Source organism: Zeus faber (genome assembly GCF_960531495.2).
Source record: "Zeus faber genome assembly, chromosome: 19".
Lineage (NCBI taxonomy): Eukaryota > Metazoa > Chordata > Actinopteri > Zeiformes > Zeidae > Zeus > Zeus faber.
In genome coordinates, this window is record NC_137206.1 from 607,266 (window position 1) to 679,071 (window position 71,806).

The following is a 71,806-nucleotide window of genomic DNA, read 5'->3' on the forward strand; positions in this document are numbered from 1 at the left end:
CTATTGGAAACCAGCTGTAGCCAATGTTGTGCTCATGATATACGATAAAAAATCTAAATTCAAGCAGTCCCAAAGACATATTACTCTTATCCAAAACATGCGCGAAAAGTTTATAAAAATAAATACATTTAGAAAAGGACTTTTCAATAGTTACAGGAAATGAAATGGATCTGAAAAGACGAAGGCTGGAGACGCGGGTGGAGATGCATGACGGTGCAAAGTGTGACTGCGATCCAAAATTTCAAATTGTCTTAGAGAGACGCTGTGGACGGACTTTGGGGTCACCCATCAACTGTCCATTAACTGATTTTGTTGAGGTTTGGAATAAATGAGGCGGGAGAAACGGAAGCTCTGCAGGCTGTTCTTCAATAAATCCATTAATTTCCCTTGTGAAGGTTTAACACTGGAGCATGTGTTTGAAATCAGCATATAATTTGTTCTCAAAACTTTAATCAATAATGTATTTTCTTGTATAATTGTGTTTTTCATATGTCCTAATAAGTAGAACCACATGGTAACCACAACCCCATTATGGTTACAATATAAAGGTAAATGAATAATAATTGTGTTCTATGGTTTCAGAAAATTGAAAAACATTATAACCACATATCTTCCAAAATATACTGTATGTTATTTTGTTATATATATTGAAGATGCACGGATCGGCCACAACATTAAGACCATCACGAATGAAAACTTCTATTGTGTAGCTCCCCCTGGTGCCGCCAAAACAGCGGTGACATGGAGGCATGGACTCAACCAGACTCTAAAGGTGTTCTGTAGTATCTGGACATTAGCAGCAGATCCTTTAAGTCCTGGAAGTTGGAGGTGGGGCCCCCGTGGATCAGGCTTGTTGTTCCAGCACATCCCACAGACGCTCCATGGGATCAGAGCCTAACCCCACCCATCCACATGATGTAGAAGAAAATGATTTATCAGACCTCCACCTTCTTCCATTGCTCCATGGTCCAGTTGTGACGCTCACGTGTCCATTGTAGGTGCTTTCAGGGGTGGACAGGGGTCAGCATGGACACTGTGAGCTCCCATACGCAGCAAGCTGCCATGCACTGTGTGTTCTACACCTTTCTATCATAGCAACATTCACTGTTTATACACTTTGTGCTACAGTAGTTCTTCTGTGGGATCCAAATTGACGGGCTAGACTTCTCTCCTCATGTGCATCAATGAACCATCCATGACCCTGTCGCCGGTTCACCGGTCGTCCTTCCTTGGACACTTTTGGTAGTAACCACTGCATAGCGGGAACACCCCACAAGACCTGTGCTTGTGGAGATGCTCTGACCCAGTCGTCCAGCATCACAATGTGCTCCTTGTCAAAGTGGCTCAGATCCTTACGCTGCTTCAACACATCAACAACTGTGTGTGTGTGTGTGTGTGTGTGTGTGTGTGTGTGTGTATATATATATATATATATATATATATATATATATAGAGTATATCCCACCCCTTGACAGGTGCCATTAGAACCAGATGATCAATGTTATTCACTTCAGCTGTCACTGGTTTTAATGTTGGGGCTGATCAGTGTATATCTGAAAAATCTAACTATAACAGGTGTTAGCAACCACTTTATTAGGTACACCTGTTCAATTGCTTGTTAACACAAATAGCTAATCAGTCAATCACATGCCAGGCGGGCTGGTCTGAGTATTTCAGAAACAGCTGACCTATTGGGATTTTCACGCACAACCATCTCTGGGGTTGACAGAGAATGGTCCCAAAAAGAGAAAATATCCAGTGAACGGCAGTTGTGTGGATGAAAATGCCTTGTTGATGTCTGAAACTTTGTTCGCGGACGGACAAATCATTACAGAGGAAATCGGAGACAAATACTTTACATTAACAAACATTAATCTTGTACAAGAGGATCCAAGGTTGGACAAGAGGAGCAGTTTCAGTGCAACAAAACAACAGAAAGTCACAGAGGAAGTTCTCAATTTCTCACTAGAGAGCTAAGCATTTATACAGTCTTCTTGCAGAGGAGAAGCCGGGCCTGGCCGCTGGGATGGAGGTATGCAGATGTCAAGACACCCCAGCATAGATCATGCTGACATGACAGTTTCATTGATGGGGCAGTTTTCGTTGAGACTGACCGTATGTTGATGTTTCCGTACTTTACGATCAAGACATGTTGCCTTCCTTCTCTTTACATTAAGGCACAGGAAGTGATTAGTTTATGTCCTTTTTAAGATATAAACTCTTACTTAGCCTTGAGAAGAAGAACAGAGTACACATATATCGTACAAGAATCTAAGAGAAAAGCACAGCAACAAAATGTGAACTCTGCTTAGCCTACAGAAAGAGAGCAGCGTACACATACTTCATACAAGAGTTTTTGTGAAAAGCACAGTAATATATATAGAAATATCACATTCTTATAACAATGTCAGAGGTCAGAGGAGAACAGGCAGACTGGTTCCAGACGATAGAAAGGCAACAGTCACTCAAATAACCACCGGTTACAACCAAGGTTTGCAGAATAGCATCTGTGAAGGCACAACACGTGTAACCTTGAAGCAGATGGGCTACAGCAGCAGAAGACCACACCTGTCCTGCCGCTCCTGTCACAACAGGAAATTTAGGCTACAACAATGGAGGAATAGAAGATTGTAAACACGTTGCCTGGTCTGATGAGAGTCCATTTCAGCTGCCACATTCACATGGTCGGAGCAGAATGTGGTGTAAACAACATGAAAGCATGGCTCCATCCTGCCTGGTGTCAAGGTTTCAGGCTGGTGGTGCTGGTGGTGTAATGGTGTGGGGGATATTGTCTTGCCACACTTTGGGCCCTTAGTACCAGCTGAGCATGGTTTAAAGGCCACAGCGTACCCGAGTATTGCTGCTGAGCATGTCCATCTCATAATAAGCACAGGGCAGCATCATGTGATGCTACTTCCAACAAAACAACAAACAAACAGTCTTTAATCGTCACACGACACTCCACAACACATGCTTGCACACACACACACATGCACATGCTTTGATGGTGCCGGTGAAATGGCTCCTCTGCTTTTGACCCATCCTGGCTTGTCCTTCCTCCGGGGGCACAGCAGGAGCAGTGGGCAGCGTACGTGGACGCGCCCGGGGACCAGGTGATAACTGTCCATCGCTGGTCAGACGATGATGGGTGCATGTTTTTGGTTCAAGATTCAAGATTCAAGATTTTTTATTTGTCACATACATATACATACTTCCATACATATATGCAGTGAAATGTAATGCAACGCACCCGGTGATAGCACACAAGAAGTCCTAGGAAAAAGTACAAAAATAAAAAGTAGAAAATTCCTTTCTAATAGACCGACTAACTGACTCCTAAAACGTAATACAATAAGTGGAATACTTATAGAATAAGATAAAAAATATATAGAATAAAATACAATAAAAAATAAATCGAAATAAAATGGAAAAGGTTGAAGTAATATGGCTATGTATATACAGATATGTGCATTTAAAGTGGCATGTGAATTAAAGTGGCATGTGAATGTGAATAGTGTGAGGTAGTGTTTGGGATAATACAGCACAGTATACAACAGTACGGCGCAGCAATACGGCATCACGAACAACCCTGAACAGTGACACAGTATGCGGTACAGTATGCTACATACAGTACAGTAGGTAGTGGAGCCTAGTGCATGGCTCAGTTAGGACCCCTGGTGAGGTCAGCATTGACAGTTCTGATGGCTTGAGGGAAGAAACTCCGTCTCAGTCTCTCTGTTCTCGCTGCGTGACTGCGGAGGCGCTTGCCTGACCGCAGCAGCTGAAACAGTCCGTTGTTGGGGTGATGAGGATCCTTCATGATCCTACGGGCTCTGCTACTACACCTCCTGGTGTATAGCTCCTGCAAGGGGGGGAGGGTAGTTCCAGTGGTACGTTCAGCTGAACGCACCACCCTCTGCAGGGCCCGCCTGTCCTGGGCAGTACAGTTCCCAAACCAGGCAGTGATGTTGCCTGTCAGGATGCTCTCCACTGCTCCAGAGTAGAAGGACTTGAGGATCCTCACCGAGACCCGGAATTTCCTCAGCTGCCTGAGGTGGTAGAGACGTTGCCTCGCCTTTCTCACCAGAGTGTCTGTATGAACAGTCCATGTTAAGTCCTCTGTGATGTGGACTCCCAGATATCTGAAGCTGCTCACCCTATCGACAGAAGTCCCATTAATCCACAAGGGCGCGTGCGTCCTCGATTGTGATCCACGCCTAAAGTCCACAATCAGCTCCTTGGTTTTGCTGACGTTCAGGTGGAGGCTGTTGTCCTGGCACCAGAGTGACAGGTCAGCCACCTCCTGGCGGTAGGCCTTCTCATCGCAGTCGGTGATCAGGCCCACGACCACGGTGTCGTCAGCAAACTTGATGATGGTGTTGGAGCTGGACCTGGCCACACAGTCATGTGTGTACAGGGAGTACAGTAGGGGGCTGAGGACGCAACCCTGGGGGGATCCTGTATTCAGGGTGAGGGAGCTTGACATGTACTTCCCCACCTTGACCACCTGGGGGCGGCCTGTGAGGAAGTCCAGGATCCAGGTGCACAGCGGAGCATTCAATCCTAGCTCCATCAGCTTGACAGCCAGTCTGGTGGGAACTATGGTGTTGAAAGCTGAACTATAATCAATGAACAGCATTCTCACATAGGCCCCCTTCTGGCCATCCAGGTGCGTGAGCGTGGTGTGCAGTACCTGGGAGACCGCGTCATCCGTGGATCTGTTCTGCCGGTACGCGAACTGCAACGGGTCCAAGGTGCGGGGGAGGGAGGCGCAGATGTAATCCTTAATCAGCCTCTCGAAACACTTCATGACCACCGAGGTGAGGGCCACCGGACGGTAGTCATTCAGGCAGGTTGGAGAGGCGATCTTCGGGACAGGAACGACGGTGGACCTCTTGAAACAGGATGGGACCACTGATTCAGCCAGGGAGATGTTGAATATTGTGGTGAACACCGGAGCTAGCTGGTTAGCACAGGTCTTCAGTACTCGTCCAGATATGCCATCTGGACCCGCAGCTTTCCTGGTGTTCACCCGCATCAAAGCCCTCCTGACCTCGTGCACGGACACTGAGAGTGCGTGCTCGTCCCCAGCGGTGTAGCTCCAATTAGCCGGCGAGCTAGCGGTGCTGCTGCCAGACTCGAACCGCGCATAAAAGGAGTTCAGTTGGTTGGCCAGGGAGGCGTCCACACTCGTGGCTGGGGAGGAGCTGCTCTTGTAGTTAGTTATTGTTCGCAGCCCCTCCCACAAGCGTCTTGTGTCCCCCCGCTCCATCTGCAGCTCCACGGTGTCTCTGTCCGTCCGTTTGGCGTCCCTCACCGCCCTCCGCAGATTGTACGACGCCGCTTTGTAATTGTCCATGTTACCAGATACAAGTCCGTCGTTGTAAGCGGCCGTGCGCGCATTCAGAGCGCAGCGGATGGATTTATCAACCCATGGTTTCTGGTTTGGAAATATCCGAACTTTCACCGTAGGAACGATTTCATCCGCGAGCGTAGCCACAAAACTCACTACAGCCTCCGTAAACTCGCTGACGTCACTTGAACTCGCTTGGAACACGTCCCAGTCTACGTCAGTCAGAGCGTCCTGAAGCGCAGCCTCCGATTGGTCCGTCCACCGCTTCACTTCCCTCGTCATCACCAGATCCCGCGCGATCAGAGGCCTGTAATCAGGAAGCAGCGAGATCGCGGCGTGATCTGATTTCCCGAAAGCAGGAAGCGACACGGGCTTGTATCCGTTCTTGTAAGGAGTGTAACAATGGTCCAGAGTTCTGTCTCCCCTGGTGGAACACGATGTGTTGGTGGAAATTCGGCAGAACTTTTTTAAGTTTGGCCCTGTTAAAGTCCCCAGTCACCACCACAGCCGCGTCGGGATGTCTGTTCTGAAATCCGCACAACACATCGTACAGAACCGACAGAGCTGCGTCGGTGTCCGCTTGCGGTGGGATATAAACGGCTGTAATGATGACCGTGCTGAATTCCTGGGGGAGATAAAATGGACGGCATTGTATGGTCAGCTGTTCCAGGTTCGGCGAGCAGGAGTGGGAGAGGAATTTGGTGTTGTTGGCGTTACACCAGCGGTTGTTTACCATTAGGCAGACGCCTCCACCTTTGGATTTCCCCGACTCTCCCGTTCTGTCGCCGCGGAACACGGAGAAGGCCTCGGCTGGACGTATGGCTTCATCCGGCACCAGTGGGGTCAGCCATGTTTCCGTCAGGCAGAGGACGCAACAGTTCCTCGTGTCTCGCTGGAATTGAATCCTCGCTCGAAGTTCATCCATCTTGTTCTCCAGGGACTGGACGTTAGCAAGAAGGATGCTTGGCAGAGGTGGACGGTAAGGTTGCGTCCTCATTCTGACCCGAACGCCGCCTCGTTTACCTCGGTGCTTCCTCCGTGGGCCGGCTCGTGGAACAGCGACTCCATTTTTGTTGTTGTTGCGAGTGTTCCCGCGTAGGATTTCCGCCGGCCACTCTGCTCCCACGGATAAAAAGTCCCAAAGTTGTTCGTTTAGGGAAATTTTTATATCCATGAGTGCATCGCGGCCGTATGAGTTAATTGTTGATGTTTTTCTGGCGAACATTGTGATAAAAAAAGGAAAAAAATACTAAAGAGTAAGAAAGTAACCGGAGCGCCGGCGCAGGCGACCGCTAGGGGCGGCGCCACTATCGCCTGGGTGGGGGTCCTTACTGACGTGAGGTGGAGGAAACCCCATGTGAACACGGGGAGAACATGCAAACTCCACACAGAAAGGCTCCTGTTTTTTGGAAGATAACCCGCCGGAGCACGGTGCCAACAGCGCCCCAGGCGGGAATCGAACCCAGGACCTTCTTGCTGTGAGGCAGCAGTGCAATGCACTGCGCCACCGTGCCACCGTTCCAGCAGGATTATGCAGCACGTCACAAAGCTCAAAGCATCTTAAAGTGGTTTCTTCAACATGATGAGTTGACTGTTCTCCACGGCCTCTACCCTCACCACATGTCAACCTAGTAGAGCAGCTTTGGGAGGTGGTGCAACAGGAGCTTGGCCTCCACCCCCACCACATATTAATCCAGTAGAGCAGCTTTGGGAGGTGGTGCAATGGGAGCTTGGCATCATGGAGGTGCAGCCCACAAAGCTGCAGCAACTGTGTGATGCTGTCAAGTCAATATGGAGCAAAACCTCTGAGGAATGTTTACACCACCTTGATCAATCTATGCACCAACAATGAAGGCAGCAGGCTCCAAGCCATTACTAGCAAGTACTAGCAAGATGTACCTGATAAAGTGGCCACTGACTATATATTGGATTGTATCGCAAAGTAAATGTCAATAAATTACATTTTTGGTATTTCTATATCTAGAACATTATAGTACACTGCTCAAAAATCTAAAGGGAACACATAACCATTACAATGTAACTCCATGTCAATCACACTTCTGAGATATCAACCTGTCCAGTTAGGAAGCAACATTGATGATTGTGAATCCATTTAACCTGCTGTTGTGCAAATGGAACAGACTGTAACGGGTGTGGTTAGGACCCAATTGCAGCACAAAGACAGGCAGGGATATTTGGTAATGTCTTTTATTTGTAGAGCAGGCGGGAAGACAGGCAGGGGGCAGGCAGGATACATCGTCGGGGACACGCAGGTTCGATAACGAGGAGTGCAGACAGAAGACAGGCGGGGGGCAGGCAGGATACGTGGTCGGAGTGAGGTAGAGTCGGTAGCGGGGAATCAGTCCGGAGAACGCTGGAGCGTCTGGTGCAAGCATCGAAGACAATCTGGCAATGGGTGAATGGTGAGAGAGGCATATATAGTGGTTAGATTGCAGATCTGGAACAGCTGTGTGCGCAGGTGAATAGAGTTGGGCTAATGGGACAGGTAAGGAGGGGGATGGGAAGGTAGAAGAAGGAGGAGATCATGACACAGACAACATGTGGAAATGAGCGGCAAGAGCAACACAACCCCTATGAAGGAATGGTGCTTTAGGTGGTGGCCACAGACCATTTCCCTGTCCTCATCTTTTCTGGCTGATTTTTGGTGACTTTTGCATTTTGCCAGTGCCCTCACCACTAGAGGTAGCATGAGGCGGTGTCTGCAACCCACAGAAGCTGCTCAGGTAGTGCAGCTCATCCAGGAAGGCACATCAATGCGCGTTGTGGCAAGAAGGTTTGCTGTATCCCAGGACAGTGTCAAGAACATGGAGGAGATACCAGAAGACAGGCCAGTACACCAGGAGACGTGGAGGGGGCCGTTGTAGGACAACAACCCAGCAGCAGGACCGCTATCCGCTCCTTTGTGCAAGGAGGGACAGGAGGAGCACTGTCAGAGCCCTACAAGATGACCTCTAGCAGGTCACCAATGTGCATGTTTCTGCTCAAAGTGTCAGAAACAGACTCCATGAGGGTGGTATGAGGGCCCGACGCCCACAAGTGGGGCCTGTGGGGACGCCGTGGAGAAGGTTCTGCTGCCTGCAACATCCTCCAGCATGACCGGTTTGGCGGTAGGTCAGGGATGGTCTGGGGATGCATATCCTTGGAGGGCCGCACAGACCTCCATGTGCTAGCCAGAGGTACCATGACTGCCATTTGGTACTGGGATGAGATCCTCAGACCCATTGTCAGACCATATGCTGGTGCAGTGGGCCCTGGGTTCCTTCTGATGCATGACAATGGTCGGCCTCATGTGGTCGGAGTGTGTCAGCGGTTCTTGAACGACGAAGGCATTGATGCTATGGACAGACCTGCCCGTTCCCCAGACCTGAATCCAATCCAGCACCTCCGGGACATCATGTCTCGTTCCATCCGGCGACGCCACGTGGCACCACAGACTGTCCAGGAGTTGAGTGATGCCCTGATCCAGGTCTGGGAGGAGATCCCTCAGGAGAACACCCGTCGTCTCATCAGGAGCATGCCCAGTCGTTGTAGGGTTAGGCTAAGGGTTAGGGTTAGGGATACAAGCACGTGGAGGCCACACACACTACTGAGCCTCATTTTCAGTTGTCTTGAGGAATTTCCACAGAAGGTGGATCAGCCTGTGATTTGATTTTTCCACTTTTATTTTGAGTATGATTCTGAATCCAGACCTCCATGGGTTAATGATTTTGATTTCCATTGATCATTCTTATGTTATTTTGTTCTCAACACATTCCACTGTATGTAATGAATAAAGATTTTCAAGTGAAATATTTCATTCATCGAGATCTAGGATGTGTTGTTTAAGTGTTCCCTTTATTTTTTTAGCAGTGTATATATTTTAATATTGGGTAATAGATATTATATATAGGATTAGAGAGGTACTGTTAAAAGGTGGACATACAGCACTGGAGTATAGTGTATAGATATTTTATATATATATATATATATATATATATATATATATATATATATATATATATATTCATATTATATTGAACAGTCAAGCAGAAATGGTAAACATGTTATTCATCAAGTCCTCTTGCTCAATTATTCATCAATGTATTTGTTGTACATTGTTGTGTTTTTCTTGTGTCTGCGGCGGTGCCGATAAAGCAAACATGAGAAGGAGGAAGAGACAGAGAGATGAGGGTGGTGTAAACACAAACCCCCAAAGCGAACCAAACCTTCAATTCAAATCGATTTCATTAATATTCCAGAAACCCCCGTGAGCGAGCCGACACTCGGACCAAGCCCAGACGGCTGCCGGGTCGAGGGGGGGGGGGGTGCAGAAACGCTGAGCTCGGCCTTTTCACGTGGCGTCTGCTTGCACATGCCAAGCGGCGGCTGTATCATTGACGCGCCCTTCTGGCACCAAATTACCTTCCATATCATTATGGTTCATAATAAACGCTCAGAAGCTTCAAAGTGAGTCTGACCGCGACATTTAACACGGAACAGAGTTGAATGGAGCGGCGCCATCACCCCCCGTCTGCGTTCGCTGCGAGGCGCTAATGGAGGGGTCAGCACATTGGGTATATATACACGGTGTTTTTAAACGCCGTTTAAAAACTGCTGTCGGGTGCCGTGCAATGATACCCAGAGCGGTGGTTCTCAACCGGCGGGTCCCGAGCCAGAAATGGGTCACGGGGCACTTTGCTGCCGCATGCGTCCACTTCGTCCCCATCGGTTTAAATCACATGAGTGTGAAACCCTTGATGCAGATAAATAAGATGTTTTCATCATGTCGGCCACACCAGCCCCAATTCAGCACATCCAGCAGATCATTACAAAGTGAAAAGTTCAACACGTCAGAGGCTGTTTCCTCTCCTCTCACAGTGATCGCAACTCCCATAGGAGAGACTCAACTGCATAATATCGCATTTTGTATATTTGCATTTCTTTAAATATCCGACTATTTCTGTTTAGTATTTTTGGCCATTTGTATTTGACAATGACATTTGTACTTCAATTCATTTTATTACATAATTATTATTTATCATCTATTTATAGATTGTTAATCTAGTCATTTGATATTTTATCAATATAATGTTAATTTAATATTATTGTTTAATGCTAATGTCTGTAATGTAACGCATCAAACCGCACCAGAACAAATTCCTAAATGTAAATGTTGAATTAAAGGGATTCTGATTCTAAATAGCACATGGTGCTCGGTAGCGACACAGCGATCTGTTGTTTCAGGAAAAGAAACGCAAAAGAAGAAACTAAAAAGTAAAAAGTAGAAATAAAAGTTAACCCCAGAACCCAAACTGTCACCAATTGAAGTTATTTTGTTTTTGTTTTTGGAGCCAAAAATTGGTAATCAATTCAAGCATTGGAAGTAGACAGGCAACGGCACGAAAACAAAAACACATAAGGTTGGAGCTGCATCCATCTGGAACAGTCTCATTTCTCAGGGTTAGGGTTAGAAACAATTTAGGCATTTCAAGTATTATTAAAATAATATTCTTATTATAGTCTGATCATTTTGTGAAGAGGGAGCTTGAAGATGACTTAACACTAAATCCGAAAACGCAGTTGTTACGTTATCGGCCATCGGGGATCAAATTGAGTAATCACACACATTACGCACCATCCATGGAATGAAATGAAAAACAAAATCAAATAAGGTTGGAGCTGCATCCATCTGGCACAGTTCAAATCTCACATCTGGTGTAAGACGAACAATGAAGGCACCTTGGGTCCGTGGTGACAGGGAGGTACAAGGAGAAAGAGACAAAGGAAACAGCAGAAACTGAAGGGAAACCCAGAGGCCGTAGCGTCACCAGTCCAACAGAACTTTTTCTTTTCAAGCCCATCCATCGGCTCGCGGTTGGGGCGGTTGCAGACACCAGCCTCCACCCCTCGGGACACTCCTCTGCCGCCCGGCGCAGGTTGACCTTTGAAAACCAAACCAAGCACCAAGCGAACGGCGCTCAGACCTTCTACAGACCCGATGGAGGCCTCTCGGATGGAGGTGCTGCCCTTCAACGCTCCACCCCGATCGATCCGCTCCCGGGGCGCGGTGTCTGACTCGCCGAACGCCCGCTCAGCGCAGGCAGAGGCCGCTAAATACGTGGAAATGCCCTGAAAACGAGAGCACTAATGAGCAGAGGGCAGCACTTGTAACCCACCATCTTCATACACCACATAACCTCTTTCTGCAGAATTTCTTCAGCTGCTCCGACCGCCACAACTTTTAGGTTCCCTACTTTAATTAGGAAAACTCCTTTAATAGCGGCCGCCCCCCCAGGGAGGAAATGCCTCACAACTAATACAAGAAATCGTAAACAAAATATTTAACAAAAAAAAAAAAAGGAAGTAACGCCAGCCGCCCGGGGCGTCGCTGCGAGTTCAACCGTGAACATCGTGTCTCTCTTCATCTCCCTCGCTCCCTCTCTTTCTACAAACAGGCAAATCCAGGGAACACAGCTCTGACAGTGAGCCATGTGCCCTGAATTTCCTTGTTTTTTTTCTGTAACCATAAATCACCTGTCTACTTGTTAATTTTTATTTTTCAGAAACCATAGACTGTCTATTGGTTTTCCATAGACTGCCTGACTCGGCCGCCGTTCGGCCCTTGGTTGCCAGGCAGAAGGACGCTAGTCATTTGTTTTGGTGCAACATAACGGCAACAACAACAACACAACAACCAATAATGTACAACAGAGACACGGAAGCATATCCCACAGCAGCATAAATCAAAAATACACATGGCATATAAAGTGATGAGGGCCGATATGTACATTCTGATAATAATAATCATAATAGAATATTGCATGCAGAAATGCAGCAGCTCCTTGTAGATGATGCCTGTTATTCCTCCTCATCTGGCGGCTGTTCCCCTGGACTGGCCTGTGTCCAGCTGCCCATGAGCAAACACTGGCTGCGGTGGGGAGACGCCCACGCACTCACTCTCTCGCCGCCGACCTTTGTTGACGGTAACCGCCAAGGCCAGCCTGACCGGGAGCCGCCAGGCCCCCAGGCCCCCAGGCCCCCGACCCAGGTGAAAGGAAGCTCATCATTTCTGACGCTGTGAGGAATCGTGGCGGGGAGAACCCTCGGGCCCATGTCTGTCCCGACAGAGGTCTCCCTCTGGAACCGCCTTGTCCATCACTGCAGCAGCTGCTTCCTGGTTCCGTCACAGAGAGTCAGAGACTTTGTGACTCGCGGCGTTTCGCCTCACCTAGTTTGAGACTCGCTGAGCTGGTTCACGCATACAGGTGTATTTACGACCGGCCTTTGTACGAGTACAAAGACCGGTCGTACACGAAACTCATGAAAAAGATCAGAATTTAAATAAACATCAAATGTATGTTATATACACTATATATTTATGAATGAACGGTGTGCGATGCAAATTCCAACACACAAACACACACGACCCAGCACCCAATTATAGTAGAAAAATATGATATATACGGTAAGTAGGAGTGATAGCAGCTTCTATTTCCTTAGACATATACTTATAGAATTCCATATCCTATCCCCTGTAGAGGCCTCATCTTGTCTTGTTTGTCAGTAATTCTGCAGCCGTTGAAGGCCACTGCACAGTTAGAGCCTGACGCCCTATTTGCTCATTATTTGGATGCATCTGGAAGCACTCCCTCCCTTCCCAGCGACAGTATCTATGTGCGACACTACCCCCATAGTGGTCAGAAAAACGTTTGCTTTCGCATGTCTCTTATCGAGCACCTGCGCCCAAAGTGTACTGCTCATTATTTTATTTCTGTGTATAAAAACACTGTCTCACTTTGTTAGAACAAGGATCTCAGTTTTGTTCCTGTTAGCGAAGCAGGTTTTCCTCACCGACCGTGCAGCGGAATGACTCTGACATCGGAGAGGATAGTAGGAAATACATGGTGGTCCTTATGATCGCGTACAAATAGGAATAATAATAATAATAATAATAATAATAATAATAATAATAATAATAATAATGTAAAAAGAAAATAAGTCAGGCAGTCTATGGAAAACCAGTAGACAGTGTATGGTTTCTGAAAAATAAAAATGAACAAGAACACAGGTGATTTATGGTTACAGAAAAAAAACAAGTAAATTCAGGGCAAATGGTTACAGAAAACGAACAAAGGAAGAAGACACTGCGGTGTGTAGTTACCGAAAAATAAGAACAGTACATACGGCGGTCGATAATTACAGAAAAATAAAAACAGAGTAGACATGGCAGTCTATAGTTATACAAAAATGAAAACAGAGTAGAAAGCGGTCTATTGTTACAGAAAAAATAAAAACAGAGTAGACACGGCGCTCTATAGCTACAGAAAATAGAGAATGGAGCAGACATGGCAGTCTGTAGTTTTCTGTAGTAGAAAAACGAAAACCGAGTAGAGACAGTGGTCTATAATTACAGAAAAGTAAAAACAGTAGACGTGACAGTGTATGGTTACAAAAAAATAAAAACAGTAGCACAGCAGTCTATAGTTACAATAAAAAAAAAGACAACAGTAGACACAGCTGTCTACAGTTACAGAAAAATAAAAACACAGTAGACATGGCAGTCCATAGTTACAGAGAAATAAAAACAGTACATACGGCAAGAAAAATAAAAACAGAAGACACGGCGGTCTATAGTTACAGAATATTAAAAAAACGAGTACACATGGCAGTCTATAGTGACAGAAAAACGAAAACCGAGTAGACACAGCGGCCTATAGATACAGAAAAATAATAACAGTAGACACAGCGGCCTATAGATCAAGGAAATTTTAAAAAACTGAGTAGACATGGCAATCTATAGGTACATAAAAACAAAAAAGTAGACACAGCGGTCTATAGTTACATTAATATAAAAACAGAGTGGACACAGGGGCCTATAGTTACAGAAAAAAAAACAGTAGACACGGCCGTCTATAGTTACAGAAAAACGAAAACAGAATAGAACCGCGGCCTATTGTTACAGAAAATAAAAAACTGAGTAGATATGGCAGTCTATAGTTATAGAAAGACGAAAACCGTGAAGACACAGTGGTCTATTGTTAAGAAAAAATAAAAACAGTAGACACAGTGGCCTATAGATACAGAAAAACAAAAACAGTACACATGGCAGTCTATAGTGACAGAAAAATTGAAACCAAGTTGACACAGCGGTCTATTGTTAAGGAAAAATAAAAACAGTAGACAGCGGCCTATAGCTACAGATTTTTATTTTTTATTCATTTATTTATTTATTTATTTTAAACAGAGTAGACACATCACTCTATAGTTAAAGAAAAATAAAAAGCAGTAGACGTGGCAGGCCATAGTTACAGAAAAAAAAAAATAGTAGACACAGCAGTCTATATTTACAGATTTTTTTTAAAACTGAGTAGACATGGCGATCTATAGTGACAGAAAATTTAAAACATTAGATGTGGCAGTCCATGGTTACAGAAAGAAAAATGGACACAGCAGTCTATATTTACAGAAAGATTTTAAACAGAGTAGACATGACGATCTATAGTTACATAAAAATAAAATCAGAGTGAAGACGGGGGTCTTTAGTTACAGAAAAATAAAAACAGAGTGGACAAGGTGGTCTATAGATTATTATTATTATTTTTTTTTTTAACAGAGTAGACACTTTATTTCACTCTATAGTTACCGAAAAATAAAAACTGTAGACATTGCAGTCTATGGTTACAGAAAAACAAAAAACTAGTAGACACAGCGGTCTATAGTTCCAGAAAAATAAAACACAGTAGACCGGGTGGTCTATAGTTAAAGAAAAATAAAAACAGAGTGGACATGGTGGTCTAGAGTTACAGAGCAATTAAAAACGCAGTAGACATGGCAGTCTATAGTTATAGAAAAATAAAAACAGAATAGACACAGCGGTCTGTTGTTACAGAAAAAATAAACACTAAGTAGACACGGCAGTCTATAATTACAGAAAAATAAACAACAGACTAGACACGGTAGTCTGTAGTTACAGAAAAATAAAAACAGTAGACTTGACAGTCCATGGTTACAGAAAAATAAACAGTAGACAGCGGCTATAGTTAAAAAAAATAAAAACAGTAGACACTTAGTTACAGAAAAAGTAAAAAAAAATGAGTAGACACAGTGGTCTATAGTTACAGAAAAATAAAAACAGAGTAGATACGGCAGTCTATGGTTACAGAAAAATAAAAACAGAGTAGACACAGTGGTCTACATACAACTCATGTAAACCCTGATTTACAAAACAACCAAAAATAACCTAAACATGAGAGAATATCCCAAACAAACTCTGAGCAAAGCTCCATCTCCAGCCGCGTCCTGGGGACAAGCAGGCGGCCGTGTTGACAGGCTGTTTGTCTCCATTCCTGGAGGCGGAGCCTGTGACACACTTCATTGGGTCAAACTAAGTCAAGAAAAAAACCACAAGAGCAGCTTGAAAGTTAAAACTGATTGAAAAATTAATCATTTTTGTTGAAACTGTTTAAAGTGACAACAGACGATCATGAGAAATGTAATTTTAATAATGCTTAAAAATGCTCAAAAATGCTTAAAATTTACCAAATTACCCCAGTTGTGAGATGTAGACTGTGCTAGATGGGTGCAGCATTAATCGTATTAATCTTTTCTGTTTTCATTTCATGCCATGGATTGTGGATTGTTGCTCATTTGATTCCATCATTTGATCCCCAATCACCAATCACCGTTACTAATTGTGTTTTCGGATTTAGTGTAAAGGTTGCTACAACATGTTTATCTCTCTTAAAGTCAAAAAATGATCATTACCTTGTTAAAAGTTAAGATCAATTTGAAATGATCACAAACGATAATAAGAATATTATTTTAATAATGCTTAAAAATACTTAAAATGCCTTAAATGTTTTTCTGACCCGTTCTGGGAAGTTGGATTCTTCCAGATGGAGGCAGCACAAGCTTCATGTGCTTTTGTTTGCCGTGGCTTGTCTAGTTTAATTGCTTAAATTGATCCCCAATTGTTTCTATAGCACCTTATGAATCAATTGCTGTGGTGATTTATACAAAAGATGTGAAATGACGCAGCTGGTCAAGCGGTCACTAGGGGGCAGCGTGCCGCCCTCTGATGCGTTTACAGATTCTGTGTAAAGCCGGCTCCAATACCGAATCTAAAGGCTGATCCTAAAAGCAAAGCCTACTTAAAAAAAAACGAACTGGATCAGTGGATTGGAGTGAGAAATAAAGAGGCATTGGACGGGAACTGACTTCTCACACTTTCTTTCAGTCGCTGCTTCCATCTCCAGCGTCGAGGGTTTGTCTGCTCCGCCGCCTGTGGATTGACTGAAACGTGTTTGAAAGGCTTCAGGGCGTCTCAGGATGAAAGCTCAGATCTGAGTGTCCACTTCCCTCTTTGACTTTCAATTGAAAAGAAAAGATTCAAAAATGATTTTAGTCGTTCCCTCTGTCGCCGCCTGGTGGCTCCTTGAGGCCGTGCACAATATCAGTCTGTGTGTGTGTGTGTGTGTTCATGTGTATCCGTGTGTGTGTGTGTGTGTTCATATATGTGTGTGTGTGTCTGTGTGTGTGTTCATGTATATGTGTGTGTGTGTGTGTTCATGTATATGTGTGTGTGTGTGTGTGTCTGTGTTTGTGTTCATGTATATGTGTGTGTGTGTGTGTGTGTGTGTGTGTGTGTGTGTGTGTGTGTGTGTTCATGTATATGTGTGTGTGTGTGTCTGTGTTTGTGTTCATGTATATGTGTGTGTGTGTGTGTGTGTGTGTGTGTGTGTCTGTGTTTGTGTTCATGTATATGTGTGTGTGTGTGTGTGTGTGTGTGTGTGTGTGTGTGTGTGTTCATGTATATGTGTGTGTGTGTGTGTGTGTGTCTGTGTTTGTGTTCATGTATATGTGTGTGTGTGTGTGTGTGTGTGTGTGTCTGTGTTTGTGTTCATGTATATGTGTGTGTGTGTGTGTGTGTGTGTGTGTGTGTGTGTGTGTGTGTGTGTTCATGTATATGTGTGTGTGTGTGTGTGTGTGTCTGTGTTTGTGTTCATGTATATGTGTGTGTGTGTGTGTGTGTGTGTGTGTTTGTGTTCATGTATATGTGTGTGTGTGTGTGTGTGTCTGTGTTTGTGTTCATGTATATGTGTGTGTGTGTGTGTGTGTATATGTGTGTGTGTGTGTGTGTGTGCGTGTCTGTGTTTGTGTTCATGTATATGTGTGTGTGTGTGTGTGTGTGTGTGTGTGTGTTTGTGTTCATGTATATGTGTGTGTGTGTGTGTGTGTGTCTGTGTTTGTGTTCATGTATATGTGTGTGTGTGTGTATATGTGTGTGTGTGTGTGTGTGTGTGTGTGTGTGTGTGTTCATGTATATGTGTGTGTGTGTCTGTGTGTGTGTTCATGTATATGTGTGTGTGTGTGTGTGTGTTCATGTGTATTTGTGTGTGTGTGTGTGTGTGTGTGTTTATCTGTGTGTGTTCATGTGTATGTGTGTGTGTATGTGTTTATGTATGTGTGTGTGTGTTCGTGTATATGTGTGTGTGTGTGTGTGTGTGTGTGTTTATGTATATGTGTGTGTGTGTGTGTTCGTGTATGTGTGTGTGTGTGTGTGTGTTTTTGTATGTGTGTGTGTGTGTGTTTATCTATCTGTGTGTGTTCATGTGTATGTGTGTGTGTGTGTGTTTATGTATGTGTGTGTGTGTTCGTCTATATGTGTGTGTCTGTGTGTGTGTGTGTGTGTTCGTGTATGTGTGTGTGTGTGTGTTCATGTGTATTTGTGTTTGTGTATGTGTGTGTGTGTGTGTGTTCATGTATATGTGTGTGTGTGTGTGTGTTTATCTATCTGTGTGTGTTCATGTGTATGTGTGTGTGTGTTTATGTATGTGTGTGTGTGTGTTCGTGTATATGTGTGTGTGTGTGTGTGTGTGTGTGTGTTTATGTATATGTGTGTGTGTGTTCGTGTATGTGTGTGTGTGTGTGTGTGTGTGTGTTTATGTATGTGTGTGTGTGTGTTTATCTATCTGTGTGTGTTCATGTGTATGTGTGTGTGTGTGTTTATGTTTGTGTGTGTGTGTTCGTGTATATGTGTGTGTGTGTGTGTGTGTTTATGTATATGTGTGTGTGTGTGTTCGTGTATGTGTGTGTGTGTGTGTGTGTTTATGTATATGTGTGTGTTCATGTGTATGTGTGTGTGTGTGTGTGTTCATGTATGTGTGTGTGTGTGTATGTGTGTGTGTTTATGTATGTGTGTGTGTATGTGTGTGTATGTGTGTGTGTTTATGTATGTGTGTGTGTGTGTGTGTGTGTGTGTGTGTGTTTATGTATGTGTGTGTGTGTGTGTGTGTGTGTTTGTGTGTGTGTATGTGTGTGTGTTTATGTATGTGTGTGTGTATGTGTGTGTATGTGTGTGTGTGTTTATGTATGTGTGTGTGTGTGTGTGTGTGTGTGTGTGTGTGTGTGTGTGTGTTTATGTATGTGTGTGTGTGTGTGTGTGTGTGTGTATGTGTGTGTATGTGTGTGTGTTTATGTATGTGTGTGTGTATGTGTGTGTATGTGTGTGTGTTTATGTATGTGTGTGTGTATGTGTGTGTATGTGTGTGTGTTTATGTATGTGTGTGTGTGTGTGTGTGTGCGTGCTGAGAGAAGGAAATGACAAACAGCAGCCGTGACAGCGTTCAGTCGTCTCCGTCACGCGGCCAAACAGATCCAGGGCCATTCTTTGCTCCGTGGGGGGTCACAGCGTGGCGGCCATCTTTTCTTCCTCTCCTTCATCACAATCTGCATTGTTGTCTTTCTATCTCTCCGAACACATCAGACATCGACCTTGTGAAACCGAGCGTCTGGTTTGCGTTGACCGTCCTGCTGCGTCTCCCCCTCCACGCCTCCATCCATTGAATTCAAGTTGGTTTAATTTGTCTGGACTTATGACTCTGGCTTTAAAATTCCCCAAAACAAACAAGGCTTCATAAAATCAACACACAGGAGTGGGCACATTTCACGGCATGTTTGCAAGGTTTTGAGTTTCATGTTTGTGTCGATACGTATTTCGTTGACTTGAAAAGGATCCAAAATGACTCTTTGGAACAACAAGTAAGACAATTCATCAGTACAATAAAAAATATACTATGTTTGAAATATAAATTAATGTAATAACAAATATATGAATAAATAAATAACAAAGTTTTATCTGCCAAATAAATGAATAAATATGTATATGAAAGAAAAACAAAAAAAACGATATGTATACAAAATGATTTAATGAATAAATATATTAATAAATGCATAAAAAAAACAAAGATAGATATGCAAAATAAATCAATAAATAAAAAATATATTGGTATTCAGAGGAGGCCTGAAACATACACAGAGCTGCCTCTGTCTACATGACAGCCGTCCACAACTGGTTTCAACTGATTTCTCACTCTTCCTCGTTGTTTTTCCCCCAGTTCCTTCCACTTTGACGCCTCGTTCCTGTTGTTTCACGAAACAAACTCTGACCAGGAAGCAAAACATAAAACTTCCAAACGAGTGTGAATGTTTTTGTTGTACAATCCATCATCAACGGAGTATTCATCACCGTGAAGCCAGAGCTGCAAGAGGAAGAAGTGACAGGGAAGAGGAAGTAGTGACGGGGAAGAGGAAGTAGTGCCGGGGAAGAGGAAGTAATGTCGAGGAAAAGGTAGTAGTGATGGGAAAGAGGAAGTAGTGTCGAGGAATAGGAAGTAATGTGAGGAAGAGGAAGTAGTGTCGAGGAGGAGGAAGAAGTGTCGAGGAAGAGGAAGTGGTGTCGAGGAAGAGGAAGTAGTGTCGAGGAATAGGAAGTAATGCGAGGAAGAGGAAGTAGTGTCGAGGAGGAGGAAGAAGTGTCAAGGAAGAGGAAGTAGTGTCGAGGAAGAGGAAGTAGTGTAGAGGAGGAGGAAGAAGTGTCGAGGAAGAGGAAGTGGTGTCGAGGAAGAGGAAGTAGTGTCGAGGAAAAGGAAGTAATGCGAGGAAGAGGATGTAGTGTCGAGGAGGAGGAAGAAATGTCGAGGAAGAGGAAGTAATGTAGAGGAGGAGGAAGAAGTGTCGAGGAAGAGGAAGTAGTGTAGAGGAGGAGGAAGAAGTGTCGAGGAAGAGGAAGTAGTGTCGAGGAAGAGGAAGTAGTGTCGAGGGAGAGGAAGTAGTGTCGAGGAAGAGGAAGTAGTGTCGAGGGAGAGGAAGTAGTGTCGAGGAAGAGGAAGTAGTGTAGAGGAGGAGGAAGAAGTGTCGAGGAAGAGGAAGTGGTGTCGAGGAAGAGGAAGTAGTGTCGAGGAATAGGAAGTAATGCGAGGAAGAGGAAGTAGTGTCGAGGAGGAGGAAGAAGTGTCGAGGAAGAGGAAGTAGTGTAGAGGAGGAGGAAGAAGTGTCGAGGAAGAGGAAGTAGCGTCGAGGGAGAGGAAGTAGTGTCGAGGAAGAGGAAGAAGTGTCAAGGAAGAGGAAGTAGTGTCGAGGAAGAGGAGGAGGAGGGAGATGGGGGGGGAGGAAAAATCACTTATTTTTCATCAGCAGGAAGTGACGAGATGTGGCCAAACCCCCCCCCCCCAGTCTCTCTCTCTCTCCCTTGTGGCCGTTGGATGAACTGCTCCCGGTTTGGCTTTGCAGAATATGTCGGGGAGCTCGTTTATTCCAGTGACGTCAGCGCGTCACAGCTTTTCACCGTGGAATGTGACTCCATAGGAATGGATGGACTTCCGGTTTGGTGTTGTCGTTTGTTGGATTCGGTGACGCGGGTTCTCTTCCCGGTACTTTCTGTGTCCGTGCCTCAGGTGATTGATTCCATATTTCCAAACTGCGTTTGTAATCGTTGTCTGGGTTTTCTGAGATCAATGGCTCGCACAGAGATAGCGTCTGAAGGCGGCTTTACACCAAATCCGAAAACGCATCAGACGGTCGGACGCTGCCGCCGGATGAACTGTGTCTCAACGTTTGGCATCAAAGCGCTTTCAAGTCGGATCCAGCCACAAAACTGTCTCTCCCTGCAACTTCATTTTTTCCCAAACTTGCTTTTGACATTTTCACTGAATGAAAAGGGGATTTAAAAAACATCGCTCACATCGTGTTCCAAACGAGCGACAAAAACTTGATTCACATTGTTTTTGATCATTTAAAAAAAACAGAACTAAATCATTTTATCAAAAAATCGAAATTCATTCATAAATGGGAGATGTACTTATGGTGAGGAGAGCAGCATCCAACGTTAAATATAGATCCATATTTAAAACGTATATTCACTAATCAGCCACAACATTAAAAAAACACTAATAAACACTAATACAGTGTAGCTCCCCCTCGTGTCCCCAAAACAGCTGTGAGGTGGAGGCCTGGACTCCACCAGACTCTGAAGGTGTCCTGTGGTGTCCGGCACCAAGACGTTAAACTTCAAGAACCGACTTTTCACTTGCTGCCTAATATATCCCTAATATAATATTATATAACACTACATATAAAAAATAATTATAATAACGATAACAATATACAACACTAAATATATAAAGTGTTGTATATAATTATTATTTAGTTTTTTATAAATATATATATATATATATATATATATACACACACAGACACACACAATTCTGTTCCACTACTGAGTAATAAATGCTTCTATTTGTGAACCTTAATTAACTAAAGCACTATTTACCCATTTGGATTTGGGCTCTCCATAAATATATCCAATAAATAAGCAGATGTTTGCCGATGTTTATTAGTTATTAAAAGTAAATTCCAACTTTTAATGAGCGTGTGGCGCATTAGCTTCCAACAGAGTAAGAACACAATTTATTATAATAGACGGAGCTCTACTTGGAAGAGAAAGCACAATGTACCTGGGATTAAAATCAATTATCTTCTCCAACTATTTTATTTAAGTATTCATTTGAGGTTATGACAATTTCTTATCCTCATAAAATTGAAATATATATATTTTCTGTTTGGCTCATTCACTTTGATTACATTATATAGAGATTTGTTTTTTGCAGAAAAAAAAAAACTAAAATTTGGAGCCGACGCCTCGTGCTGAGTTTGACAACAAACTCATCTCATCACAATAACAAATATAATTAAAATAGTGTCCTGCTTCTTGTCAATTAAATCTCCACACATACTTTATATTATATATATATATATATTAAAAACATGTAAATAGTGTGCTTATAGTGAATAAAATATCCAAACATATTTATATTAATAAAATTAATAAGTGTGCTTCTCATAAATGATCTATGTAAAAGGAATGTAAATATATATGTGTAAGTATTTAACTATATATTTAAAATTAGTGTTAAATCGTAGTAAATAAAATAAGTGTTGCCAGAAAGTGTCCAGTGCATTATTATAATTATTAATAATAATAATAATGAATGGAGATCAGCGCTGGTTCCAGACCAAGTGAGAAAACAAGGAGACTTTGAATCATGTTATTAAATATATAACATAATGTAATGGATATCACTTTCTTGGCAGCACACATGTTTTTGTAGTAACGGTGATTTTCTTCTAAACATCGTATGGTGTTTAGAGATGCAGACGCCATCGGTCACTGGTTTGGGGGAAAAAAAAATACAAGATATCATTAGAACGGAAATAGAAAAATAAAAATATGTTAATCATTTAAACTGAATTTTGCATTAATTAAAATACCTAAAAGTAGAAGTATTTACAGAACTTTTAGAAACGTCAAACTGGCAACTGTTAAAATTTCAAGGCAGAAGAGCAACTAAGCTGAAGTCATTTGTTTGTGTACGTCCAAATATTGAACTTGATGTTTTTAACTCCATTTGGTGATAAGCTTGAAGTGATGGAGCGGTGGCGCCCTCTGGCGGAGGACCTCTGTATGACACGCAGGGAAACCACAGCGTTGTCGGCATTTCTTTAATAAACATTTTGCCAAAGGGGAACGGGAGGAGGATCAGCAAAAACAGTTGAGTACAAAAGACATCGCCTGTCTCCTTTCAGAAGTCGGGTTACACGTGCTTTGCCTTTACTTTTCTCCTCCATGGGATCTTAAAGGGGACCTGTCATGAGAAACTCTTGGGTGCTGGTGCACATACGTTTGTTTGGGTCTCTGATGCTTCGACTAACACACTGTGAAATAAGACTGTCAGTCTGTCGTGGGGTCCCTGTTTCAGAAGACGTGCGGTAAAAGAGGCCGTTCTGATTTGCGGCCCCTTCATACCGTGCGTAACATGTTGCCTCAGTAGAATTAGACCCGCCCCCCCCCCCCCCCATCTGAGTAACTCCACCCACGGCTGGAGAAATGACACGGAACTGCTCTGTTGGCGGCACAGACCAGCACAAATCTTTTAACAGAAAGAGGAAATAACACCAACTGCCTGTGACTAAACCGCAGATGAAATGTAAGAATTTAAAAAATTATTGTTTCTTTCTAAAAAAAAATAATGCATTTAAAAAGTGTACGCAGTAGGTTGAGTTTTGGCAGCGCCGCGCAATCCTCTGCAAACTTTTAAATGAGACCTTGTAGATCTGAGTGAAGATTCAGCAACTGCATTGATTATTTGTCACCTCAATTTGTTCAGAAACAGATTTTGGTTGACTGATGAGGTGAAATCAGTGGAAGTTTAAGGACTGCATACGGGACCACGGAACCGGGGCAAACAGTTGCGGAGTGGGCGTGGGGAGCAGCAGCATCTTCATTTAAAGAAAAAAATGAAATGGAGCGTCGGGATCCGGATGGATTTGAGGCATGTGAGAATAGTTAGAATGACTTTTGAGCAAAAGAAAAAGAAATTCAAAAACATGTTTGGGGGACCCCAGAGACCAAAATTAACCTGTTGAAAAGGAGCATAATACGTCCCCTTTAACCACGGCTGTTGGCAAAAAGGGTGTGTGTGTGTGAGAGATTTAAGGTAAAAAATAAAAAGCAGAATAAAAAGCAGACTCAGTCGCTTATCAGTTTCACTGCAGTCGTCCAAGTGCTCCCGCTGCTCCTCCCGCTGCTCCTCCCTCCTCCACTTAACGTCAGAATCCAGAGTCAGCGCCACCTCCATTCTGCTCAAACAGAGTTCCTGGTCGGGACGGGCGCCGCCCATCACGTCGCCGGTGCACGGACGCAAAGCGCTGCATAAACATGTAACGACGTTTGTGGCGTATTCTTGTCCCAAATTAAATGAAAAACAAAAAGGGGGAAAACTACATTACTGGTCACGGTTCTAGCATTCATTCCTCCCTCGTCACTAAAAATAGTTTGGCCTACTTGGAGTGAGTAGTGCAAAACGTTAATACTAGGCTGCCCCCCGGAGAGGAGGAGGAGGGGGGTTAAACAAAGGCTCAGGTAGATATTTAAAATACACCCGGCCCGATAAATGTACACTCAAAAAACAAAAAAAAAACCAAAGGTCAAAGTTTAATTTAAAAGACAGCAGAATAGATTACAAAAAAATATGAAAATGGTGCGAGCGAGAAACGCTGCGCCCGCCGTCCTCTGTTTTCACTCCACATTCAGAGATTTAAGTTAATACCCATCTACTGTGCGTCTATGCCCCGCCCCTTCAGAAGGGCAGGCCCCGCCCCCTGATGGCCGCCGCCGCGGAGTTGAGGTGCGGGACGAAGCCCAGCGGGAGGGCCGGGGCCCCCGTCTGCGAGGGCGAGCCCCAGGACGACTGCCCCGGCACGGGGACGGGGGCGGGCCCTGGCGGGGGGGCGTGGTTGTACAGGTGGAGCGGGGGGGCCTGCCCCTCCCCCGGCAGCGGGCTGTGATTGTACTCGAAGCGGTGGTCTTTGTCCCCGCTGAACAGCTCCGGGGGGGCCGGCGCCAGGGGCCGGGGGGCTACTGCCCGGACTCCTCCCCCGGCACCGCCTCCCCCCAGCATGTGGCCCATGTAGTCCCCAAAACCGGGGGCGGGGGCGAACGAGGGATGAGGAGGAGGAGGAGGGGGCTGCACAGCGGCGTGCCCGTAGTCCGCGGGGGGGAGAGGGTGAGGGAGGCGGGGGTGGTGGGGGTAGTCGGGCTCCGGCGGGCGCACGCCGTCCGTGCCCGTGGTCGGCTCGGGCGGCGGCTGCCGGTAGTCCAGGTCCGCGTGAGGGGCAGGGGGGGGCTCCGGCGGCTCGGGGGGACGCTGGTCCGGAGGGAGGATGGACATCACCCCCACTTCAGACGCTGCAAGGAGGAAGGGTGACATCTATTTATTATTGGATGATTTGGAAGATTATTCCTCCTTTCTGAAAAATATGAAACTCAAAGTTCACATCAGGACGATTTCTATGTCAACTGGGTTAAAAGAAGCAGTTTTCACACCTGTACAGGCTGTCAACAGGTTGTGCTGCAGATAAAACCATGAGGACGACTTTGCATATTTATTCCGTTTTTTATTTGATCTCAGTTTTGTTTGTTGTTACTTTTTGTTCTCTTCTTACTGACATGACTGAGTGCTGTGCAATGTTTATTATATCATAATGTTGCACTAAAAAATAATGTTTAGCATTTTATCTTCAGATTTTCCCCCCGATATTTTTTATATTCATTTAGTAAAATAAAGATGATGCTAAATGCTGCTACGTTTTGTTGGAACATTAAATTTCAATGCAATTCAAGTTTTTTATTTTAAGACGTGTTTATTTTGGAAAATTTCAATCCACCAATAAAAGTGCTTGTCTCCTTTATAGAAGAACTGCTGCGAAGAATACCTCTGTGTCACTGGCTGCTATGGGCATAAAAGGAGAGAAACTCATGGTGTGGCCCCCATCCTCCCCTGACCTCCACCCTATTGAGAACCTTTGGAGCATTCTCAAGCAAAAGATCTGTGAGGGTGGAGGCAGTTGGCATCAAACCAGCAGCTCTGGGAGGCTGTTCTGACGTCCTGCAAAGAAATTCGAGCAGAAACTCTCCAAAAACTCACAAGTTCAATGGAGGCAAGAACAGTGAAGGTGATATCAAAGAAGGCTCCTATGTTCACATGTAACTTGGCCTGTTAAGATGTTTTTATTGAAATAGCTTTTGATTTCAGTAAGTATGACTCCTAATGCTGCAAATTCCACAAATTACCATTTTCAGTTCTTTACAACCTATAAAATGTTTTGAAACTCTGTTGTGCAAAATAATTTGGAACAGTGCGTTTTGAGTTATCATTGAGAGGTTTGTTCAATAACGTTCGAATTAAACCCCAACGGTTGATGACTTGAAAATTATACTGACATTTGCATTGACTATTTAGGAAAATCACAGAAAAATATAATTTGCATAAAAATTTGGAACGCGGTGTATATCCACCCAAATGAAGACAAATCTTCTCTGCTTAAATAAATATCGCAGGTTAGTACATTTGGTGGAGAGGTCAGTGTCAGGTAGAAACAGGTTATGATTATTAATGTTATTAGAACAGAAGAGTTTCGTTCAGGTCAGCCTTAAAAGGTAGGACGTTAGGGACCATAAAAATAAAATAATATATTAATAAATAAAAATTTATAAAAAATAAATACATTCTTAGGATTTTCGTGAGAGGATGAAGGTTAGTTTCTGGTTAGGTGGAAGCTTAGTGGAGACTGATGCAGAACAACTTGTACCTGGAGACACAGGGCTGGGCTCCGGCGGCTGCTTGGAGGCCTCTGGAGGTGGAGGAGCTCCACCCGCCGATGACCCCGTGCTGTTGGAGCTGTCAGCGGCACCCGCCCCCTCATTAGGCTCCGCCCCCCGGGCCTGCTGTGCCTGCAGCAGCTGGGCCAGCAGCATGGTGACCGCTGTCTGGGTGGCGGCGGCGGCGGCGGCCTCGCCCTCTGGGGCAGCGGAGGGCGCCGAGGGGGGCGGCGTGAGGGGTTTGGGCATAGGGGGCGTGCGGGGCGCTCCGGCCGGGGCCGCAGGGGCCGGCTGGGGGGCCTTAGGGGGGGGCTCTTCAAGCCGCTCCGGCTCAGTGGGGTCCAGCGCTTTGGAGAGCTGCTGCAGGGTCTCCTGGTTGACCTTTGAACTCACGGCCTGCACAAACTGGGCCGGGTTGACTGTGTTTTTGGGCTGACCCAGGAGGTTGAGGAGCACGGCCAACTGCTCCTGGGTCAGCTGGGAGTTGGGGCCCTTCGGGTCTACGGGGGGATAGTAAAGAAAACGGAATTAAACGCAGGACAGGGCTGGGCGATACCGACAAATTATAATATCACACTATCTTTTGAATGCCTCGATATAGCTATATATAACTAGATGATATTTTGGGGGTGAATATGGGTGCTTTCATAAGATATTTACACATAAATAGTTAACAAACAATCATTCGTAGGCTGATATTAGTGATGTGTCACACAGCCCTACGACACAATATACACTGAAGTATCTGCTTCAATGAATAGCATTTAAAATCAGGAAAGAAGGGAAGACACACTGGATACAATTCTAGCCAACGCCATTAAAGTCGTATTTCAATGAGTACTTGAGGTGTCCTTTTAAGCCCAGGTATTGGGCAAGAGCTCATGAATCAATTCCATTTCATAACAAAGGGTTCACGATATGATTTAGATGAATATCTTCGCGTACCAACTTTGAAGTGCATTACAAAAAAAATGTCACTGCAGATATTTTGTCGCAATACTGAAATGTATTATTTACACAAATTAGCCACTTTTGGTATTTCATTTAACTGCAAAATGACCAAAGTCTCAATATTAAAATGTTCCACAATGATTCAACAATAGAATTGAGTTGTATCAGTGTATATATTTAAAACCAGCCCCATCGCCCTCCGGAGGGACCGGCTCCCTCACCTAGCAGCACGGAGGCGGCCGCCGTCGGGGCTTTGAGTCCTGGTGCCTGGAAGCCCTGGGGGGTGTTGCTGCGGCTGTCGTCCAGGCCCAGCTCCTTGCGCGGGGCTTTGGGCGCGGCCACATCCTCTGGAAGCTGCTTCTGCCGCCGACGCTTCTTACTCCACAGCTCGTGACAGTCCTGCCACAGTGGGAGGCTGGAGGGAGAGAGGGGTGGGAGAAAAGAAGCGTTAACTAGAGCAGTGGTTCTCAATGTGAGGCCAGGGGGATCCACAGGGATCCTTCAAAAGGTTCTAGGCGGTCCCCTGCAAAATGACCAGGGGGCTGAAACTATCATCCCGGGGTCAACATCTGGACCCCAAGACACTAATGCGTTCTGTTACATGTCTTTTTGATCATAAAGTAATTACCCCTGCAAAACAAATCTGACCATTATTCAATTTCCAAGCTGTTAGCACCGTTGGAAGTGCTAAAAGACTTCACTGTTATCTCCCCTAGAGGTATAGACTGGTACACTACATCATATAAAACAATGAAAATCTGATCACTGAGGGGGGCCCAGAGGCTAAATCTAATCAAAGGGAATTTTAAGCATGTTAGAAATGTTCAATTAGATGTGAGGACAACGGACTCTCAAAAAGGTTTCAAATGTCCAAATATCTCTTCTCTAATAGCTAAACATGCATTATTACAGTGGTATAAATAAAAAATAAAGAGAGAAAATTGAATTGCTAATTTCAATAATTTGTATGACCATTAATGGTCAACTAGACTTTTGGGACTTCCCGAGTCAGGATGTCTTGAGGTGACGAGGAGGCACCTACTCTGGCGGCGGCATCTTGTCGGGGTCCACGTCCTTGAGGAACTCGCTGCCCAGCGCCTGCTCGGCCGTGCAGCGCTTGCTGGGGTCCAGGTTCAGCATGTGGTCGAACAGGTCCAGGGCAGACGGAGGAATGCTGGGAAATTATGGGAGGAGGGGAAGTCCGCAACTTGAAAAGAAAAACTCTTATTTTCTTATTTTCATTTTGAGACTTACAATAGAAAATAATGATTGTTATATTTTAACTACACAAAGCTCTTGGCATCAGATTTTTTTCAACCTGGGGATACTCTGCGCTCAGGTCAGTCCAGTGCTAATAAACATTACGCTGCGTTTACTCACAAAGCAAACTCCTCCCGTAAGCGCCGCCTGTACTGTTTCTTTGGTTTCATGGTGTTGAAGAAGGGAAGCTTGATCACATCGGGCCAGGCCGCTGGACAAGGGCTGCCGCAGATGCGACTGAAGGGAGAGAGAGAGAGAAGCAACACGTTCCTTTTTGTTAAATCAACACACGACACATCATGTCGCATCTTCTTCGGTCCCAAAGGCGCGGTCACATGTGAAGTACATCGACAAGCTGCAAGGGAGCTCTGCTTCACCCAGCTGCAGGGGGCAGAGCTATGACCGGCGGCATGCTCACGGCTTCACGGCGACAAGAAAGTTGAGCAGACACTCAATGGAGCAGATCCTTTAATGGAAAATGGACGCCTAGACCACAGCATCATTGTTCATGATCAGGCTATTTATTTAGATGAAAAACATCTCTTAAACTATTGTAAAAATAAGAAACACGTAGTTTTATGTTTCTCCAACGACAATTCTTTATTTTAAGGGACAGATGGCAGGACTACTTGTGTATTTTTTCATGAGGTTATTTATATTGTTAAGTTAACAGCTCCACCACTGTAATAAAAATATCTCTAATTATGTGTATTAAATATGGAAAGGGAGAGAGCTTCGAAATGTTTGGCGCGCCTACAACAGCGAGTTAGTCAATTTTGAGTCGATACGCGCTCAAAAAGCCAGGGGCACAGAGACCCGACGCCATGCCCTTAGACTGGCATGGGCAGTTTGCAGGATCGGAGACATTACCTGATGAGCTCCAACTGGGCGAGCTCCTGGTTGGCCTGAAAGATGGGTTTCTTGGTGAAGAGTTCTCCGAGGATGCATCTAGAACGAACAAGAGGAAAAGATATTCATGTGAACTGGAACAGACGAAAAACAGCGAAGAGGGAGAATCTCGCCGCCACCGCAGGGTTTCCTCCTTACCCGCAGCTCCACACGTCGATGGCCGGCGTGTATCGCTCTTCTCCGAGAAGCAGCTCCGGGGGACGGTACCACAGCGTGATCACCTTATTGGTGTACGGTCGACTGGAAGAAAAAACATTTTTGTCGAATTGACCAATCAGAGAGTAGTGGATGTAAACATATGAAATGGCTACACTCGTTCATTTTAGTATAAGAACTCAAAAATGCCTGACTATTGTTTTCTTGATATATCACACACACACACACACACACACACACACACACACACACACACACACACACACACACACACACACACACACACACACACACACACACACACACACACACACACACACACACACACACACACCTCAGCTGCTTTAATCTTCCATAAAACATCCAATATGTTCCACTTAGAAATAAAAACAAAACAAATTTTAAGCCAGTCTATGTTAAGCCAACATATGCATTCTAGACCGGGGGTTGACCCAGTATACCGGAGAGACCCAGCGACAGTGGGAGGAGGTGGTGGTGGTGGTGGTTTTGCCAAGGGTCAACAAAGGTTAAACGGATTATTTTTATATCACAAAGTTACTCTAGTTTGATATTTAAATGAGGATCGGTAACTCAATTTCTATTTACATTTATTTATAATTTGTACTTACAGAAAGGAAATATTTGAGGAACAATCATTAGTAATGTAGACATTAGGACCATTGATTGGAACATCTAGAACAGTCTAAGAGGTTCAGAGAACTGCATTATTTTACTGTTATGCACCTCAAAGACAACATTTTTCCATAATAATATCACAAACCCCAGACGGTATCTAGTCTCATATGCACCTCATATCAATATATATGGCACAGGCCGAATCAATAGTCTTCCCAGTCCCCCATACTGCATAGTAAACTAAAATGACATGCTCAGCGATGTATCATTCACAGCGTCTTACCTTGAGGAACATCCATCTCTCTGAACCACGCTAACCTTTCCCTGCATTAGACGACCACTCAGCCCACACGACAGGAGTACATTTAGGAATGTTCTCAAACAACAGTGATTAATTCCCTCTCAACCACTGACAGAGAGACTGATTACATCCGGGGTATTATGACGCCTGTGTTTGCTGCTGCCTGGCTTTCCCGTATCCGACCTGTTCTGTGTGTTGCTCTGTTTGTTCTCCTGTTTGTCAAGGATTGACTTGCTGCTCGGGTGAATGATCGCCAATCTCTTCTGTTAAGAGCGTCTATGGTGGATAATGGTGCTTCCACTCCAAGAACTTTCTGTAATTCTCGTCACCATCCCGCCCCCCCCCCAGGGGCCGGCGATCCCCGTTGTGCTCGTAGCATCCAAGTTCTCGCAAATACAGGAGAGGGAGAAGGGTTAGGGTTAGGCAGCTCTAGCTCAAGACAGCTCTAGATGCAAGGGGTCATCGGAAAACGCCACCCATATCTTCTGGTGAGCTTTGGCTTGGTGTATCCTGTTACTTCATGGAATGACTTCCCCTTATCCATGGTTGGGAATGTTAGACTCTCCTCTCTGACCATATTTCTGAATGGTTAGTTACATTTACATTTAGTCATTTATCAGACGCTTTTATCCAAAGCGACTTACAATTGTTCAAACACCGACGGACGCAGCCATCAGGAGCAATGAGGGGTTAAGTGTCTTGCTCAAGGACACTACAGCATGCTAGCAGGAGGAGCCTGGGATCCAACCAGCAACCTTTAGATCACTAGACCACCAGCTCTACCGCCTGAGCTACCATCCCCTGACATTTTAGTTACATTTTAATTCATTTTTTAGAAACACACATGGCCTGAGACATGCGCAGACTTCGATCGGGTGCAGTGGCTCGGCCCCGAGGAGTAGGGCCTCCAAACTTGCACAGGTTGGGGCCAGTCGGCCCAGCGGTTCCAGGGGCATGGCCAGGGGGCCTCCGCAGACTTCGATCGGGTGCAGTGGCTCGGCCCCGAGGAGTAGGGCCTCCAAACTTGCACAGGTTGGGGCCAGTCGGCCCAGCGGTTCCAGGGGCATGGCCAGGGGGCCTCCGCAGACTTTGATCAGGTGCAGCGGCCTGCCCCTGGGGTAGGACCTCCAAACTCAAGGTGAGTGGTGGTTGGGTCCTCCCCAGGATCTGTGCACAGTTTGGGGCCGTTCGGCCACAAAGTGGTGAGCACACACGTAGAGGTGTTTGCCAAATTTAACTGGGACGTTGCCATCAAAAATACACTTCATCAGCTCTTCTGTGCTCTGAGGCTGGGGGTCGCTGTAGCGATTTGTGCTGGTCTGTGCAACATCTAAATAACATTGAGGTTCTGCCTCCAGTTTTAATAGTTTTATTAATGGTACCTCGACTTACGACTGTAATTCGTTCTATGAGAACGGTCGTACGTTAAAACAGTTGTATGTTATAGCAACTTTTCCCACATAAATTATGAAATCATGAAGGGTGGAAATAAACAAAATACACAGAACAGTAAATATGAACAAAATATCCATAAGCCTCGAACTACGTGCACACACCATGTAGGTCGCCCACTGACTGGCTGCTGACTGACCGCAAATTTCCACGGTCGTATCTTGGAGCAGTCGGTCGCAAGTCGATACAATTTTTTAGGACTATCGCTACTGGTATCTTGGATTAGTCGTAAGTAGATGCAGTCGTAAGTCCAGGTACCACTGTATCAGTCTTTGAATCTTACTCAACATGTATCAGGTCCTACTCACAACAGAGGGCAGGCTACGGACCTTGTTTTTCCTCTTTATTTGAATATTGATTCTTTTTTTTTTTTTCCTCGAGGTAAAAAGGTCCCCAGAGGTACTTCCTTCTCTAGTCTTGTCTAACCATCGCTGCTATCCCAAAGTTTTCTTTGACACTATTGGTAATAGTTACTCCTGCATGACCTGCTGTTCTGATTTTTTTTAAGTGAGAAATGTAACATTTTTCTTTTCTTGTGGGCAAGATTAATGAGATCATAAAAGCTAAATATAGTTTATGATATAGTGAATATTAAATGCATGTTATATTCCTCAGATATTCATTGTAACGTTTGAGAAACAGACATTCTTACAGCATAATTTTTTTTTTTTTTATATGAAGGCATGTAGGCTATTTAACAAGGAAAAAAAAATAAAAAATTGCGCTCCGTCTCGTCTATCGCAAGCAAAACCGTTGCTCCGCTAGGCGCTAGCAGCATTAACATAATCTTTCTTGAAATGGGAAATTCGACAGTAAAACCTTGGACTAGCCCAGAACAGTCAACTTAAAACATAGGTTTTGAATAGGCTCCTCATATGCATTTAGAATAAGGCCAGCTGCTGAGAATACCGTTCCGACAAGATGGACGTTCTGGGTATTACTCAAGTATCGTTGCGTCAGCTTTGCCAGACTCTGAAATCTATTTTCATTGTATTTCCACCATTATGCGGGACTAGCATTGAGCGGTGGTGGGGTGTCCTTCGAATATCTGCCCACATCTTTTTCCATGTCATTGGTGCAGGTGGTAAAGTAGTCATCACCCAGGAGAAGAACCATAGCAGAAGTGCGTCTCTGAAACGCGGCTCGCTGGACTGACACAACAGCCAGCCTGTTTTATTCTTCAAGGAGATACTCAACCCCCCATTTCAACTGCCGCACTGTTAAGACCTTGCACAGCTTCTGACAGAGTTAACTGGTACTAGGACCCAGGATCCTAACTAATCTGCCCTTAATGGTGCCTAAACTGAAATAATGCAAAGCTGCCCTTAAAGGTGCCTGACTAACATAACGCAAATACTACAGGGAAATGGCAGGGAATTCAGAACATAATGATATTGGGATATCAAAATAGTCCAAGAGTAGAGCTGAAATGATCATTTTAACTGTAATCTATATTGCCAATAGGTCTAGGCCTTTTAGGTTAGGTGTTTTATGAATTATAATGGACAATTAGCCTACCTTCATCCACCATTCACTCAGCGTAGTGGGCACTTTAGATATTAATTCTGCCACTTTGCTGCTGTCTCCTTCCAGTCTTATGAACTGCGTGATGATTAGACTGAAGGTGATGGGGTATATGTTGGATATCGACACCTCAGTCTCAGCAGACATGATGGTAGTTGCGCACTTGAGTGTTGCTGACACAGGCGCCACATCCTCCATCAGCTGCCGGTACTTGTCTCTCAAATTCAACGCCGCTAGCATCTGGAGGTTTGGTCACTATGCGGTCCGACGGCACAGCAGAAACGGCCCACCGCTGTTCCTAGTGGTCTGCCGAACATGTCAGAACATGTCAGAGTTGGTGGCCGGCGTTCTGTGGTTGAAGTGTTTTACAAACCTGCGCGCTGCTGCAATGGCAGCAAAACAATTGATGACGGCCAGATGTAAAGCATGCGCGAAGCATGGAACTAAGTGCCAACTGACTTGTGTGGGGCTGTTCACTGAGACAATGTTCCGGAATTTTAATCACTCGTCCAGTGAGCCCCCATGACTTCACGGACTGATTCAGTTTCCCAGCTAAATGATCTGCCGTATGTTTTGGACAGGCTTTCTGCGAGCAGGACTGCTGACTTCACCTGCCAATCCTGCTCAATGTAGTGGCAAGTGACTGATGTAGCATTCTGTAGTTGGTGCAGTCCAACAATCAGTTGTGAGAGCTTAATTTGTCGTTGCTAGCTGTCTTTTCAGCTTGGCTTTCCTTTCGTAGCGTGCTTCAATGCGGGTAGTTATGAAACCTCGACAAGGGATACGATACCCTGGCTTGTGGAGGTTTGTTAGCTCTCGAAATCCCTCGCCATCAACGGTGCTTACGGGCATCTTGTTCTTTTCAACCACGCTGCGTATCCTCTGAGTAATACCCTCTGCTCATCGATCGTCACATACCCTCTTTGCCAACAATGAGGAGATGGTAGGCTGAGATCCACTTGGCCCTGGCAGCACAGTTGGATGTATGCTTTTTAAGTGGTACATTAATGAAGTGGTTGAGTTGTACCACAGGTAGGACCTCTGTATCCTGGTTGAGAGACTTCAACAGTGGGTAGGTATCTCTGGGTCAAGCTTGCAGTGGTTCTCGTTCTATATCCGATGGAAGTTTTGCAGTTTCTGTTGGCAGCTTCACCTCCTCATCTGGAACTCTGTATTGTGGTGTGGCCCAAGGTTCAGTCCATGGTCCTATTCTGTTTGCCTTGTATACGTTACCCCATGGACGGATAAGGCACTTTAAAGGTATCTCCTCCTTCAATCATACTTCTCTTTTAAATCTCAAAACATGGCTAAATTGTCTCTTTTAAATAACCTAAACGCTATAAAAAACAACAACTGGATGGCGGATCATTTCTAACAGCTAAATGCAGACCAAACAGCAATCCTTATATTGGCCCATCCTAGTCTTGTCGATAGGATAATTGATAGTCTTGGTTCTCCTTCTGTGTAGGTGTCACTATGGCCCAGGGTCTGACCCTGGACCAACATGTCAAGTATCTGGTTTCGCTCTTGTTTTTCAGTTTTTCCAGCTGAGAAACAACGCTCAGGACCAAGGTGTCTAAAGCGTAGGAGGAAATGTTTATTCATGCTTCTCTAATGCCCCATCTTAACAACTCCCTTTTCACCTGCCTTACAAAAACATTCCTGTATTGTTTTCAAGTGTTCCAAAATGCTGCTGTTTAACTTTTGACCAGGTCCTCCAAAAGGTCTCATGCGATATAGATTCTGATTGCTCTTCACCGGCTCCCCCTCAAATTCTGTTCAATTCAAGGCTCCTGTGATTACCAAGATTGCTCTGCATGGTGTGGTATCTGCCCACACTAGAAATTTACTGCAGCCCTATGTAATTTGTAATTTGTTATATTTCTTATAATTTTTTTTATGTCTGTTCATTGTTATTTATGTCTCTGAAGCACGTTGTCACATGTCTGCTCTCGAACCATGGGGTATAAATAAAGTTCCTTAAGCCCCTTTCCCACTTGCCCTGAAAGCCATAAATCCACTGACAATAGGGGTGTCACCAAATCCACGATTCGATTTTCGTGTATCTATTCTTTTTCCAGCAGTTCCATTGTTAGACTATCGAGTCCTGATTTATAAAGAAAAACACTTGTTTCTCAATAAGTAACTTTGTGACCCGTCACATAAAATCATTATAAATAATGTTTTTTTTTGTAGTGTTATCAATAAAAACTAAATATTTCATACAATATCATAGTTAAAAGAAACATTTGCGCGCCATAAGAGCCGGTTCACTGAAAAACAAACTTTTATTCGACAGACACACTATAAGTGTCTCTTCTCCTCTGCGTCCACTGTGCACATTCTTCTCTAATATGACTTTTTCCCCCAATTCTACTCATATCCCAGCATCATGTTCCATTTAACATTATGATCTTATCTTTGATATCACAATCCAAATCATATCCATAACACAAACTACTCTTATGGGGCGCGTACATAACGTTAACTAGTCTTATGGAGAGCGCTCCCTCTCCGGAGGCAGAGAGTGTAGGACAGGTACAGGAAGCACCGAATATAGTCGATTATGTAGGCTCTAATGATCACAGATGAAATAACATTTGGTTGTGGTTATTGCGTCCGGGGACGGGAGGCTCTGTCCGTCAGCGGAAGGAACAGAGTCCGGGAGGGGGTGCCAGGAAAAAAAAATAAAAAGATTGAGATTGTCTAAACGATCATCTCTACACTGGACGACACATACTAACCCTAACCCATTACGTACTGTATCCGTAAAAGCTATCAATGTGGGAATGGGGCTTTACTGACTTACTTGGTGTACACTTCACATCAACCATTGGCAACTGTACCCCCACCACCACCCGCACAAAGATTCGCGCCCACTGACATTCAAATGACTTGGGTCGAACTGGTGCGGATCATTTTTCAGAAAACCAGGGTGGACATGGTTTATTGACCCACAGCGGTCAGTCCATCCAGGATTCTTTGTGATTGTTGTGACCAAAAATGCTTCATTTAGCAGCCACTTTTCTCAAAAGGTGTGAAGCAATCTGCTGGTTTTTTTTACAATAAAGATGTGTAAAATGTCAAGAATTGCAAATTTCAGATTTTTTTTGATATTAACAAATTACCAATGAGTCAAGAGTCAGATGTAATCACTTCCTCTGAAAATAAGCATTCTGTAATCACATCTGGACATATTTTAGTACCCTTCTTTTAATTCCAATAAGAGCCATACATTAAAAATACTTTGCTTTTGTTATTTTCCGAGTAATACGACTACAAATTTAACTTCCAATTCAACATGCAAGTTCTCAGGGCGGTAAGTGTAAGCCTTCTGTTGATTTGGATATTTCATACGGAAAAGTCGCTGCAATTTGGCAAAATTGCAAGCTCTAACAAATATTGTAGGGGTTGGTTGAATTTCCATCAATTACTGAGTTTAAAAAATAAAATTTCCTGGAGGCCGTGACGGGTGAGGCACAAGCAGCGCTCTGTGGACTTACCTCTCTTCAGAGTTATACAGGCGCGCTAAACCGAAGTCTGCCAGCTTTATTTGGCCCCTGTTTGGAAAGAAAACAAACAAACAGTGAAAAAGTTGATATTTTTACTGTGTCCACGCTTTTGAAGCAAGTGAAACCACTGACTTGTTGTTGAGCAGGATGTTGGAGCACTTGATGTCCCTGTGCAGGAAGTTCTTCTTGTGGCAATAGTCCAGGCCCTCCAGCAGTTGCCGCATGAAGGACTTGATGTGGCTCTCGTTGAAGTGGACCAGGCCCGACTCCAGCAGACCCATCAGGTCGTGGTCCATGTATTCAAACACCAGGTAGAAGGCGCCTGGGATGCAGAAAGGGGGGGTGGTACGACAGTGTTTTCCATACATTGATTTATTTGTGGCTTGTGCTTGCCATAAAACAAACACTGACTGGCGCAAAATGATTTTCTATTTTTTTTTTTTTACTACTAAAAACGGGGAAAAACTTATTTCCTAGTAGAGCTGCGCGCATTGGATTCTCTCACTCCTCTCCCTCCCTCCCTGCCTTCCTTCCTCCTCTCCAAACATCAAAATGCACGGGATGTTTCATGAATAAATAGCCCCAGATCTTGACCAGCTCCTTTTTTGGTGCTTTTGTCAGTTTTGTGGGGACCTCTTATGTTCCTTTTTACACATGTAAATATAGGTCTCTAAGGTCCCAAAAACACATTTCTGATTTTTTTTTGCAAAAACTACAACTCAGATTATGCATTTCAGCCATTGTGACATGCCTCTAAACCCTGACTGTTCCAAAACGGGTTGTTTCAGTGTGTACAGCTTTAACTGTGAAGGAGCCGCCACGCCCCCAGTTCTGAGCCGATGGGGTTTGAGCTTTACTCCGGGCTCTGTTTTATTTACTCAGTAAACTATTATTAACATCACCTCATCAGTGCACTAAAATGTGCTTTGAGGAAATTTGAGGCAAGAAATAAGCAATCCAGTTTTTGAATCTTCACTCATTAGATCTACAGGGCCTCATTTGAAAGTTACTTTCGACTTTCGTTGTAGTGCTCAAGCTCGTGGGAGACACGGGCCCCGAACCGGTACTCTTGCACACAGGGATTGTGTCTCATGTGAATGTCAGAAAATAAAATAAATAAATAAAAATACATCTACAATAAAAACACACCATTCGTATTTATTAGGTTTGGAGAAACAAACAGCAGGTGATTATATAAAGAAATCCGTGAGCAGCTGACGTCACAGAGCAGAAAAAAAAACACCTTTGGAGTGTTTTGTTCACAGCGATTACTTCGTCATTGGTTTACCTCATTATTTGACACTTTGGCCACGCCTGATATGAACATCCCACATTGTAATATATATATATATATATATGACAGAAAGTAAGGAAAAGCATCATAGATCCTCTTTAACCACCACAAACAGCAATTCCTCCTTGGCATAAACATGCTCCGATGCTGTGTGTAGCCATGTTTGCTCTTCTTCATTTGCTACTTCCTGCTTCACACTGTTCTCTTTCTACTGCCACCCGTGGTTTGAGAATACTGCAACAGAAAATGTGTCTGCGGGAAAGTTTAAGCTGCCCTTTAAAGGGCTCAAGGGGGAAAATGTTTTAATCGTAGTTTTTTGTGTGCATTATTTCATTTGTTTTACAATTATGGAGATAAACGTGTTAAATTGACAGCCCTGGTTTTTATTTTAGATGAAAATTTCCTCATAGAATGAAACAGACACTGTACAATATCCAAAAGAAAAAAAAACAAATAAACAAAAAAAAAAAAAAAAACTGGATCCTTTACAAACCGTATAGTTTTAAGAGCACGAGGCGGACGAAATTATATGATATATATTTTAATCTACAGGCGCTTGTGCTTTTATCTACTAACTATACTATTTACTATATACGAGATATTAATCAAATATAAACAAACATTTGTTGACTTATTTTTATACTTTAATTTTTACTTTACCCCGTTTCCCATTACATTTCCTGTTTCCTGGCCAAATATCAGATGCATAACGTGCCTGCATTTGAACAGTAGTTTGACAGAATGCGCGTGAGCAAACTGCGATTAGTTGAGACGTCAACGGGCGGGACTTCAGGAAAAACTTTTTCCTCTCTCCTGTAATTGGAGGACATTGAGTTATGTTTGTGTTATTTTTAATTTTTGCTTGGCCCGACTACCAGTTAAACAACCCCGGTTTACACTTTTAAGCGTACCCTTCGCCAGCACCGCTATGATCTTTAAAAAGGCACACGAGCCTATTCTTGCTGCAAAATTGTTCGTTAACATTTAGCGGCTGGATATTTTGAGGACACACCTTTGTCGTTCTTGAAGTCCAGGGCGTCCTCCTTGTCCGTGACGATCTCCTTCATGTTGATGATGCTCTTGTGGTTCAGCTGCCGCAGGATCTTGATCTCCCTGATTGCGGTGATGGGAAAGCCCTCCTTCTCGTTGTCCAGTCGAACCTTCTTCAGAGCCACCATCTCAGCTGCGGGGGACAAGGAGACTCACACTCATGGCGTGGCGCTTACTGCTAGGGATCTAACCGCATACCATTTTGCATCAAGCAACCACGGTTCTGAACCGTAAGCCTTTCCCTGTAACACGGTGCCCACGGTTTTATGTTGCAAAATTGAAGATGGAAACTTCAATTCACCTTCACCTAATGTTGCCGCTGTACGGTAGCAGACGGCCAAATTGTGTATTTCCCCCAAGCGCCGCATTCCGCCATCTTTATTTACGCTTGCGCCCCATACGCTCTTAAGTAACGTAAAGCACCGCGTCATTAATATTGGCGTTCTCCCTGCCTGGCGGGATTCTGATGGCGGAACACGGCGCTTGGCGAAGATACTCATTGGCTGGATTATCACAACATTTGGCCGTCTGCTACAACATAAGATGAGGTCAATTAAAGTTGACATCTTCAATTTTGCAAATATGTCGGACTGTGATATGTTGCTTATTTTGCCTCTGAATTTTAGAGCCCTGACAAGCAGCTTCCCGTGCTGCACCACATCAGAGGCTTTACCATGTGTTTTTCTTCAATATAAATTATTTATTTATTGAATATACAGAAAACACTGGGGGGAGAGGGGTGTTAATATTGTGAAAAACCGTATACCTCAGGATTTTGGTAAATACCGTACAGTACTGTAAAAATTGTATACACTAACATCCCTACTTACCGGTGTCCTTGTCTCTGGCCTTGTACACCTGGCCGTACGTCCCTTCCCCTGTGATCCCGATGATTTCAAACTTGTCCACGCAGCGCTTGCCCCAGTCGATCTCAGTTTCCTTGATCTCACCGAACCGGGGCCCGCACAGCCTGGGGATTATGGAGAAAAATAAAAATAATTGAGATAATCCGGGAACTTCCAACAGAAAGAAACAGGGTTCAACGGCAAAAGGCATCAGGAGGCAGTTTAGCATCAGCATGTAATTTAAACTTTTTAATAGAGGCGGCACCAATTTGAGAGCTAGTATGTTATTGGGCAAACTCCAGTAATACTGAATCTGGATATTGGAGGAGGGGGAAAAGTAAGAATTCAATCTAATCCTTCAACCAATCTAGCCCCAGATATCCCTTGAACAACTTTGCAAAATAATGTCAAGAGAGGTAAAATAGGCCATGTGACCATTCAGCGTTTTAAGAGTTTTCAGGCGAAAGTGTTTGAATGAATGCTGTTGTGGCGATGCATTTCTTCCTATAAGGTAGTGAAGCGTTTAAGCAGCTTGGTACATTTAGACAGTCCTCTTAAGAGAGGTGCATTATTAAAACAGCTTATGTAAAGCTTTGTCGCTGAGCAAAAAATATTGTACTGGTATCGGAAAAGAAAAAGTGGTATCGCACCACACCTACTTTTGAATATTTATCATATACGTACAGGACGTATTTGATTGAAACTCATGCAGCAGACGGATGTTTTTAATTTGTGTATTTATTTATATATATATATATATATATATATATATATATATATATATATATATATATATATATATATATATATATATATATATATATATGTATATATATGTGTGTGTGTGTATGTAAATAAAATAAATATATATATTAAATACATAAGTCAGTTTTTTTACTGTGCTGATTGTTTGCTGTGTTGTGTCCAAATAAGTTAATTATTCAAGTTAATGGCCCGTCCTACTTTGGGCGGCGGCGAAGCGTCTGGGCCTTCTTGTCATCCGGGGGGCTGCGCGGGGACGAGACCAGGACGCCGGGAAGCTCAGGCGGCAGCGGCAGATCCGTCAGAAGCTGCCGGGCCTTTCGCTCTGGCTTCTTCTTTCCTGAGAGCGTGCTGTCCTTCAGACTGAGAGGTGAAGAGAAGGAAGGGGTAAATGCAGGTAAGCGTCAACAGAATTTTAGAAGAAGTGTCCCAGTCGTGAAAGAACGTGTCATCCCGAGAATCACAGGGAATTTTACAAAAACACCTGCTCATAAGTTTAAAGATCCAGCGGGGTAGTTTGAAAACTACCCAGTCAGACTGAAACTCGATTTTACAAAAAGTCTCCGATATTACACACATGGTATGGATTCATTTAAATATCGGTTCTATCAGAGGTCAACGACCCACGACACAACTCTATTTTGACGTGTTGACACTTAATATAAAATGAGAATGGCTATCAACTTTTCAGTGTCACCATCTGATGTACATTACAGAACCATATTTCATGAAAAAAGACAGGCTAATACAGAGAAATGAAATACTTAACCACAATTCATTTGACTAGTGGCGGTGTTATCAAATTAATCTAATTGTATGAGAGTATTCATTTGTTTTTCAACCCAGCCCCCTGAATGAAGAAAAAAAAAAAAAAATTGATCTGGAATCATCCAGCCCTGAGTGGCGCAGTGTTTCGGTACCTGTCTCCTCTGTCCATGTGCTCTAGGACAGCCTGGGGCAGCACTAACGGTAGCGATGCTAACGTAGCGACAGCCGGTGCAGTAGGCCGCTCCTTTTCCTTGCTCTGCCCCGACGCCGGCGTTTTCCTCTTATCCCGGTGCACCGACTCGTCCTTCCCCTCCCGCTCCTTGGGGGGCTGGTGCTCAGCGGCCCTCCTGGAGGACCGCTCCGAGGGGGACTGCGGCTGGCTGGGCGCGGGGGTCCGGGGCCCCTTCTCCGCTTGCGGCTGCGGCGGGGAGGGCGGGCGGCCCTTTCTGGAGGTGTGGTTGGACTTGGGACTGGGATGGTGGGCGGTTGAGCCCTTAGTAGGCGTGGAGGTGTTGCTGGAGCTCTTGGCCTTGGCCGCCGCCACGGCCGCAGCCTCGGCCGCTTTGGCCTTCTTCTGCTTGCTGAGCTCGGCCGCCAGGCTGGTCTTGAAGGTGATTGTGCTCGGCGAGAGGCTCGAGGGACGACTGCGGGAGCGTGAGTGGCGATGGCGGCTGTGGGAGCGCGAGTGTCTCGTCGAGGAGTAAGGACTCCGGCTCCGCGACCTTGCTGGCCGCCTGGGGGGAGGGGGGAGGATTTAGTACAGTTTAGGGCTTGTTTCTAAGCCGAAAGAGCACAAACAGTTCAATTTACAGTCACAGTCACATACACTCAAAACTCCTGGAGGAATCCACTGCCTGTATAACACAGCAGCTTAAGAGTAAATACATGGCCCTCAATAGAAATATGCATAAGAACGATGCCCTTAGTTACACCATGCACGTGAAAAACAGCCATTCCATCGGCTGTTGAAGGAACATGGCCCTACAAGCGTTACACACTTGTTCCTACTGTGTGTGTGGGATGTGGTTTGGGCCAAAGCCGGACACAAAGCTCACCTGATGTCCGGGCTTGGGCTCAGTGACTTCCTGTAGGGGCTCCGTGACCGCCTACGGTTAGGGTAGGGACTCGAACCGAACTCCCCCTGTTCATACGGACTGTGTCGTCCGTAGCTGGGTGACCTGCGCCAGGCCGCGGGGCTCGCCGGGGACCTCTTCCTCTTGTTGCCGGAGTATGAACTGGGTGACTTTGAAACGCTGTAGGCGCCGTAGCCCTCGGCGTCCCGACCGTAGTAGGCCGAGCTGGGGGACAGTCTCTTGCTACTGTAGGTGGGGCTCCTCCTGGATATAAGCTGGTTGTAGCCACCCGGGGACTGGTAGCCGTATGGATAGGACGTCCCATAGGGACTTTCGGATTTGAAGCCAGGACTCCTCCTGGACGCCCTGAGCTCCTCGCGGTCGTCCCTGTAGGACTGAGGAGCGTCTCTGTACGCTGACGGAGGCTCTTTGTCGGACCGCTCGGGCCTCGTTTTACTCCTGTGTCTCTTAGAGTCCTTTTTGTCCGCAGGTAGCGGCTGAGTCGTGGAGGTCCGCTTGCCATTCCTGTCGCTACTCCTGCTGGAGTCCCTGTTGTTCTTGGAGCCCCCTAAGCTCCCTACTCCCCGGGCCTTGGACGAGTCCCTCTCGTGGCTCTGGAGCTCCTTCCTCCTGGGCTCCTTTTCCTGCCTGCTCCTCTCTGGCGGAACCCCCCTGGTCGTCTCATCTCTAGCGGGAGTGGGGAGCCCCGCATCCCGGTCCCTCTGGGCTCTCCTGACAGGGGAGGCCGGTCCGTTGAACTCGAAGTCGGCCTCGCTGAGTCGATCGGTGTCCGCTTTTGGAGAAGGGCTCCCGGAGAAGCGCTCCGACTGGGAGCTCACGTCGTCGTACAGCTCTCCCTCCCGCTCAACGGTCCCCCTCCGTCCCTGGTCCGGCTCTCCGGGCCACGGCTCCCTGTCCCGGGCCTGCCTGCGCCTCTTCCTCCTAGAAGCCGAGCACCGCATCCTGTCCCGGCGCCTCACCCGCGGAGCGGCGCCGCTGCCCGGCATGGCGCGCCGCTCCTGCCGCTGAGCGGAGGAGCTCCTGCCCCGGGCCTCGGCAGCCACCTCCGGGTTAGGCATGGGTCTGGTTAAAGACCAGATATACACTCGGGTCTGGGGGGTGTCCTCGTTTGAAAGTTGCGGCGTGTGTGACTAAAGTAAGCCTCCAGCTGCCCAGAAGAACATGGGGCTGGCTGGACAGCAGAATAAACCACCCGGCTAGCTCGCTGTGGCTAACGGTAGTCCCAGAAGTACCTCGCTTGAGTCAGCGAACCCGGTTACTCCGTCCGACTGCGCAGCAGCATCACCCCCGTGGTTCCGCCGAACGTCTTACTCGAGTTTACTCGGATCTCCAACGGAAAATCGAGCACAGCGCGCACCAGGACCGAACATCTCCTTGGGTTTAAACCACCAGCTCCCGCTAGCCGCTTTAGCTGCCCCAGCCGGCTAGCCTCCGTGTTACGGTTGGGTTCGGTCCGTTGGGTTCCGCTCGGGGCTTTAACTGGTGTGGCTCCGCGGAGTACAGCGTTGCTCCTCCGAGGAAAACTGCACGAAACGATGAAACCCGTTTAAATCCGTTGACCGCGCGATGCGGGGGAAACGCATCTCCGGCGCCGGTCGCAAACTTCGCAACAAGGAAGTGGTTTGGCACGCCGCTCGGCTAGCCACTTAGCTCCGAGTTAGCCTGCTCCAGCGCTAGCCGCTTAGCTTAGCTTAGCTTAGCTTAGCATAGCTTAGCATATCTTAGCATAGCTTAGCATAGCTTAGCATAGCATAGCGGGGGCAGAGGCAGCCCTTTCCTTTCTCCTCCTCCGCCGAGATGCGGCGCAGCAACGCCACCGAACGCCCGTCCGTCTCCCGCGGGGTCGAGGCTCCCGCCGGCCGGGGCATGGTGCGGTGGAAGCGGCGGGTCCCGTGCGGGCGCTGCGGGGCTCGCGGGCTCTTTGTTCGGCGCCGGAGAAACTTTGTTGCTCCGAGTGTCTCGCGGTGCCGCCGCGCGCGTGCCTGGGCCACGAGAGCGTTCAAACCGCAGGCCTCGTGCCCGGGCGCCAGCCAATAGGGGCGCGGGTCGGCGGTGACGTCACAGGCGGAGAAACCGGTAGGATTTCGCTTTTCGTTAAAAATCCGGAGAAATAATCAGTAAATTGAAATTCAATGCGATCAGATATTTTAAGTTATTGTTCTACGTATCGATTTATTCTCATTCATTATTGTATTTATTGAATCTATTTTTAGATTTTCAGAAAAATCTGTACATTTAAATGTATTTCACGAATAGATATATAAATATTATTCAAAATGATCGTTTTGTATGTATGCCTATTTATTGATTGATTAATTCATTTTTTACGACTATTTGTTCGATTTTTGTTCCATTGAACCAGGAAGTCGGATTCCAGACACTTCCGGATCGTGTTGCTCCGTTTCCTCTGTTCTGTCCGGGAAAACAATGGCGCTGCGGTGAGCTCGAAGTAACGTGTTTGTCTGCAGGAGCTGAAGCCACAGAATAACCACTAAATACTTTAGAACCGAGCCGGACGCGTTACCAAATTTAAAAAAAAACCCACGCGAAGAGGGGAAGACGTTTCCTCCCCGGTAAACGGTGTGCGCCGCCATGTTGCCGTGACGTCCACCCCCCGCGGACTGGTTGTGTTCGGGCAGACGGCGGCAATGGCGGCTCCGCCTCCTCCCGATCCACCGGAGCGCGGTGTTGAACGCGGGCTTTGTTTTCCAATAGAGCTGAGCTGAAGTCTGCGTGTGGACTGTTTTATTCGAGCAAGGGGTGTTTTGTGATGTTGCTGCGACGGGGGGATGGTAGCTCAGGAGGTAGAGCTGGTGGTCTAGTCATGTAAAGGTTGCTGGTTGGATCCCAGGCTCCTCCTGCTAGCATGCTGTAGTGTCCTTGAGCAAGACACTTAACCCCTCATTGCTCCTGATGGCTGCGTCCGTCGCTGTTTGAATGATTCTAAGTGGCTTTGGATAAAAGCGTCTGATCAATGTAATGTAACGTAACGGTGTGGTGTGACGCCATCTGCTGGTGGAGGAGCGGCAGCGGCTCAATAAGTTAAATGGGTTAAAAAAAATATATATATATATATATATATAGATTTTTTTTTTTTAATTCAATGGCATTTTTAAAATATTTGTCTGTAATGTTTTCTTTCAAAATTTCAACTTCACATTTCCAGTTTTTGGCACACACACGTATATCATTATTAATTATAATATCATTAATTTAATCAAGAAACTTCCATTTCTTGTGTTTAAACTGTAAACGTTATGCATCATCAGTGCATTTGTGCCAGGAATTGCGGGCCCCGCCAGCCACAATGGAAACAGCATAGAGGAGCACAAGTACCGTAAATACATTGAACGGCTGTTTCTTGAAAGGTGGCAGCTGATAAAATATCAAATATGGGATTTTTTTTTTAAACAAAATAATCTCACAGTTTACCGCTTTAATAAATACCCACCCCGACCACTGAAAACAACACGCCCACATGAGGCTTGGACTTGGACAGGACTCGGGACATAGTGTGTAAAATGTTAGTAGTATTATCCACTTTATTCATCATTTTCAAATAGCTCACAAAAACCCATTGAATGTTAAGTTGAATTTCTCCAACACACCGGCTACATTAGTGGTAATGTTTTAAAGTAAACGGGAAGAAAACAAGTTACCGTTGGCATACACACAACCACGCACAACCACCCAGGCTAGGGCACACATCTAGTTCAGTCCAACAGTGTTAATATATATTTCCATTCTCTATTCACATAGCACGGTCATTTCTCCCCCCAAAAGACAACTGGCATTGTCTCTCCATCACAACTCTCTGAGTATCACCTCGCACATCCGGCTTCTGTTATTTGGCCTTTGCAATCCAATGGTCCTGCATTAGTCTCGTTTTAGTCAGGTTATGTTTTTCCAACAATAACTACATCAAGTTAAGATATTGTTGTAGCTGTAATACACATTAATGTTTTGCATTCCTGCATTCTTTCTTTTTTTGTTGTTTTGAAGTTGTCTAAAATCTTTGAACCGTGCTGGGCTGGCCGTGACTTGGCCTGCGGGCAAATAGAACATTGAAATACAAAACAGAAAAGGTTGAAAAGGTGCGGACGCTGCTTCTCCGCCCTCTTCCTCTGATTCAAATCGTTATTTTGCATAGTCTCTGTCGTTTGACTCAACGGATCCCAATCCCCTCTAGATTAAGGTGTAATGATCGGTACGTTCTCGTAAAATCCCATTAGAAATTCAATTACATTTGATTTTTTACAATTTCTTCTAGAAATTAAACCACATTCACGTTTTCTTGACGGTAAAAACAAAAAAAAATGTCAATAGCTGCAACCGCAAATAAACAAGTTGTTACAGTACATCCATTCATTGAGTTGTGTTATAAGACAGGGAAAGCTTTAGGTGGAAAAAGTTGTTTTAAAGTGCGTTAACAACCTCTGGGCTTGGACCCAAGAGGAACGGCGACAGGGTTTTGTACGATTATTCACATTCAAAACGGGCGACGGGGAAACAGCAAATGTAATAAACATGAGGAGCTAAAGCCCTAACAACCTTTTTATTTTATTTCTTATTTCAAATGAATCCCCACTCGCCGATACCATCATTGACATGAAGCCACAGGGGAATTTTAGGAGTGAAAAGCTGCGTGGCGGTGCATAGTTTGAACGCTCGTCACGCGTTCTGCAGCACCAGATTCCATGTGGGCTTTGTTGGTTTGTTGTTTTTCTCTTTGGTGATGGCAACGAAGCAACATAACGGATAGGCCCCGACACATCCTGCCACGCCCCTTTCTGTCCTCCTCACTCCACAATAAATACAATATTTTGAAATGTTTTCCAACCACAAAATGAAAAAAATAAAATAGAAACGGGACGACGAGCTGTTAGTCATTAAGGTTCAGAGCAAAGGAAAGCGAAATTGTCTACAAAATGTATTTCTTCTTGACGGCTTATAAGTCAATTTAGACGGCGGACGTGGAAGGATTTACCGTTTTCTTTTGTTTTGTTTTCTGTTGGAGCACCAGGGATTCCTTGTAAACAAAAAGAAGCAAAATTCTGTCAACCACGCCCGGTAAAAAATAAAAACAATAAAAATTATAATGTTTAAATTAAATAGTTCATGGTTACCATTAGTCGATGAATGAGAGCGAGACAGAGGGAGAGAGAGAGAGACATTAATGTGCTTATTGTAAACCAGTAAGACTAATTATTAGCTATGTTCTGAATATGAGTTTCTATATCCACAACGACAACCGCGATGGCAAGTAGCTCAACATGATACAAAGGAGGTCGAGGCCAAAGATGAAAAAGAAAACCCAATTATTATTATAATTATTATGATTATTATGATTATTATTTATTTTTTAACGTGAGATTGACCGGCACGATGCTCTGACACTGCACTGCTGGATCTACTGAAATAAAAGCCCTTTTCCTGGCCGGTCAACTTCAGTAACACCGGACGACTCCCAGACCTACTCTCTTTTTAAAAAAAACCCGAAAACATTACTTCCAACCTCGTCCCATTTGGGTTCCAGCTCTGCGCAGCTGCTTTTATCCTCTTTTTTTTTTTAAGACCACACACGTCAACTCTACAATGTTTTTTTGTTGTCACAATCTCAGAGAAGCTGAGTTCCAAATAAAAACAGCAGAAAAACGTAGCGACGTGGTCAGAGTAAGAGCGAGGAGAGAGAGAGAGAGAGAGACGTTACGTCAATTATTTGGGATGTGGGCACGTAAAAAGGTCAAACCCAGGGTTAGACGGGACCGCACCGGGCGTCCTGGGAGCGCGGGGGCAGCGTGGCACAAAGTAAAATGCAAAAGTCTGAGAAATGTAATATGTACACAAAGCCTGTCACTCCCCACTATAAAATACAGCAGCGCTCTCTGATTCTCTTGGCCAGACTTTTACTCTTTTTCTTCCCATTCTTCTCTTTGCTGTCCTCCATTTTCCTCGCCCGGATCTCCCGCATCAAGTCAAAGAACACCTGAGAAAAAACAATAAAAACAGATTTAGATAATTATTCAAATTTTCATCGCCAGCCTTCTTAAAATGTTGGTTTCCATCATTTTTATACCTCACTCAACACATGAGGAACATACTAGGAACATAGAACATAGAAACCACCTACCAACGCAATCCAATGGGGCAAAGGTACACATGTATGGGTATTTTTTTGAATGATTGGGATGACATTAATATCACAATTTGATTAAAAACACTTTATATGTATAATTGCCGTGAGGAAGCGACGCAACTTCCTGTTTCTAGTCTCTTGCGTAAGCAGATGCAGACAAGAGCCAATTTGCAGAAGTGAAAGAGTCGGTAAAACGCCTGAAAATGAAGCCTTTGAAAACATCGTTTTACCAGTATAACATATAAAAGACAATCTGAATATCTTATGAGTTCACCATTTACAAAAAGGTTTTTTAAGGCTTAAATGTTTTCCCGATTGGACTGTATTAAAGCACATGGTAAGCTGCAGCAGAGTGGTAAGTTTCTCAATAAACCCACTAATACCCGCTAGCTTCTATCTTTTCTCTTTAGTGGCAAAGGTCAGAATGTGTATTCATTTCAGGGACAAATGATTCAGCAGTAGTCAGGATTTTAACGCACGTTTAAGTTCCGGACATAATGTGAAACTAAACTGTTTGGGGGGGGGGGGGGTTGCACATGCCTGATATTAGGCATGAAGGTCAAGGCCGCTGCCAAGCTAGCTTTTAGCAGTTAGCGCACAAGCGGGCGTGGAGCTGTGTGCCAGACGAGGTGGGACAGACAGACAAGCGCTCACATCCCACCGGCTTCCTGGACCCCGAGACTCCTCCAAGTGCATACCAGAGAATATCACCCAGCAATCACAGCGGAAACATGACACCCGGCCAGAGCGCCGCCTTCATTCCACACCAGGAAAAACAAGGCGTAAGTCGTCGACTGACAACGGGAAAGGAACCAATCGCCTGTTTTAGCAGGTTTACCCGCATTTAAAAAAACTGAATATATGCGCTAATTATGGTGGGGAAATGGTTTAAGAGAAGACAATTTAGTACTTTATGGATCCCTTGTCGGGAAAATTAAGCAATAAACTTGCAACATATACATTAAAAAATAAAATAAATAATCCATAATGTTAGGAACCAACATGTTACGTCAGCGTGGATGCAGCCAAAAGAGCTGATTCGTGGAAGTGCAGAAGAGTCAACAAAACCCTGAAAAGGGGGTTTGACGACATTTTTTCCTACTTTATTAATCCCCAAAGGAAAATTCCAGAACAACAATAACATGTCGAGAGTATCTGAAAATATTGTGAGTGTCCCATTTTCAAAAAGGTTTTTTAAGGCCTAAACGTTTGCCCAGTAGGACAGCATTGAAGCCCAGTGAAAACCTGCAGCAGAGCGGTACGCTTCTCTTCAGTTCAGCAAGGTTGTTGCAATGAACGGCTATAAATGATGGAAAACATTTGAATAAGGCCTTGGTTGAAAAAATGATATATGGAACCCATCCCCTATTTACCCATAATGTGACCTTTAAAGTCTTGGTTCGGGCTTGGTCTGGCCTCCTACCTTGTCCACGTTGGCTCTGGTTTTGGCGGACGTCTCCACGTAGCACACACCCCACTGCTCCGCCCGGGCCTTGGCCTCCTCGGCACTCACCTGCCGCCGGTCCTCCAGGTCTGACTTGTTCCCCACCAGGAGGAAGGGAACGTTCTCATCCTCCTTCACGCGCAGGATCTGCTCTCTGCACCAACGAAGAAGACAACAGTGCAGTAAAATCTGATTCTGAACAAAATTGAGGTGGAAAATAATCAATCCAGTTGTTGAATCTTCATATTAGATCTACGAGGCCTCATGTAAAAGTTTGTTCCCACTTTGGTTGCCGTGCTCCAGGCTTGTGGGAGACACAGACACCACACCGGGACTCACGTACACAGATTTTTCGTATCACGCGAATGTCATGAAATAAAATAAATGCACTACAAAAAAAACACAACCCACTATTTTTATTGGTTTTGTTTAGAGAAACACAAAGCAGATCGTCGTATAAAGAATCCGTGATCAGCTGACGTGAGCTCGTGGAAACAGATCGTTCAGAATCCCGAATGTTTTATTCACAGAGATTACTTTGTCATTAGTTAATCTCATTATTTGACACTTTGGCCACGTCTGATATGAACATCTCACTTTTTAACATTATATAACAAAATAAGGAAAATCATAAAAGGTCCCCTTTAATATTGCACATGCCAAGCGTCCAAATTGCTCCAAATTCGACACTGCACGTCCTTGGGTCCCCAGTAATACACCTGGCCTGTGTGAAGTAGACCGGATGAACGGCTGCTGAGATAATCGAAGGACAGACCGACATTCCTGGATCATAGTTAGTGGTTAAGTGAAACCAACCCCCATACAAGGAACTGCTAAAACAAAATAGAAAGTACATGCCCAGATATTACAGCAAACAGAAACAGGGCGTCTCCGTGTATTAAGGGAGATGCATTACTCTGTTATTGAGGGAATTAAATGTATTTCTTTATAAGACAAGATTTAAGACCAAGAAGAACTACTTTTGCACAGACCCTGCAGTTATTACAGGAAACAGAAACAGGTCGTCTGCGTGTATTAAGAGAGATGCATTACTGTTTTTCGGAGATGTATTAGATTTAAATGTATTAATTTAAGACAAATTTGCAAAAGATAGACAAAGAAGAACTACTTTTGCACAGACCCTGCAGATAATACAGCTAACAGAAACAGGCTGCCTGCATGTATAACATGTATATGTTGTACTACTGTATTACTGCGATGTAGCAGAGAGTTCAATGTATTGTATTATTGTATTGGGGCAACGGTGGCGCAGGAGGTAGAGCAGGTCGTCCAGTAAGAGGGTGCCTGGTTCGATCCCCACTCCTCCTGGCAGCACGTCGAAGTAACCTCGAGCAAGACACTGAACCCCAAACTGCTCTTGATGAGATGGTGAATGTGAGGCATGTACTGTAAAGCGCTTTGAGTGGCCGCAAGACTAGAAAAGTGCGATATAAATGCAGTCCCATTCACCATTACAAATAACTTTATAAAATATGTCAAATCTGAACAAAATCCAAGAATTTTTTGACAACTACATATTAATACTGTGTAATTCAAATAAGTACTGCAGGTAAATTCTATATATTTGGGACAGAGAGGTATGTATCAAGTAGACACAGGGTTATGAACTAGAACAGCGGTTCCCAACCTTTTCCGACTCACGGCCCACTTGAAAATCTCAAAAGTGTTGGCGGCCACATCCGATCCAGAAGTAATACAGGAGCCAAACAGGGCGTTGTCAGAGAACGTATATTTTAACAATCACATGCATTGTCATACATACAGTGCAGTTGTGGTAAGAAAAAACAAACAAACAAAAAAGTGGGTTAAAAATAACCTTATATCTATGGAACTTTCTCGTCACATTAGTAACGGTATCTGGTAAGCGCTGGCTGAAAGGGGGCAGTGTTTTGAATGTAGCCTAAAGACTCACATCAGCGCTGATAAAACTAAGAATAACAGGAGCAGATGAATATGAAATCACTTCATGAAAAGCTGATGCAGCATGCCAGACACCACCTGCTTGGTGTCTGGCTCAAGGGACGATGGTCTCAGGAGAAGATCTGGATCAACATTCACTTTATTCCTGGATTTCGTCTTCAATGCCACAAGCGCTGAAAAGCCAGTCTCAGAGATACGTCGTGGGGGAAGGCATCAGAAATCACACAGCTCTGTTGGACAGATTAGGATACTCAGAAGCAACATGGAGCCAAAAGTTTGTCAGGTACTTCTGTGAGAAAGACAGTTTCAATGCGCTGTTGCAGGAGAGATCCACAGACCGTCTTTCTCTTTTGTCTCAGGCCTGCGAGGGTCTCGTCACTGTGGCTGGCGAGGGGCTTTTCCATCAAGCTGCACTGCACATCTGGGTTGGGGAAGTATTCAGTTTGGTCCTCAAACCATGCAGGTGCTCTTTGACGCGATTGATCACGGTGACAGGAAGCCGCATTTCTTCCTTTGTCAAAAATGGTCACTGCCCCTGTCGCCGCATAAAACGGGAAATAAAGGTGATTGCAGTGGACGGCTTTTGATGAAGTTGACTCTGACCACCTCACCTAGAACAGTCTGTAGATCTGCAGCATTTTCTTTACAGCCAGTCCTGCTCTGTGTACACTGCAGTGGACAGATGCTACCAGTGGAGCCACAGTGCTGGCCCATCAGTGCACGGGCCCCACACATTTGGACCAATCAATCCTGTTTAAAATTATCAACACGTTGAGAAAGTCAAAAATGGCCTCAGCGGTTGAACGCGGCGGCAAAGATTTACAAAAGAGAAACTGTTCTTATTTCTCTCCATTGTTTTCATACCTTACATAGGCAAGAAGGTTTTGACAGATTTGTGATGTCTGTCGATTCATCCAGTTGGAGCGCATAAAAATAACTCTTGTACGTTCGTTATCAGCTGTTCTGACACATTGTCTGTCATCTCGTCAATCCTGCGTTTGACTGGGTTATCAGACAATGCGATGAGGCTGCTTGGCTTGCACGCATTCTCTCCCAACATCAACCCCACGATCATTTTTGTGGCAGCGAGAATTAGATTCTCCCCGATTGTATGTGGCTTACAAGGCTTGGCGATGGGTCGGGCGACCCGATATGACGCTTCCACTGCCTTTGCGTTCGCTGTGCCTATACGTGACGTTTCCATGACCATGCCAATCCTCCCTGAGTTTATTATCGAAAAATTCAAGCGGCTTGGACATGTCCTGTTGGTGTCTTGTCTGGAGATGAAGGTGCAGTTTACATGGCTTCAGAGCTTCGTTTTATAAGATCTCGGAACACACCACGCACAGCTTGAACGGCAGCGACGGTTCGTCTTCTGTCTGTCCAAAACAATCCCAATGATAAATATTCAGCGCTATATTTTATCAGAACCTTTCTTTTTTGTTTGACAGGTGGGACTGTCCCGCCTGTACGATGTCCTGCCTGGACTTGGCTTGTGGATGATGTACCAATGTCTTCATTCCTTTTCAGTGTGCCTGATGCTGCCAACCATCCATTTTGATTATTATTCAAAAATGTACAGGTGCACGTCCTACGTGGTCCGACTTGAATGTCGTACGCCTGAACATAAGTTCCTATCTATCAGTGATGATGCATTTTTGAAGGTTTTAAAGAAAAAGAGAAATTATTATTATTATACCATGAAATTATTATTTTTTTTTTTTTAACATTTAAAAACGTTTTTGTAATTAATAGTTCTGTATTTATTTTTTCCATAGAATCTAAGTGTTTTGCCCATAATTTGGCAGCCTACCTGCAATTTCCTTGCGGCCCACCAGTGGGTCGCACACCATAGGTTGGGAATCGCTGAAGTAGATGAATCTATGAACTGTTTTAAGTTTTCTTCAATTCAGATAGCAAGGTAAGAAATTAGGAACTAGAATAAATCCAACCATTATTTTTCCTTCAGAACTTGAGACAGGCAGGTAAGTACGAGGGTTTCCATGGATTTCTCTCTGCAGTGAAGTATCAGGTTCCAAGATAGGTTTCAGGTTTTAGAAAAACCTGAAAATGTCAACTCTGGGAGCATGAAAACATGAGTTCTACAAAAACAAATGACTCAGACAAAAAAATGTTTATATAAAAAATTAAGTTAAATTAACCCCATGAATTCAATTTTGAGACTATTTAGTGACTCCTAAAGCGTAACCTTTGTCTATAAGACTTGAAGTACTTTCAGACAGCCTGCAGATATTACAGCAAGAAGAAAAGACATTTGCATGTGATGTCAAACACACTCTGTTACACACCAACAATAAAACACACACACGATCAAAATCACTTACGAAAAAAAAATAAAATAAAAAATAGAATAATTCCACATGTCTGCCTGTGCACCTGAAGTCCACCGTAGCAGCGAAGGACTCCAGCTCGGTGATGGAGAAGACGCAGAGGAAGCCCTCGCCGCTGCGGAAGTAGTTGTCCCTGATGGCGGCGTAGTCCTCCTGACCCGCCGTGTCCAGAATGTCGATCTGCACCTCCTCGCCGTCCAGGACCACCTTCTTCCTGTAACTGTCCGCCTTGGTGGGCTCGTAGTCCTCCACAAACTGGACGGGGAGACAAACCAAACAAATGAGAGAGCAGCACAGACGAGCGAGGGAAGTGACAGAGGAAGGGAAATAACGTTTTATGGCCCAAAACTAGGGATGTACCAAACTGTGTTTTAAAGTTTAAATCATTGTAAATGTGTGTGTGTGTGTATATATATATATATATATATATATATTTTTTTTTTTTTTCTATTATTTATTGTTATTGCCTATTTGTTTTTACGTGAGCTGCTGCTAAACCACACTATCCATTAGTTATCTATCAATCCAGCCATCTATCTATCTTACTTAAGTACAGACGTTTGTTTGGTAAATTATAGTGAATTTTTTTTTCTTGGGTGTGAATTCTGATATAAAATTATTAATCTGAATTTATCCTTAAGGACAATTAACTATTTTAGCATCTACCAACCTTGTATCTGAGATTAGAATTTGTGCATTAATATTACAAAGGGCCATACAGCTGTTTGTTGCATGTCTCCACCAATCATTTTTTCATTTCCCCGTCTATTTTTTCTTCTTATAATTGTAAATTCTCGGCCTCTTGAGATAAACATTCGAGCCAAGAGGGTTTCAAGTTTGTATACAAAGGACAGTTTCCTCCAGGGACGCTATTTTTCAGAGACATACCATTTAATTTACACTTTTAACTGGATTATCAGAGACAGATTATCCATCAAAATTGAGTTTCAAGTTGTATGCGAGTTGATTTTCATACCATTATGTAATGCATGGAAACCAATGGCTCTCTGGATGGTCGGGAGGGAAAAACAAAAAACAACACGGGACAAAAACAAAATGTGGTACGATTTGGAAAAACGATTAAATCCTGCATCCGATTCATGAAAAATAAAATGATCCTTCAAATGGGTCATACTCATGAAACCACCATAAAACATTTCCCAAATTATATGATACAAAATATAAAAGCACACAACACCTAATATATGACCCACTTAGTTATTTTTAACTATGATAGTATTTTATTAATAACCGTATCGCGTCTGGGCAAAAAACGGTGGTTAGGGTGACTACATTACCGATAAACTGTAGCTTCTGATATTTTTGAAAGAAATGTTAATATTATTAATATTAAATAAAACGATAGAAGAAGTTAGTGAGGGAATGTATCGATGGAGTATACATTTTTGCACCGTCATTGTGTGTTCCGCCGTTTTACCCGACGCTAAAATTAATTTTTTTGATGAAAAACCACAGAATAAACACTAAAATAATGTCATAGTTAAAAACAAGTGGGCCATATAGTAGGCGTGTACTTTTGTGTATTATTTAAATTGATTATTTCACATTCTGTGTGAAACATGCGTCAATTCATTCGGGACGTGTTTTACGGTGCTTTCATGAGGACGCAGCGCGCTCACCTCGTCGTACATGAACTGGAGGGTGAGCGCCGACTTGCCCACCCCGCCACTGCCCACCATGATCACTTTGTGCAGGGCCAGCGAGTTCTGGCCTTTGGGCTTTGCAGCTGCCATGGCTCTGCACGCCGAGGAAAGCCTGGAGAAAGACAGAGAGAAAGCGAGAGAGAGAAAGAAAGAAAGAAAGAGGGAAAGGCCGAGACGGTGAAATCAGACCGCAGCTGGAGAGAGAGAGAGAGAGGGAGGAGTGATATTCCTGAGGGAGAGAAGGGAAAGATAAAATTACAAGTTAGGTATTTCAGTTCTCCAGGTTGCATCATATTCTAACAACGTGACGACACTGTGCAAGTATGAATGGGTTCATAAAAGTCAGAAATAGGGATGTTTACAATTAATCGATTATCAGTAAATTGCTAATAAGAATTGAATCGATTACATTTCAAATTAAACACTTGACTGAACAATCTGCGATCTTGTTGTGATTGTATAAAGGGGAGTTTAAAAAGCTGCCACTTTCTCCTTTGCAGTCCATCACTGGAACGGCAAGGGGCAAAAAATATATATATTTTTTTTTTAAAACAAAAACTATCGATTAAGGAAGTTCCTTTAAATTTGCACCCTAGTCAGAAATGTCTCCCGCAGTAAAAAGCCAGAGAAGGAACAGCGATGCTATCAGATACAATCAGAGGATGAAACTTTATTGATCCTTGGGGATTAATAACTTTTCTTTTATCAAGGGTCCTGTTTTTGATACGCATTAGGCCAGGGGCCCATTTGTTAAGTTTTACGTCTCTGGTATCCCAGCCTTTGTGATGATCTGATTTAGTGTTTATACTCTACACCAGTGATTCTTTAGGGGGTGCTCAGGGGTCTGTTGTACTTAGCCAGGCAGTCCGCAAAAATTAATTTGGAGAAGAAAAACCTTAAAAGGGGTACATCGTTAATTTTTTAAAAATATAACATTTTCATGCAATATATACGTGTATAATTCTCCTCTTAGACCAAGAAATCCTGCCATGTGCCTGTCTCTCATACATTTCTCTTGATTTGCATTTGATATTTTGTGTCGCTACGATTCTATTTGTTAACTGAATTGATATTAATTGAACTGATTGTTTTTAATATTCTGTATTTTGAAATGGTGAAATGCAAATATTTCTAATACATTTCCCTTGAATGAGGATGAACAAAGTTTTAGAACCCCTGTTCTATACTACACTACAGTGAAAGTATGACCAACATTGTCATTATTGGACATTCTCAAACGCTGCGAACGTCCTGGAAATGCATAACGGCGAAGATGAACTATTAACCATTTGGCTGGGGACCACTCTGAAACCTCTTGAAGGACCCCCTTGGGAGGCCTCCGGACCCCACGTTGTGAACAACTGTCAAAGAAGCCAATATTTTGAAAACCATGATGACTATTGGTTGTTTTTACATTTTACATTTACATTGAGCAGACGCTTTTATCCAAAGCGACTTACAATTGTTCAATCACCGACGGACGCAGCCATCAGGAGCAATGAGGGGTTAAGTGTCTTGCTCAAGGACACTACAGCATGCTAGCAGGAGGAGCCTGGGATCGAACCAGCAACCTTTAGATTACTAGACAACCAGCTCTACCGCCTGAGCTACCATCCTCCTATTGATGCACGGTTGTGCATCAATACCGCCCCACACCCTGTCTGCCTGAATATGTCATATCTAATAATAAAAAATTAAGCAGCAACATTGCGTATGCATGCATGCTGAACAAGCATTTCCATCTGTAATTCCAGGGCTGTGTGGAATACTTGATTCTGATCGGTCTATCAGCAATCAGACGTCAGTTATTCCTGATGACCGCCATCGTGGGCAATGGCAAGTGCTTCCCGGCGCTGGTTCTCGTGAAAGAACCGAAGAGATTATTATGGATATGTACAATTTAACATTAATAACAGTATAAAGGTTGGGGTCATACTCCGGTAAATGTCATTTTGCTGTTGCTGCAATGTTCGCTACGCTGGTGTGGACTATTTTATAACAGCGGAAGCTTTCAAACTAAGCACACTGGTTTCCAAATTAATATTCCTTATCAATGCATCATTTTATTTCGTAGGTAGGTGCCACAGTACAGAATGCCAGCCACCGTAAAGTTCTGCAAGCCTGTAATTATGGCATAATAACCCCCTTCAGACTGAGAAATGATCCAGATCAGCCTGTCGGAGTTCATCTCTATTTCTCACATACATGACTCGTGCAAAACAAAGTCGGTGGTGTAATAATAAATAATAATCAAATACAAATTAGAAAGAATATACAGACCTACACAAGCAGAGAGACATGCATGTATGCAATTATGTGTGCATGTCGAGGTCATTTTGCGATAAAGACCAGGCTGTGCTGCACATTGGCTTCAGCAGCCTTTCTGTTTTGTTTTCCTGCCGAGCTCACCGACGTGTCACGGCCCTGATGATCTGGGCGCACAACAGGCCTGGTGTGCACCAAAAACAACACACAATGGACAATCACCTCAATTCACACCAACCGAGACGGGGTTTAAAGGGTTAAACCGGTGGTCAAGACGCCGGACCGGACCGGACCAGCTCGGTTCGATCCACTGGCCCGGCTCGCGTTCATACTCCATGTCCATACTGGACAGACAGTTTGCATTCAATACTAACTAGTTTTACTTATTGTAAAACTAGTAAGTAGATAACTGCCAGTTATCTGACAATATTTCAAACTGATCAATAATGGTGGCTGCGGATCAGCTGGTTAACTGGATAACCGGGCAATTTATACACCGACTGAGACGGAGACCATGTTTCAAGGGTTGTACTTAATAATAATATTCGTTTTTTAAATACGATATTAATGACATGTTGTCTGTCAGCTTAGCCGTGTTGTGCTAAGTAGCTGGAGGGCTAACCAGCGCAGGCAGAAACAGGTAGCCGATGTCAACATGCTAGTAGGCTCAAGCTAATAAGCCATTAGGCAGAAACCAACGGGCTACGGGGCTAATGAGACGGCGGACGAAAAACCGGCGAAGGTCAACCCGGGCTGCGGTCGCTGCGGAGGCGGCAGCGCTTACCTTGGCGGTGCGCGCAGTGAATGGGTGCGGTGATCGGGGTCGCTTTGTCGCTAGTCAGCTCATGCTAACTCCGCGGCTAACTGCTAGCAGGCTGCATGTCCTGCCGCTTCCTGCTCCGGCGTCTGACTGCCGCTGCTGCCTTCAAGTCGCGTGGGAATTTGCCCCACTCACTACCTGCTGCCTCCGTAGGATAGACGTAAAAACGTTTCTAGTCGGTAATCTTCTGTGTGGCAAACGTCGTATTCACGAATTAAATATATTTATTGATTGTATATGAACACTCACTCATTACCAACCTTATGTCTATGGAATGTGCCCCTGAATATAAGTTTAAAAAGAGCAGCGGGCGGGTGACGACTTGAACGCAGCATCAGTCAGAGGGCGCCCTACTTCAGTCACCAATGACATCATAAAAACAAAAACACACCGATGAAGACAGGAGCGCATTCAAACAAAAAGGCCGCGGAGAGGCGCGGCGCTCTATTATTCCGTCAAAACTTCTCGTTTTAAACTTTCTTGTCGATATCGCTCTACTCCGACCGGCAACAAATGAGAATCTCGCGAGAGGACGTGCTGCCGGTGTCGCGGGCCAGCGCGGGAACCTTCGAATCCGTCAAACCAACTTCCGGTTCCGGTGGAACGATCGCGCCATAGTGACGTCACACAGGTGCCTAAGCGTCACATCCCGAGATCCACGCGCCACAAACACTGCACCTTAGGAAGGAGGAAAGATGGGTTAATATGTGCATTGCTTTTTCTGCTTGTGCTGACTGCACAACGGTGCATTATCAAATATTCGGGATAATTGATCGATTGGTTGGCCAATCAACGTGCACACGGAAGTTAATTGAGTGAATGTTTTCACATGTTTGTGTTGTAAATTGGTCATTTGCATTGATAATGTCAATGAATATTGTGGGGGGAAAATAAATCAATGTATTAATTTTAACGTTCTGCAGCGAGGGTCTGTTTGCAACTTCAAGGTGTTTTATTCCATTTTTCTTCTTCTGTTTAGAGATGAAGATCAACTCCATCCTCCCAGATCTGCACCGGAAGTTTGCAGAGAAGTCATGGAGCGAGACCTTCCAGCTGGTCCGCAGATGCATGGTACCGTCCGAACCAGGCTGTCATTTCGTTTAACAGTTTTGTATTGATCGCACAGTTTAAATTAAAGTGGTAATCCATATGATTATCTTGTTAAAAGTACCCTATTTGATATTGACGCCATGTTTTATTTAGCCATCACATCATGAGAAGCAGGCATTCTATGTACTCCCCTATACTCTATGCTATTTTTCCATTGTTGGTGGCGGGGTCCGCCGCATTTCCCGGCAAGAAAGCAGCGCAATCCACCCAACACAGACGATCTGGTGGATTACCACTTTAAATTAACATCCGACTAATATCAATATGGAGGAATATTCATGTATACTGTCGTTCCTTATTATCCATGGGGGCAAATTCTCAATTTGCATGACAACAGAAATGTTGGTGGAAAGACTCGTGAATGAATGGATTGTGTTTTGAAACGCTCCGGATGAGGTGGTGCAGTGAAGCGGAGTGAAGCTCGTCGTTGTTGTTTTCCTGGAAGACTGATGAGCACGTCAGGCTGTGACGCTCAAGTCTCCGCTCTGATTCATTCCCCCACAACCTGCAGCGGAGCAAGGAGGGCCAATTAAATCAAATGAAACGGCTCCGCTGCCAGGCCACATTACTCACCCTGGCCTCACACTCCTTGTTGTTGTTTGTTATTGGGGGGATATTTTTTTATTATTTCCTTAGGACACACTGAGCTTTTTTTGAAATGTGTTATTTTCCTACTTATTTTCAGTTGTGTAGAGTTGCAGTTGCTGATGCTGAAACACACACGGTCCTTCCTGTTCAGAAAACTAATGGAGAGGAAAAGGATTCATTGGATCAATCAAAAATACGACTTCAAATTTGTAAACCTTCTTTCATCATAATTATTGTATTTCTTAATGTAAAATTGAGAAATGATCCTGTAATTTTGAGTTACAAATAAATGAAACACTATTTTCATTGTTGATAATTAAGTATTGTAATCATTTTTTACTTATATAAACAAATATCGGTTGAAAAAAATGTAAGCAGTTTTTTTTTTTTTTTAAAGATGATCCAATGCCTGTAATACAATTAATTCACCTGTATTTTTAACCTTAGGTGATAATTCCCAAAGTTGAGCAAACGCCCGAGCACCAGATCCATGTTACGTGTAAACTGGGAACAGCTGAGTTGAAACCCCGTGGTGCCGCTCGCAGCTCCCTCTGCTTTGCCACAGAACGGAAGCCTCTGTCTCTGTCTGTCTCTCTTTCTGTCTCCCCCTCTGTCTCTCTTTCTCTCCCTCTCTCTGTCTCCCTCTCTCTGTCTCTCTCTGTTTCTCTCTCTCTCTCTCTCTCTCTCTGTCTGTCTCTTTCTCTCTCTCTCTCTGTCTATCTCTCTCTCTGTGTTTGTGAACACCTGGCTCTGAGGCTCCCAGGGACTTCAGGTTGAGTCCCTGGGAGCCTCAGTTTACTGACCCAGTTGAAGGTGTCTGTCCTAACAAGGGAAGACTTGATGACTCTGTAACCGGTGTCATTTATTCGGAGGCAGAGTGGAGCTTAAACAGGGCGTGACCACTGGGACAATGACCCCAGGGCAGGGTTGAATTGTCACATTCCGTGGATCTGGCCACGATTAAGACTTCCTGTCGTTATGTTATTGAGGAAGCCAATGCCGCGTCAATCTAGGAAAGTCGTACGACCCTGATTTAATGTTTTAAAGGACCTATTGCTTTTCCTGATTTTCTGTCGTATATATGATGTTACGATGTGGGGCGTTCATATTAGACGTGGCCACAAGCCTGGAGCGCGGCAACAAAAGTCAAAAGTGGCTTTAAATCAGGACTTGTACGTCTAACGCGAGGGAAGATTCAGCAACTGGATTGACTATTTTTCTCCTCGCATTTGTCAGAGACATTTTAGCGTACTGATGAGGAGAAGTCAGTGACGGTTTACCGGCTCGACTCTGACTTCCGGTCTCAGAGGACGCTGCTGTTTATGTGGCCGCTTCTCAGTCGGTTCATTTAAGCTTAATTTGTCTTTTTGCTGCTTTCCTAATCAGCTTGAAGATCGTGGATTTCTGTTTTTACGTTTGGTACTTACCCAGCTGTCAGGGGCTAACGTTAGCTGCCGATCAGCTGTTAGCATCCGCAACCCAGCTGTCCCTGCTAGCTAGCAGGATTCCTTCATCTCCTGGGTCTTCAGCTCGGATTCCCCCGCCCTGGATACTTGGATTATCCTCCACTGGATTGATTTTTTGTCACGCTACCTGGACTGTCCGTCACTTCTCTCCTGCTCCTGTCATTACGCCGCAGGCTGCGGCCGTCCCAGGCTCGGCTTCTTCTTCTCGGCTCGTAGCTTGCAGGCTATCTGCCGCTGTGGAGATGGTGCTCAAATACTCCCCTCTCAATCTTCGGAGGTTTTCATGTTCAGCTGCGCCCTTCTGTCTGGACGTTATTGAATCACTCGGACTCTTCCAGCGCCCCCGTTAGATGAGCAGAGCATCTCGACACAAGTTTATTCGCTCGGATTCCACTGGCGCTTGCGCTATTCCTGTTGCGCGTTTCCGTGTTGCCCCTCGACGTCATCACAACAAACATCACGTGCGCACCGGCTGTCGAAAACCCTTGCTCTGTGCTGACGGTGTCACTCCTCCCATCCTGCCTGACTCCTCTACTGCTCCCTTCATGCTGCTCAACACCCGCTCCTTAAATAATAAAGCACTACTTATCCATGACATTGTCACTGACAGAGAACCTGCTTTTCTATGTCTAACTGAGACATGGCAAAATCGGCAGTACAACACTCAACCAAGCCACTCCCCCAGGATCTGTGCATCTTCAGAAACCCCGCTCCATAGGCCGTGGCGGTGGGCTGGCTGTCATCCACCGAGCTGACATCCAGGTCAAGGAAATCCCCACACCGACATCTAACACATCTAACATCTTTTGAGTGTATTAGATTCTCACTCTTTGGGTCTCCTCAACTCCAGATTGTCCTCATATACCGCCCCCCCAAGGCCTCCACCACCTTCATGTCTGAGCTTGCCGAGCTTCTCCTTCAGGAATATTAGGTCAGTGGGTGCACCAGCTCTATCTGACCTGCTTGCGACCCTCCTGGCCCTGGCTCCCGCTGACACCTTGCCAGACAGCCTAGTCGCCCACTAGAACACTGCTCTATCCAGTAGTCTGGCCCCCCCTTAAATCCCGGATTGTATGCTATACCCGCCCCGCCCCCTGCTTCACCACCGACCTCCGCATCATGAAGGCCACCAGTCACCGGTTGGAGCGGCTCTACAAGCGAACTGGCCCCACCGTCCACCGTCTGGCCTTTGAAGACCACGTTCTGTCTACAAGGAGGAACTCTCCAGGACCAAGATCAATTACTACTCCGACCTTTTTGGCTTTCAGCAAAACCACCCCAGAACACTATTCACCACCATAAACCGTCTGCTCCGCCCCCTTGCTGCCTCCAACACTGCCGATGCCCCTGACCTCTGCACCAAGTTCATGGACTTTTTCCAGGCTAAAGTGGACACCATGCACCAACAATTCCTGGTTCCTGCCCCCTCTCCTCCCAACGTGTCCCAGACACTGGGCGGTGTGCCCTCAGCTGCCCCCCTCCGCCCTCAACGCTCTCTCTCTTCCTCCTCCCTCGTGGAGGCTTCACTAGTCTCGAGGTTGGTGACCAAAGCCAATGCCTCCACCTGCTCCCTGGACCCTATGCCAACGGCGTTGGTCGCCTGCCTTCCTATCCTCTGCCCCTCAATCACAGACATAATCAACTCCTCCCTAGTATCTGGTACAGTTCCCCCCAGTCTCAAAACCGCCTCCATCACTCCCATCCTGAGGAAGCCTGGTCTGGACCCTGACAATCTTAACAACTACCGGCCGATCTCCAACCTTCCATTCCTCAGTAAGGTCCTGGAAAGAGCAGTGGCCGCCCAGCTCCATCAACATCTGTCCAACCATGAGCTCTACGAACCCCTGCAGTCAGCCAACAGAGCACACCACAGCACAGAGACCGCCCTAATCAAGATCACCAACGACCTCCTCCTTGCTGCAGACTCCGGTAACATCAGTATCCTCATCACCATGGTCTCAACTTCCACTGCTACGCTGATGATACACAGCTTTATCTCAGCACCTCACCACCCACTCTGCTCCTCCCACAGTCTCTGGTCAACTGCCTTCATGCCATAAAAACCTGGATGACAACAAACCTACTCCAACTCAACAGCAAAAAGTCAGAGCTCATGGTTGTGGCCCCCCAAATCCGCTGCTCCGGAAGCGGCTGTTCCATTTAAAAACATCTCCCGAGGTCGGCAACCCGGGTGTTATCCTGGACTCCACCCTCTCCTTTCAGTCTCACATCAGATCCATCACCAAGTCTCCTTCTACTGCCTCAAAAACATCTCCCGTCCCTCACTCTCAGAGTCTGTGGCTGAAATCCTCATCCACGCTTTCATCACCTCCCGGCTGGACAACTGTAACGGAGTCCTGTCCGGGGTTTCCGGCAAAGCCCTGGACAGGCACGAGTCTGTGCAGGACTCAGCTGCCAGGGTTCTCACCCACACCAAGCCCTGGCAGCACATCACCCCCACCCTCCTCCACCAGCTCCCGCTCAAGTTCCGCATCTCCTTCAAACTCCTCACATACAAATCCCTTCACGCACTCGCCCCCCAATACCTGTCCCACCTCCTCCACCAGCACACTAGATCCCGGAACTTGGGGTCCTCAAACATGGGTCTGCTGTCCGTTCCCCCATACCAGACTACCAATATTGGGGGACAGAGCCTTCAGCGTGGCAGCCCCCACCCCCACTCTCCCTCCCGTAATCCGTGACGCCCCCACCTTGGACACTTTCAAAACGACCCTCAAGAGCCACCTTTTCACCGTGGCCTTTACCCATGAGTTAGTTGGTTAGTTTAGGTAGTTGGTTAGTTTAGGTAGTTGGTTAGTTTAGATAGTTGGTTGGTTTAGATAGTTGGTTGGTTTAGATAGTTAGATAGTTGGTCGGTTTAGTTAGTTGGTTCGTTTAGGTGGTTGGTTGGGTTAGATAGTTGGCTAGTTGGTTAGTTTAGTTGGTTAGTTGAGATAGTTGGTTAGTTTAGATAGTTAGTTGGTTAGTTTAGATCAGGCATGCCAAAGTCTGGACCCTGGGCCAAATCCGGCCCGTGTCTAAATTTCCACCGGCCCGAAGCGACTGTCATAAAATCAATAATATGTGGCTCGCCAGCACGTACAAAAAAAGCAGTTTATATTTGACCAGAGGATGGCAGTAGACTTGTGGCCGCACTCTCGCCGCGTGACCCCTGTGTGAACTTTTACCACTGTGGTATATTTTTAGCCCATTTCTAAAATGCCAACTGGAACTACAAAAAGGAAAGTTGACCACGAGGGCCGCCGTTTCCAGGACAGTGGAAATCGGAGTATTTTTTCACTGACGTGCGAAACAACTGTGTGTGCTTAGTTTGTCAAGAGACTGTGGCTGTTTTCAAGGAATTAAATATTAAGTGACACTATCAGACCAAACATGCTAACGAGGATAAGCTAACGGCAAACATCTCATCTCTGGCTGAGGAGTTTCAACAGCGTTTCAGGGGTTTTACAGCTGTTGAAAAGGAGATCACACTTTTTCCCACCTACAGCTGGAGCTCATTGAGCTGCAGTGTGACGCGGAGTGTCACGGTCAGCACCAGCAACTCCCTCTTGTAAACTTTTATCGCCGGCTGCACAAAGACAGCTTCCAAGAGATTCGAACGTTTGCTCAGAAAATGCTGAGCTCGTTTGGCTCGACATACTTGTGAGAAGACGTTCTCGGTTTTGAACATGAACAAGAACCGCGTGAGGACAAGGCTAAGTGACTCTCACCTGCGCGACATCTTGTGCATCAAAACCACTGTCTTTGAACCAGACCTGCCCTGTTTCCTGCAGCCCAGGTCTCAGTATCACCCTTCACATTAATGGAGGTCAATTATTATTTTTATTCTTCTGAGGAGAATAAATACTAAAGTCTCAGTCAATAAATTTTTTGTGATGATTAAAAACCACAGTTTTGTAAAATTTCAGTCATTTAATTTGACTATACTGTCCTTTGTCAAAATGCATTTTGATGTGATTTGTTAAAACAAAATCAAGAAATACATGTTTCAAAAAAAAATTTTGGAGAAAAATGTTAACCTTTTTCCTGATAAGGCAATTTACAACAGATTCTCATTTGCAATGTCAACCTAGCTGCAGACAGCAGAGCAAAACAAAGCAAAATAAAAGCAAATACAAATAAACACGTATACAACAAAGTGATATAGTTACATGTTAATTTACAATGGTAATGGTTCAAAGAATGTCAGGCTGAAGGGTCGGCCCCCGTACATTTTCACCTCACCAAATCTGGCCCTCTTTGCGAAAAGTTTGGCCACCAATGGTTTAGATAGTTGGTTAGTTTAGATAGTTTGTTTGGTTAGGTTAGGTTAGTTAGTTGGTTAGTTTAGTTGGTTGGTTAGTTTAGATAGTTGGTTAGCATAGTTGGTTAGTTTAGATAGTTTGGTTAGGTTAGTTAGTTGGTTAGTTTAGTTGGTTGGTTAGTTTAGATAGTTGGTTAGCATAGTTGGTTAGTTTAGATAGTTGGTTAGTTTAGAGAGTTAGTTAGTTGGTTAGGTTAGATAGTTGGTTGGTTAGTTTAGTTGGTTGGTTAGTTTAGTTGGTTAGTTTAGATAGTTGGTTAGTTTAGTTAGTTTAGATAGTTGGTTAGTTTAGTTAGTTTAGATAGTTGGTTAGTTTAGATAGATAGTTGGTTAGTTTAGATAGTTGGTTGGTTAGTTTAGATAGATGGTTGGTTAGTTTAGATGGTTGGTTAGTTTAGATAGGTGGTTAGTTTAGATAGATAGTTAGTTTAGATAGTTGGTTAGTTTAGTTAGTTTAGATAGTTGGTTAGTTAGTTTAGATAGTTGGTTGGTATAGTTGGTTAGTTTAGATAGATAGTTGGTTAGTTTAGATAGTTGGTTGGTTAGTTTAGATAGTTGGTTGGTTAGTTTAGATGGTTGGTTAGTTTAGATAGGTGGTTAGTTAGTTTAGATAGGTGGTTAGTTTAGATAGATAGTTAGTTTAGATAGTTGGTTAGTTTAGTTAGTTTAGATAGTTGGTTAGTTAGTTTAGATAGTTGGTTGGTATAGTTGGTTAGTTTAGATAGATAGTTGGTTAGTTTAGATAGTTGGTTGGTTAGTTTAGATAGTTGGTTGGTTAGTTTAGATGGTTGGTTAGTTTAGATAGGTGGTTGGTTAGTTTAGATAGGTGGTTAGTTTAGATAGATAGTTAGTTTAGATAGTTGGTTAGTTTAGTTAGTTTAGATAGTTGGTTAGTTAGTTTAGATAGTTGGTTGGTATAGTTGGTTAGTTTAGATAGATAGTTGGTTAGTTTAGATAGTTGGTTGGTTAGTTTAGATAGTTGGTTGGTTAGTTTAGATGGTTGGTTGGTTAGTTTAGATAGATAGTTAGGTGGTTAGTTTAGTTAGTTGGTTAGTTTAGTTGGTTAGTTTAGATATTCTTCTGTTTTGTTTTTGTTCCTCTCTCCCCTTGCCCCCTGGTTTTGGACGTGGCCGCTCACTGTTTATTCTTCTCTCTCAGGACAAACCCAGAGGTGATGGTCAAGCAGGTGAGCCGCTGGTGAGGTGCCTCCAGAGACTCCACCCCGCTTTGAACGGTAAAAACCCAAATGCTGCTCGAGTGCCTTAAACGCTTGACCAACCAAGCTTTCGGTTGTCTCCACAAGTGTCTCCACCCGTCACGTGTTGAAGATTTGTCGTGTTTTCACAACTTGTGCTTAATAAAATGTGATTATATTAATTTATTATATAAAAACCTGTTTCAGTGTCTTCTGTCAATGCCATGATATCTTGTCTGGAAGCCATTGCCAAAAAAAAGGGGTAAAGCCTTGAGCGTCACATTTCTTCTTCTTTATATATTTTGCTCCGTCTCTCAGAGCTTTGAAGTTGAATCTTTTTCCAAAACCTTCAATCTCAGGGCGTGTCATGGGCTTCTGTCTGCTCCTCCAGGATGGGATTCCACTTCACCGAGTCCACCTGCTACCTGACAGCGGACCTCTTCTACCTGGAGGTGGCGCTGCTGCCCGGGGGCCGCGTGGAGGATGTGAAGCTGGCCCCGCACGGCGAGGCCCCCGCCGTGAGAACCGCTCCCTTTATTTATTCCTGGAAACACTTGATTAATTCCTCCCCTCCTAACTTCAAACTTTGACGAAGATCCAACTTGTTTTTCAGTCCAGCGAGTCGCTTCTTCTGCTCCTCAGGTGGGACGCCAGTGATTTTGTGACTTGTTTTTTTTTCGGGTGATTATTGTGACTTTGTTTGTTTTTGGGGGGGGGGTTGTTGTTTTTGGTCCTTTTATTTTTTTGGGGTGATTTTCGTGACCCTTTTCGTTCTTTTGGGAGGGGTTTTAACGACCTGTTTAGGTTTTTTGTTTTTTGGGGGGGGTTTTTTGTCCTTGGAGTGGTTTTATGTGTTTGAGTGGTTTTTGAAACTAAAATGTTTTTATTCCAATAACATGTCCAAGTTAATGCTTTCACAGGTCAAAGGACTTTGTGGCCTTTTCCCTGAAGTTGGAAAGCCTCACTACGCTTTACAACGTCCCTGGAGACGAATGGTACGACCCAAACGTTGTCATTCCAGTGTCCAAGAGGCTCTGCTCATTTAACACTTTGTCTTTTTTGTCTTTTTCAGTGAAATCAAGATGAAGTTGTTGACATCGCTGCAGAATCTGGGGAAGGATTTGCAGAAAATGTCAGATTTGCCGAGGTTCGTTAAATAAATCGAAGGGGCCATAAATAAATACAGTTTTGGGAAAGGAAAATTGAAAACCTGTTTTTTTTCTCAGTAGGTCATTCAAGGACTCCAACCCCCAAGTGGACAAGATTCTTAACGGCAGGATCGGAGATCTGAAGCCAGGGGAGGAAGGTGTGGATGTTGGATGTTGTGCACTTGGTATTTTACTGCACTCTTTTTTTTTTTTTTTTTTAATTGTACTTTCTGCACTTTGAGTTGCTTATCCCGTCTCCATTCTGCTTTACAAATAAAGTTAATGATAATAATAATAATGTAAATTACAAAGTGTTTAACAGTCATTGATCATAACTGTTTCATTTCAGATTGCCCAATGAGCATCCAGTTCTACATCAGCCCCTATGACGTCCTGAAGAGCACTTCAAGTAACGTCTCAAATGTCCCCATTCACTGTGTTTCCACTTGGGAGTGAAGGCGGCGTCACTGTGGAGCGGGTCCCACCGTGCGGCAACTTCACTTTAGCCTTTTAAAACCTTCAATCTCCATTTTTGTAAACAGTGAGCTCACAATATAGTTCGTCTTTATGTTCCAGTGAAGGAGGAAAATGTTTTTCATCAGGTTTTTCAGGAGGCCTTTCTCAATGTGTGTACTTGTCTGTACTTGTGAAACGTCATCAGTCGCAGCCCAAGTACTGTTCCGATTCAAAGTACGCATCAAGCCAAGTCCTTGCTCCGCTCATTTGATGGAGGGTGCATGGGTGGTGACTTGTGTTGACTTGGGACAGACAAGTATCCCACAATGCATTTGGCACCAAGCGAGTCAGTACTCCCCAGTCCACAAGTCTGGACTTTGCGTACTTGGTATTGAGAAACGACCAGAGTTTGGCGGTAATGTGTGACTAGAAACAGGATGTTGCGTCGCTTCCATACCTGCTGCAGCCAACTTCACACTCTGGATGCACTGCGGCAATTGCAAATAAAGTTTTTATTTTTTTGGATAAAAGGTGATTCATTCAAAACATTTTTGACAACCACATGTTGGACTTTGATGTCGGCCTCTGGTCTTGGAAAAGGAGATTTAAACTTATTTCTTTGCTCAATGGAGCTGCATTGAAGCGGCGTGAGAACCTGCAGCGGAGTGATCAGTTTCTCAGCAGCAGCGTTCAGCGAGCTTGTTGCTGTGAACACTTTCAATGATGGAAAAATAACATTGAACCGTTGAGTAAAAAAGCTGAAGCGGTTCAATGACCTTGAGCCCAGGTCAGTGCCCCCTGCATGGAAACACCTTTATACACGTGAGCCGCTCTCTCATACTTTGTGTATTCATCAACTGAAACTTGAGATTTTTAATTTTTAATTTTTCCTGTGAAGATCTTTGTACGATGCAGCAGGTGGGCCAGGCAGCCCAGCTCATCGTCGGCCCCAGTAATGGAACCCACAACCTTCAGATGGCATCTCTGCTCCCGGTGCCGCCCCAGATGGACCCTCAAGGGTAAGTGTGCGTCTTAGCGTCTGTTTGATGACCAACTGTACAACAACCTGGTTTGAAATGCCTGTTGTATTATCTTGGAATTGTGTGTGTGTGTGTGTGTGTGTGTGTGTGTGTGTGTGTGTGTGTGTGTGTGTGTGTGTGTGTGTGTGTGTGTGTGTGTGTGTGTGTGTGTGTGTGTGTGTATTCCCACAGTCGTCCGGTGTTCATTCCTTTGAGCCAGATTCCCAGCGAGCGTTTCCCAGCATGCTTTGTGCTCAGACTGCAGCCGCCGCTCCCGATGCTCTCCTCCTTTATCAACACCGTCGGCCAGATTACAGGTTTGGGAAATTCGTAAACAATTATTTTTTAAATGTTTTGCCATTTGAAGTTGCATCCCACAGGAATATTGTGGCGTCTTTCTGGGGAGTCACCTCCAGTGTTCCCTGCTGCGTCCCAGGTCAAGCCCTAGCGGAGGTTGACCTGCAGTGGGCGCCGTTCCACAGAGTCCTGACTCGGGCGTCGCCGGGCTCCGGCCGC

At 44.6% G+C, this 71,806-nt stretch overlaps 2 protein-coding genes across 4 annotated transcripts; both read right to left on the bottom strand.

Moving 5' to 3' along the window:
• Positions 1-24,669: 24,669 nt before the first annotated feature.
• cdk13 (cyclin dependent kinase 13) lies at positions 24,670-45,125 on the bottom strand. 2 transcript variants are annotated; one of them, XM_080019904.1, is made up of 14 exons: positions 43,325-45,125; positions 42,422-43,003; positions 41,703-41,864; positions 40,725-40,864; positions 39,857-40,027; positions 37,683-37,872; positions 37,542-37,598; positions 30,108-30,209; positions 29,931-30,008; positions 29,181-29,297; positions 28,843-28,974; positions 28,022-28,215; positions 26,840-27,349; positions 24,670-25,436 (listed from the first exon to the last, which is right to left on the bottom strand). In XM_080019904.1, exons 1-14 carry the CDS (start codon positions 44,419-44,421, stop codon positions 24,829-24,831), a joined length of 4,140 nt encoding a protein of 1,379 aa, XP_079876030.1. In that variant the 5' UTR covers positions 44,422-45,125; the 3' UTR covers positions 24,670-24,828. The 2 variants fall into 2 exon arrangements, with proteins under 2 accessions (XP_079876030.1, XP_079876031.1); XM_080019905.1 differs by lacking the exon at positions 24,670-25,436 and adding an exon at positions 25,578-26,136.
• A 1,757-nt stretch (positions 45,126-46,882) lies between these two features.
• Positions 46,883-60,066, bottom strand: ralaa (v-ral simian leukemia viral oncogene homolog Aa (ras related)). Of its 2 annotated transcripts, none has more exons than XM_080019832.1 (5): positions 59,949-60,066; positions 56,876-57,128; positions 55,282-55,490; positions 50,923-51,097; positions 46,883-49,349 (listed from the first exon to the last, which is right to left on the bottom strand). In XM_080019832.1, exons 2-5 carry the CDS (start codon positions 56,987-56,989, stop codon positions 49,227-49,229), a joined length of 621 nt encoding a protein of 206 aa, XP_079875958.1. In that variant the 5' UTR covers positions 56,990-57,128; positions 59,949-60,066; the 3' UTR covers positions 46,883-49,226. The 2 variants fall into 2 exon arrangements, with proteins under 2 accessions (XP_079875958.1, XP_079875959.1); XM_080019833.1 differs by having other exon boundaries at positions 56,876-57,011; positions 59,949-60,023.
• Between the last annotated feature and the right edge of the window lie 11,740 nt (positions 60,067-71,806).

Bases quoted from the DNA above. Each gene is read 5' to 3' on its own strand.
- ralaa (XM_080019832.1), bottom strand. From the start codon at position 56,989: ATGGCAGCTGCAAAGCCCAAAGGCCAGAACTCGCTGGCCCTGCACAAA. The intron at 51,098-55,281 runs GTGCACAGGCAG...TCGTTGGTGCAG, and splicing joins GCTGCTACGGTGGACTTCAG to AGAGCAGATCCTGCGCGTGA. The intron at 49,350-50,922 runs GTAGGAGGCCAG...GTTTTTTCTCAG, and splicing joins CCAGAGCCAACGTGGACAAG to GTGTTCTTTGACTTGATGCG.
- cdk13 (XM_080019904.1), bottom strand. From the start codon at position 44,421: ATGCCTAACCCGGAGGTGGCTGCCGAGGCCCGGGGCAGGAGCTCCTCC. The intron at 43,004-43,324 runs GTGAGCTTTGTG...CCCTCCCCCCAG, and splicing joins AGCCCAAGCCCGGACATCAG to GCGGCCAGCAAGGTCGCGGA. The intron at 41,865-42,421 runs GTACCGAAACAC...TTCACCTCTCAG, and splicing joins CACATGGACAGAGGAGACAG to TCTGAAGGACAGCACGCTCT.